The sequence below is a fragment of the Camellia sinensis genome, chromosome 2 (assembly GCF_055761805.1).
Source record: "Camellia sinensis isolate YWXY chromosome 2, ASM5576180v1, whole genome shotgun sequence".
In the NCBI taxonomy this organism is placed as follows: Eukaryota; Viridiplantae; Streptophyta; class Magnoliopsida; order Ericales; family Theaceae; genus Camellia; species Camellia sinensis.
In genome coordinates, this window is record NC_138962.1 from 187,683,895 (window position 1) to 187,755,983 (window position 72,089).

General features: G+C 37.0%; 1 protein-coding gene and 1 long non-coding RNA gene across 2 annotated transcripts; both read left to right on the forward strand.

The window, feature by feature from the left end:
- The first annotated feature begins 7,770 nt into the window (after nucleotides 1–7,770).
- Nucleotides 7,771–8,961, forward strand: LOC114274711 (F-box/kelch-repeat protein At3g23880-like). The gene has a single exon (XM_028216684.2). It carries the CDS (start codon nucleotides 7,771–7,773, stop codon nucleotides 8,959–8,961), a length of 1,191 nt encoding a protein of 396 aa, XP_028072485.2.
- Nucleotides 8,962–29,998: 21,037 nt separating this feature from the next.
- Nucleotides 29,999–31,192, forward strand: LOC145819758 (uncharacterized). The gene is made up of 3 exons (XR_014360531.1): nucleotides 29,999–30,150; nucleotides 30,492–30,943; nucleotides 31,042–31,192. It is a non-coding gene; the product is annotated as an uncharacterized LOC145819758 (long non-coding RNA).
- The last annotated feature ends 40,897 nt before the right edge of the window (nucleotides 31,193–72,089 follow it).

Genomic DNA, 72,089 nt, shown 5'->3' on the forward strand with positions numbered 1-72,089 from the left:
AAGGGTGAATCTAAAACACCCCAAAACAGCCTTGGCTTGAACGGGCTCGGAACCTCGAAGTGAGGCGCAATGGTTGGCTTGACAAAACATAAGCTTAACTCGACGCTTCTAGCTCCGGTCCGATGCCTGGACACCTACATATAAATATAAACAGTGAGCTAAAGCTCAGTGAATAACAATTGTGTAAAGGGGTTAAGAATGAATGTTCTTTCAGTAATTAAAACAGTCATTTACATCAGTAGATCAGTCATTTAATCAGTAGCTCATATTTCATGTCATATTGGTCCTTTAGAAATCATAGCAATCATACGTGGTACATCCAATGGCAACACAATACAGTAAGTCTTGATAGACCAAACAGTCAATCGATGGCCATCGAAACAGTATACAGTATTGGTTCCAACATTGGAACTAATAGAGATCTCTATAATAGTAGTAGTAACAGTAACAGTAACAGTAACAGTAAGTTGCTATGGATGCCACGAGTACAGTTCATAAAATAGGACAAACATTCATTCAGTAAACAGTTTCATTTCAGAAAGCAATACAGTCGATCATTTAGAAAATAATTATAATTGAACATATCTTTACAACATTGTTACTCACTGAGTACTGGGCTATAGGCAGGCTAATTAGCGTCCTCGGATGCCAACCCTACACAGTAACAGAACGAACACACACTAAGTTACACACTCGGGATTAATAACTTAGCCTCTATCTTGACTTGGTGTGGTTCTATAACATTATCCTCATTAAGATGCCTTAAACATGGCCTAGGAATGCCTAGGATGGAATGAGGATGCAAAAATGCACTTTAGAACACTTTTCAAAATTTGCTAAAAACAGGGGTCTCACTCGAGCATAGCTTTCTCCGCTCAAGCGAGCTTACCAAAACAGAGGGGTCGCTTGAGCGTAAACTCCTTCGCTCGAGCGGTCTGCAAAAATGTAAAAGTACTGGTTGTTGAAAATCTCCGCTTGATGCTCGCTCGAGCGTGAGACACAGTTCTTCGCTCAAGCGTAGGTCTCGTCGCTCGAGCGTGCATCTGCATCCACAAAAACCTGAGAGCTTGCAATCTACGCTTGAGCGGAGCTTTGAACACAAAAGTGGTCGCTCGAGCGTGGAATCCTTCGCTCGAGCGTGGAAGCCAAAATCTGGGTTTTCCTGATTTGCTTCCAAAGCCCAAACCAAGAATTAAACACATCAAAACTCAATCTTTTGGCGCAATTTTCTGGAAAACACTTGGACACTCATAATACAACATGTTTTGAAGATCATTTCATAAAATTAAAGCCAAAAAGTATGCCAATTGAACACAAATTCAACCCAAAATTCAAGAACATGATGTAAATATGCCATGGATGTGTTTATTTGAATTCAAAGCTTCTAACACATGATCAAATGAGCCATTCCTTCCAAAAACATGATAAACTCATAGATTACAACCATAATCTAGACATGCATGGAAGAATTTCACGCAAAACAACTCCAAAACTCCAAAATATGGACATGCATGTATGAAATCACTCTCAAACCAACACTTTAAGCCAACCCTTGACTCAAATCACTATTTCTTCCATGAACCATCCGTGTAACAACTTAAATTCATAATTAAAAGAATGAATTTCCTACCTTAAGTCTTGAATTCCAAGTATGGAAGTCTAATTTTGCGAATCTTCTTCAATTCCTTCTAAATTTTCCAAGCAAAATCTAGACGAACTCAATTTTTCTTCCAATTCCCTCTCTCTCACGTTTGGCCTAGAAGATGGATGAAAAGTAGTGCATCAAACATATGTAAAGTGTAATAAGGGTTGGTCTTGAATTAGACCACTCAATGGCACAAGCGTAATTTGCCTAGATTCAATTAGTTTAACATTGTTTATTCTAATTTAATCATTCCCAATCAAATTTTAATTAAACCTACCATAAAATCACATTAATCCTAGTTAGCATATAACACTAACCAATTTCTGAATCGGTCGCCGATAAGGCTTTCAATTCGCAGTCCGAAATCAAAACATGAACAGATCATTCAATGACAAACAGATAGAAATGCAATTAAAGCAACACACTCATGCAATCAATTCAGGATTTCATCTTAATCAATTACTTGTCATGCTTAAACGTGAGTTAACACTAATCAGAGGTAAGGGTTGTCACATGATGCTAAGATAAATGTGTGATAAGACTAAAAAAAACAGAGTTAGAAATAAGTATATTCGTGAATAGGTAAGAGTAGTACTGATAAAGGATAAAATGAGAGAGAATAGATTAAAATGATTTGGTCATATACAACAGAGATCAACAGAGGTAGTAGTGAAGAGATGTAATACAGTGATAGCAGATAGAAGTATTAAGGGAAAGAATAGACCTACATTGACATGGGTTAGGGTAGTAAATAGAGATATAAATCTCTTTAATTTGACTAATCAAATGGCCTTTGATAGAGTGGAGAAGAAAAATTCATGTAGTCGATTCCATTTGATAGGACTTAAAAATTGGTTTAGTTTGGTGTGATTTTTATAATCCTCATGTTTTTGTTGAATTTATTTATTTATTGGGCAATTGTTGTGGAATCTAGTCCTATTGGGACCTTTTACCCAAGATATACAAATAAATAAATAAAAATCAATGCAACAGAGATACCATACTATGAATATATGCAATTTTATATTTAAATTTTTGGACTATTGTTAGATGAGAAATATGGATTGATTTTAAAAAATGATTAATAGTTATCTAAATTTCATGGGCCGTTTGGGAAACCAAAATTGTGTGACATAGTTAATTTTTATTTTTTATTTATTTTTTTATTTATTTATTTTTTCAAAGGTACTTAATCCATGGGTTCATTTTTGAAATTTCTTAGGTCAATATGTTTAAACTTAAATCTTTTTAGACCAGAACGACATTAGTCTATCCAAATGTCACATGTTCAAATGTTACTTTTGTATACATGTTATTTATCTATACACGTGTTATATATTAGTGTAATGTCATTTATTTGTTCACCTTGTTGCCACTAACCATCATTGACTTTCTAAGAATTTTCTGGCCAATTTTCTTTATGAAATTTCAATGACTTTTCAACTCTTGTTTTATCACAAAAAAGATTAAATCTTTAAGTAAATAACATATGGTCTCATAATTGTATGATTTTCACCAATTAACCTTTTTTCAAAAATAGCATTGTAAAATCACCTCATATTTTTCTTTTATCGATTGCCTATTTTAAATAAGTATAAATTTGTGCATACACATCCCTAATATATATATATATATATATGTGAGGAATTTACATGATATTTGATTGAGTTTTTAAAATTTATTTTTAATTTGTTTCCTTAAAAAAATCACAATACTTATTATTTTAAAATATATATTTATTTTTTGAGTTAAAATCAAATTTACAATTTTTAAAAATATTTTTAATATTTAATTTTTGCAAACCCATTTTACAAAAAAAAAAAAAAAAAATCTTTTGTTTTAATTTTCTGGAAATTAAGTTTTAATTTTTCGTGTTTTTTTTTTTTAATTTTTAGGGAATATTTTTAAATTTTTAAGTAATTTTTTACTTTTTTAAATGCACTTTACTTAAATCTATCTAAAAAAAAATTTATTTTTTTTTGAAAAATCAATAAATATACAAGAATACGAAAATGTATTAAATATTCATTATTTTTTTTTATATTTTTGGTATTTAGTGAATTTTTTTTAAAAAAATTTACAAATATTATATTTTTTTTAAGTATATTTATATTAGGTGTATTTAAAAATTAAAAAAATTTCTTAATATATTAAAAAAATTTAGTAGAAATAAAAAAATAAAAAATAAAAAATTTAATTTTTTGAAAAGTAAATCTTGGAAAAATGAAACAAAACAATGGCCTCACATGAAAACTTGACTATTTTAGTAGGCTATTTTAGTTTTTATTATTTCAATACACTAAAATTTTTGTATTTAAGAAGATGATTGGATTTTTTTTATAATTAGATGTGATATTTGTAAAAAAAAAATAAATAAAATGATTATGAATTTGATATGATATTTTATATTGTTAAATTATTTTCATTTATTTTCTCTTTTTTATAAATTAAAATAAAAAAAGGGATTTTTATTGATAAGTCCAATTTAGAATTGTTTTAACTCAAGAAGTCCATGAAGGAATTTTTTAACCCATTTAATCCCATATATGTATAGTTTTATTCCATAAAGTCCATTTTCTTGATTTACACTATTTTCTTGGACACTTATACCCTTATATTCAATTTTGATATCCTTATAAATATTTTTTGAACGATTAACAATTTAATGATGTGAACATTCATATTTTAAAATTCACATTGGTAGGAATGTAAAATTGGCCCGTGGGCGGCCCGAAACTTGCCCGGGAGTCGGGCCCGGCCCGGCCCGTTGACAATGTGAATATTCACATTGACATGTTAACAGTCACATTAATAAGAGTGTAAAATTGGCCCGCGTCCCGTGGCGGCGCGAAACTCGCTCACGGCCCATGGGCGGCCCGGGACAGGCCCGGTCCGGCCCATTGACAATGTGAATATTCATATTGACATGTTAACTTTCACATTGATAAGAGTATAAAATTGGCCCGCGGCCCATGGGAGGCAAAAAGCCCGCCCGCGGCACGAGGAGGGCCCGGCCCGGTCCGTTGACAATGTGAATATTCACATTGACATGTTAACATTCACATTGATAGGAGTGTAAAATTAGCCCGCGCCTCGTGGCTGCCAGAAACCCGCCCACGGCCCATGGGCGGCCCGGGGCGGGCTCGGCCCGGCCGGTTGACAATGTGAATATTCACATTGATATTGATAAGAGTATAAAATTGGTCTGCAACCTAGGGCGGGCCTGACCCGACCCGGCCCGTTGACAATGTGAATATTCATATTGACATGTTAACATTGGCCCCCATCCCGTGGCGGCTCGAAACCCGCCCGCGACCCATGGGCAACCCGGGGCAGGCTCGGTCCGGCCCGTTGACAATGTGAATATTCACATTGACATGTTAACATTTACATTGATAAGAGTATAAAATTGGCCTGCGGCCCATGGGCGGCCAAAAGCCCGGCCCGGCCCGTTAACAATGTGAATATTCACATTGACATGTTAACATTCACATTGATAAGAGTGTAAAATTGGCCCGCAGCCCGTGGGCGGCCTGAAGCCCGACCGAAGCCCGATGCGGGCTTGGCCCGACCCGTGACAATGTGAATATTCACATTAACATGTTAACATTCACATTGTAAGAGTGTAAAATTAGCCCGCGCCCCGTGGCTACCCGAAACCCGCCCAAGGCCCGTGGGCGGCCCGGCCCAACCTGTTGACAATGTGAATATTCACATTGACATGTTAACATTCACATTGATAAGAGTGTAAAATTGGCCCGTGACCCGTGGGCAGCCCGAAGCCCAACCTTGGGCCGGGGCGGACCCGGCCCGTTGGCAATGTGAATATTCATATTGACATGTTAACATTCACATTGATAGGAGTGTAAAATTGGCTCGCAGCCCGTGGGCGGCCCGAAGCCAGACCGCAGCCCGAGGCGGGCTTGGCCCGACCCGTGACAATGTAAATATTCACATTGACATGTTAACATTAACATTGATAGGAGTGTAAAATTTGTCTGCTGCCCGAAGCTCGCTCGCGGCCCGCGGTAGGCCTGGACCCAAACCCCGGCCACCCCGGGCCGCCCATGGGACGCGAGTCAATTTTACACTCTTATCAATGTGAATGTTAATATGTCAATGTGAATATTCACACTATCAACAAGCCGGGCCGGGCCCGCCTCGGGCCGTGGGCGGGTTTCGGGCAGCCACGGGGCACGGGTTAATGTTACACTCTTATCAATGTGAATGTTAACATGTCAATGTGAATATTCACGTTGTCAACGGGCCGGGCCCGCCCCTGCCCGAGGCCAGGCTTCGGGCTGCCCATGGGTCACGGGCCAATTTTACACTGTTATCTATGTTAATGTTAATATGTCAATGTGAATATTCACATTATCAACGGGCCGGGCCGGGCCGGGCCGAGCCCGCCCTGGGCAGCGGGCGGGCTTCGGGCCGCCCACGGGCCACGGGCCAATTTTACACTCCTATCAATGTGAATGTTAATATGTCAATGTGAATATTCACATTGTCAACGGGCCGGGCTCGCCCCGGGCCACCCACGGGCTTCGGGCCACCCATGGAGCGCGAGTCAATTTTACACTCTTATCAATGTGAATGTTAACATGTCAATGTGAATATTCACATTGTCAACAGGAGAGGCCGGGCCCGCCCCGGGCCGCCCACGGGCCGTGGGCTGGTTTCGGGCAGCCACGGGGCGCGGGTTAATTTTATACTCTTATCAATGTGAATGTTAACATGTCAATGTGAATATTCACATTATCAACGGGTCGGGCCGGGCCCGCCCAAGGCAGTCCACGAGCTGCTGGCGGGTTTCGGGCCGGCCACAGGCCGCGGGCTAATTTTACACTCCTATCAATGTGAATGTTAACATGTCAATGTGAATATTCACATTGTCAACGGGCCCGGCCCGACCCGACCCGACCCGGGCTGCCCACGTGTCACGGGCTAATTTTACACTCTTATCAATGTTAATGTTAATATGTCAATGTGAATATTCACATTATGAACGGGCCGGCCCGGGCCCGCCCTGGGCGGCGGGCTGGCTTCGGGCCGCCCACGGGCTGCGGGCCAATTTTTCACTCCTATCAATGTGAATGTTAATTTGTCAATGTGAATATTCACATTATCAACGAGCCGGGCCGGGCCTATTTTTTTGGCATGTGGGCCGGCCTGGCCCGACTCGAATTTTTCTGGGCACCCACGAGGATCGACATGGGCTGGGCCCCTACACATTGACGATATGAGCATTCACATTGACGGTGTGAACATTCACATTAGGGGTATTTTGGTAATTATGTCACCCATAGGACTTATTGAAATATAAGAAAATAATGTGAACTAAATGGAACATAAGTAGATGAAAAGGGTATTTTGGTCTTCTTATCACAAATTGGACCTAATGGAATAGTCAAAAAGAATATGGGTTGAATGGAATAAAACTCTTAGAAAATGGATTTATCAAAAAAGCTCCCATAAAAAAAATTAAAAAAACTCACTATGGCCAATGGTGATTATTCAATACTCTCGGGGTATGGACACGTGATGTTTCATAAGATTTTAATTGGTGGAGAGACATAAGGAGCCACAATTTATGTTGGGAATAGAATAATAATATGAAACTAACTAATTAATAATTAATTTGGAATATGAACGCGAGATGTTCCGAGAGTATTGAATAATTTCTCCTACGGCCAATGTATTCGCTTATTTGCTTTTGTTCGTTGGTCAAACGAGAAGAAACAGATAGCAGGCACTTGCTCAGGTGGTAGTGAATATGGCATTCGCTCTTCCGCTATCGTTTTCCGCTCGAGTCCAGATCTTCTATGGTACTCTCTATAATGCTCCTGTGATTGTCAAAACGACATCGTTTTAATTTTTTTTTTCTTTTCTCTTTTCCCACTCTTTCCTTTTCTCTCCAGTAAGGGAAAAAAAGAAGAAAAAAAATCTCTAACAAGAAATGTTGTAGAAAAATAACTTTTACCAACTTTTCAAAACACGCTTTATCCTTTAACTCCATTTGGTTGGGTCTCTAATCAGTTAACCGCTCTCAACACTCTCTCTCTCTCTCTCTCTCTCTCTCTCTCTCTCTCTCTCTATATTCCCATTCTTGGAAAGAATCAACAATGGCGGATCAAGAAAGAAATACAGTGGCCGCCGATGATGCAATGTCTTCGTCTTCATCGTCTTCTTCTTCGTCGGACTACAATCTATATCTCCCAATCAAAATCATCTTCGACATTCTGAATCGTCTCCCAGTCAAATCTCTCCTTCGATTCAGGTGCGTATGTAAAACCTTCCGCCACGTCATCTCTAACCCTACCTTCATCTCCTCCCACCTCCTCCACCACCACACCAACACCATCGCCGCCACCATTTTCACCTTCAAACACCGCTCCTCCTCCATTCTCTCTATGTTACAATCATCCTCATCGTCTCAAAACCCTACCATTCTGGTCCACGCCTTTCCCAACCACACTCGCGATCTACACCTAATCGGCTCCATCAATGGCCTCCTCTGTCTCTCACGAACCTTTCATTTCCATCAATGCATCCTCCTCCTCCTCTGGAACCCCGCTACCAAACTCTTCAAATCTGTCCCCCTTCCCACCATCCAAATTTCTCTTAGGTTTCTTCAACTCTCTCTCGGGTTCGGATTCCGATTCCATTATACTACTTCTTCTAGTGACTACAAGGTTGTCAGGATAGTTTCTTTCAAGTCACATACCCAAGTCGAGGTCTACTCTTCAATTTCTGATTGTTGGAGAGAGATTCAAGTTATGGATTTGCGCTTTTATATCCATAAATTGTCTTGTGAGGTGATTGTCAATGGAGCTCCCTATTGGTTTCTCTCAACTACTTCAAATCATTGTCTTTGCTTCACATGGTTTGATGTTCAAAATGACGCTTTTGTCATGTTGCCGGGGCTCGATTTTTCTGGGTCCTACAACGGGACTTCTGTCTACTACAAATTAATGGATTGGAAAGATAATGTTGTTGTGGTTGTGTGTTGTCCTGGCAACCCATGTGTTGATGTGTGGATGCTAGAGGATCGTTGTGGCGGTGAGAGCAATTGGTGTAAGAAATTTGTGATTAGACCGGTTTTGGGTGTTGAACGATTTGGGTTGTTGCAATGCACGAAGAATGGTGAGATTATAGCAGAAGATGCACGGGAAAGGATATTCTTGCACAATCCCCGAAATGGAGAGACTAAGTATATTCCTATCAGTGGAGTTGAGTTCAAAGCTTTTCACTATGTAGAGAGTTTGGTTTCAATCAAAGGATTCAAACAACAAGAACTGAACAATCAGCACTGATGTTCTGCAAAGGTCAATTCATCACTCGATCAGATAAATAACTCAAGCATTTGTTTATGCTACTTTCTGCAATGCATTTGGTTTTTGAGCTTTTGGTAGCATATGAATGGATAGCTTAGACAAAATGGATAGTTAAGACAGTATGGATAGTTGATATTCCTTTAATTCCTCTGATTGGATAGCTTAGACAATTTGAATAGTTAATATTAGCTAATTCCTCTTATTTGAGTTTCAATCCTGTTTCATTTGCTTTTACTTTCCTTCAAAAACAAGTGTTCAAGTCCTTTCCTTCAAATTTGGGAATTAGTACAGAATTTTATCCTAGTTAAGGGATGGAATGGAAATAATTGGAGTTTTGTCTGTGTAGTTTGTAGACTGCTTTGCAATGTTTTCTATGCTTCTGCCAGAAGGATCTAATATTTCCTTTCTCTCATGCTATGTTTGGTTATGGAATTTGGGAAAGAATTTGGAAAGGGAAAGGAAAAAGATGTGCAAAACTAGGTGAAATGTAAGTATATTTTATTCATATTTCAGCTAGCTTTTCTTTTTTTCCTTTCCAAATCTCTTCTCAAATTTTCCAACCAAACACAGCGTCAATGAATTGGCACAATTCTTGATGTGTCTGCCTTCATTTTTTTAGGTGTTATTTCTATTAACATGGGTTTTTTTTAATCTTTTATTTTTGGATAATTGTTGCTGGATCTACTAGTCCTTTTGAACCTTTTGCCCTAGATATGGGGTGAGATCTCTTGATGAGAAGAGAAAAGTGCAATACCAAGTTAGATGAGCAATATGTGTTGGATGAATGGATTCTTAAAAACTGCTACTGCATTCTCTTTGTTTTTGTATATGTTAAGACCATTCATTCTTGGCCCACAGTAATTATCTATTCAAATATTTAAAATTGTTTTAACATATAATTCATCTATAATATTCATTAGGAATGATAATTTGGGATTGTTTTGCCAAACTTCCAAGATATGTTGAAATGTGACATGTTCTTGACTCCCTGCCTTTTTTTTATATCTATGCATAATGATAGTTTTGCTACATTTTGTCATGTCTCTAGATGTTTATTCTGCATGAAGATAGGATAATGCCCTTTGATGCTATTGCATTCTTCTTGTACTATATGCTATTTGAAATGAAATTTTGTCTGGCTTAATCAAACAGTGGATATCGATTCCCTTTCTCAGGTTTCTCTTTGATTTCGGAGCACATGTTGTAGCTAATTCAGTGAATAGATTCATGGTTCACGCCTTCAATTCATCGTGTGCACTTAACCTGAATTGCAATCTTGAGATAAGTGTACTTAATCTTTTATCGCGGATCAGTCTGTGGTAAAGGAAGTCAACTCCTATATTTAGAGAAGAAAGAGACAGAACGATAGATGTGATGAGGGCGCGGAAGAAGAAGTGGGAGGGAGGGGAAAATGAGGCACAACAGGGGCTGGGAAGAAAGGAGATGACATCGGGGCCTGGAGAGAGGGTGGTGCCAAAGCTGAATTTGGAGGTGGGCAGTAGGTAGTGGCAGTGGTTGGTGGTGTTATGTACTTAGAGATTAGAGTTAGAATTTTATACAAGAGAATAATTTAATCAATCGTGCTGGGAACCCCCTAGTGGGGTGACCCCCAGCACCCCAGCTCCACGTGGGGCGCTATGCTCTCAAGACAAAAAAAAAAAAAAAATTCAACCAATCAAAAAATAATAAGGGTGGTGGGGGTCATCCCCACTAGGGGTCCAAGACATTTCTCTAATTTAATTAACGGACAAAATTGAAAGATGGTTGGAATTGAGAAATTAAGTGGGGTGTAAATAGAATTATATAACAATGTCATAAATAAAGTTGGACTGATCATTTATAAGGATTTTACATAGACTCCGCCACAAAAATGAATGACTCAAATTTATTTGTAACATGATTCGGTGACTGTAATATGAATAATTACTCTAGTGTAAAATTTTAAAGGCTCTCCATTACTTGGTGTTGGTGGCATCAAAATTAGATATTTTTTAATTGGGTAAATTAGATTGGTTACTCTTAAAGTTTCAAAAAATATAACAAGATTTACAAATTACATCACCTTTTAAAATTTAACAGAGGGACACTCATACAAATGATATATATATATATATATATAAGAATAAATAAAGGTAAAATATATTTTTTGAAGTAAAAAAATAACAAAATTATTAAAGTAATGAATTGTTGATGAAAATTATATTAAGTATTATATGATTTTAAAATGTTTCAAGTATAATTATATCGAATTTATAGAAGTCAACGTATTTTTTTTCAAATCTCAAGAAAAGTTATGTAAATTATCTTAAGAGATGTTTGGCATACAGTTAAAAAGTTACATTTTTAAAAACATTTTTGGCGTTGCTCATTTTTTTTTTAAACATTATGTTAATCAACCGCGATTGGTAGCTTGTGACTTTTGGGGCTCGAATGGCCCGAGTCGAAAAACGACGACGTTTTGATTTTTTTTTTCTTTTCTTTCTCTTTCTCGTTTTTTCCTGAAGATGCAAAAGATGAAAGTGAAGAAGGAGAAGAAGAGGAAGAGAAGACGAAGCTGGAGCAGTGTCTGGACAGTTTCATCAACATCAACAATATATATATATATATATATTTTTTTTTTTTTTTCAGATCGGTGATACAATATCAAGAGCAAATTTTCCTATCAAGGAGATACATTCAGATCGGTGATACATTCAGATCGGTGATACAATATCAAGGAGAAAACAGAGAGATCGGTACATCTTCCTATCAGATTGGTACATCAGAAAACAGAGCAAATTTTCCCACCGACTGTAACCACAACAACACACAACATCATCATAATCAAACACAAATTTTCAAAATCAAAATCAAAAAAAAAAACAAACACAGATCTAATCCCTCATCGTCCATCGTCGACCATTGCCAGCTCTCTTACTTTGTCGCCATCGTTGCCCATCGTCGCCATCGTCGACCGTCGCCAGCTCATCGTCACCGTCGCCAGCTCATCGTCGCCGTCATCGTCGCCATCATCGACCGCTTGCTCTCTCTCTCTGTTCGCCCTCCCTCTCTTTCTTCTCTTTTCTCTCGCTTTCTTTCACTCTCTCTCTCCTTCCCTCCCTCCCTCCCCCCTCCCCTGTTTCAGATATAAAAAAAACAAAAAAGATTGAAAAACGACGTCGTATAAAAGTCCGGCCAAATTCGAGCCTCACATTTCGAGCTACCAATCTTTTTTCTATGTCAATTTCCTTTTTTTCCTTTTTAACTTTGCAGGACTGGTTTAGATGAATCCAAAATGTTAAAAAAAGATTTTAAAAAAAGTTTACTAAAGAAAAATAATTAAAGAAGTATTTATTTTTTGACTTTTATTTTATTATTATATCCTTTATTGATTTTTTTTTTCAATTTTTTTTTTAATTTTTTTTTAATTTTTTCGATCTGAGAACTCAAAAGTATAAACCCATAAATCGTAAAATCAGAATTTATAGACCAACTAATCTTATAATTATTTTAAGAGTTAATTACCTAAAAGTCTTATTTACAAATGTTATAGTAGTTCAGGTCTTATTTAAAAGTTTTTGAACCAATAAGTTCTATTTAGTAAAACTGAGAATATTATTAGTTTTTCTTAATTTTTAAAACTAAGAATATTATCAATTTTTTATAGTAATATTTTAGATAATTGTTTCACTAACTGATAAAAAAAAAAAAAGAACATAAGATTAAACGTTTTTATCCTTTTACTTATTGGTTTGATTCAACTAGCTAATAAAATCGAGAAGATTATTAATTTTTTTCAATTTTAAAACTGAGAATATTATCAGTTTTTTCATTTTTAAAGTGTTTTTTTTTTCAATTTTGTACATCAATATTCCATTATCATGCTCCTTTATAGACACAAAATTTTTAATTTTGCGCATAATTTTTTTTTAATTTTTTCAATTCGAAAGTTGATATTTTAAAGTTTTAAAAATTGAAATAAATGTCAAATCATAATGTTCCTTTATATATATAAATTATGAACAATTATTATTTAAAAGGTAATTTTAACTATTAACAATTTAATAAGACTTGAAAATCTAAAAAATCTTAATTAGAATTTAATAAAATATAAATTCATAAATTAAGAGTTATGTGTAAATGTCCTAAAATTAACCAATCATTGAATGTTTGCTAGTGATGCACTTCTTTCCATACAATTATTTTTTAGTCCTTTGTTTTAGGGAGATACTGATTGGTGCCGTGCTAACTTCTTTTATTTATTTATTTATTTTTTTAATTTATCAATAAAAGTTAATTATTAATTGTTAAATGAGAATTATGAGAGTTACCATTTTCACTATTTGCAAAACACCAAGTGTTTTACTCTCTTAATTTAACTCTCCTAAGAAGAGTTGAACTCATAATCTCCCCTTAAAGTCCTTAAAAAAGTAATAATGACAGATTAAACTAGGTCTAGTTGGTTTTGGTGCCCAGCTACTTGAAAATCAAAGGCTGTGTTTGGTTATATTTTTGAAACGTAATTCCACACCTTGATTTGAGTGCTGTGTTTAGTTAGAATTTTCAAAAATTGATTCCACATCCACTTTTGAAAACATGTCTACCCAGTCATCCTCATGCATGTCCCCCCAGACATTCGGCCGATCATCTGGCTGGTTGATCGGAACAGTTTTTTTTTTGCACCTGTTATTTTATATTTTAAATAAAAAATATGTTCGAAATTTTTAAATTTTTTTTATGAGTTTTGAATAGAATTTTGGATTATGTGTTTGGTTATGAGTTGTAAGTTTTTGAATCAAATATCATATGTCACATCAAAATTTCCAAACTTAATTGTTGGCACTAAAATTTATTTTTCTCTGTTGAACAAACATAACAAAATACAGAGAACTGATCTAGTGGACGCTAGGGGAGAAGACCATGAGTTTATAGTGGGATGTGGGTCCCAGAATGCAGAGCGTATGACAAGAGCCAAACAGTCAAAGGAGCAGATGTGGCACAGTTTCTCATGTCAATTCATTTGATAGTGTTGTAGGATGTAGCCAAACATGGCCTAGGTGTCAAGCCATGAAGTTAGGCATACAAGTGATGCAGGGTACGTGTCTTGTTTGCAAGGGAAAGAGAATGCTGTAGCAGAGAAGCAGTTACCAGCGGTTATAGAGATCATGGGCAGTTATATAGGAAGTAGAGGTAACTTGCTCCATGGTGGGACATGTGGCAGCAGAGAAGTAGCAAGGCCAGTAGCATAAAGGCTGGAAATTTAAAGTAAAGTGGATCCAGAACAACATTCATAACCCATGTGGAATTAGGAGTAGCATAGCTTAATTAACAATAGCTTTTGTACTTAGGAGTATTTCTCTATGGAATTCAGCCTTTGTGGCTAAGTTTTCTTCTATTGATTGGTATGCGCATTGAACTTGAAATTTAATTCTTGTAATTAAGTGGCAAGTTTATTTGAACCTTATTTCAGATACTTGAGGGTGTTTGGATTAAAGTTTGCTAACTAAGACTTTTGAAAAAACTAAAACTTATTTTAAATATTTGTTTTAATAATTTTATTTTTTGATTGTTATGAGAGTAAATATTTTTAAGTGTGGTTTGACCGAGATCACAGTAAAAAGACAACTCCAAGATTATTTGGCCCGAGGTTACCAACTATGGCTGCACTCGAGATGATGAGGGTCCGAGTTGATACTTGTCCAAGCTATTCCAACCCGAGATAACCAACCAAGCTGTCAGGTTTGAAAAAGTTTTCAGGCTCGAAAAAACTGTCAGGCTTGAAATGGTTGCAACGAGAGAAGTCTTTCTAGAAGACAACAAGTACAAATGAAGGAATAACACTTGTAAAAATATTTGGAAGCGGGTGTTTGATGGCCAAGGACCAACTCTCCACATGTACCGCCACTTTGGGTCCAGTCCCGTAGGAATGGAGGGTTGAAACTCTTTAGGCATTGCTCTTAACTTGCCTTGCATTTCCTCATCAACCAAGCTACGAAGAAGAATTTGAAACATGTTTGTGATCAGTGTAAGTGAAAATTAGGGCATACACACCTTTTGGGTTCATTTGGGAATGGGTTTTGGCTTTTTAGTTTTTTAGATATTTTAGTTTGGGGTTAAAAAGTCTCGTTTGGGAAAGATTTTTTGACTTTTTGTAAGAGCAAGAATATAAGATTATGAGTTGGATGTGATGTTTTGTCTTATTGGGCTAAAAAGTCTATTTTATCTTTTTGTGGCTAAAATAATCCCAAACCCAACCCAACCTTTTTTTCCAAACAAAGTCAATTTGTTTTGATTTACATCTCCATAAAGGTATAATTATTTTGAATTATTATCATTTAATTGCAATTCTCTTGTCGAGAAAAACAAGTCTGTGCTAGTATCCCTTGGGCCAAGCTCACTTATTTCTCTTGGGCCAAAAGGAGTAAAGGCAAGGGTTGATGTTGTTGTTAAGTCTTTGATTTCGGCAGAGAGCAGTAACTTGGTCAAGAAAGAGGAAGTAATTGAAAGTTTGGTCACAATCCCCAACAATGCTAGTCACAAGAATAAAGAAATGAGAAAGAAGTTTTTGAAAGTGTCAATGGTTTTTCCAAAATTTAAAAGATTTCGGAAGGGGTTGTCAGTTATTCTTGAGGAAGCTAAGCTTGTGGTCATTTGCTCAGTTTACCTTTACGTGGTTTACATTGAATATTTTAGCTAGTTTCCATATTATTTCATGCATCTCAGATTTATTTTAAGACGACATATCAATTTTATCATCCATCACTTCCTTATGGGAACGCTCTTCTTTTTTAATATTTTATTTTTTATAATTATATTTAATTTTTACTTCTTGTATATCACACCAATCAAATTTCTATTTCTAAACTTTCTACATTGACTCTGGTGCCTCTCATCATATGACTCCCCATCTTTTTTTACTTCAAAATTGTACTCCCCTTTTATCTCCTATTATTGTTAATGTTGCTAATAGGTCTGGTATGTCTGTTATATCTGTTGGGTCTATCTTGCCATCTGCTATGTCTGTTGCCTCTATTTCATATGTCCTTTATGTTCCTCAGTTATCTGTTAGTTTATTATCATTTCTGCTGTGTTTAGTTGGGAGATTTGGGGAGGGATTTGGAAAGGGAAAGGGAAAAGGAAAAGGTGTGTGAAATTAGGTGAAATTTAGGCATATTTTATTCACATTTCATCTACCTTTTTCATTTTCCTTTCCAAATCCCTCCTCAAATCCCCCAACCAAACATAACATTAATGTTTCGAGTGCATCTATACATATATGAAATCTTAATGTTTTTTCATCGATCTCAGGTGGAAAAAATTCCCTAATATAGTAATAGTTGTCCCTCCCACCTCCCCCAAGGTGTAAACATTAATATGCATTTCACCCTAGATATTTTGGTAATTATATCATTTATAGGACTTATTGAAACATAAAAAAATAATTTAAAATAAGAGAAGAGCTTATGATGGTTAGTTTAGGGATATGTTTTGTTTAGCATACTTATGCTTGCATATTTGCATCCATGCATTTGTATTGCATGCACCGATGCGAAGCTTGGCATGTATTATTGTTATTGTTGTATTCATGAAGAGAGAGAACTTGTATTATTTTGTTTCTATTACCCAAGGGTAATAGATGTATATATATATAATAAAAAAAATGGACATAAATTATAGGCTTTGGTAATGTTTTCCAATAATAAAAATGTGGGGCGTTATAATCTCTGTATATATATATATATAGGCAAAAACTTGTCCTGGAAGGTGTTGACAAAAGCCTCCCAAGTCCCTCCAATGCGCCCACGTGCATACTTCCATCACTGACCTGCATCCCCTTTCAGTTGGAAAGACGCTGTAGACACCCTATTTTTGAACGTCAAAATGAGCAGAGAATGATAAGAAATGAACCCCAAGGGCTTAGCTTGGTCGATGATGCCTAGGACTTGGGGGTTTGCTCCCTCCAAGATCTCAGGTTCGACTCTCATCGCCAGCAAAAACTCTTGGGGCCACGGGTCCTGTTAAATTAAATAGCAAACAAAGGCGAGAAACCGAGCGAAAATGGCATTACCGGAAATAAAGATTTTAAAGTGATCAATCCATAATTATAGGGTCTAATAATTGATAATAGGGTTTTAAAGGTGCTTATTAATCTACCGGGATCGATTATGATTTACTCGAATTAATCCGCGATGCTTCCCGATTCTAAGGTTTAAAACGCAATTAAGAAAAAATTCAAGGGCTTTATTAAAATAAACTCAAGGTAAAGTCGCTGTTTTGTGATCGAGCATACTTCAACCGTCGTCGCCAAGGTCGATAAGCTTCTGGAAGCTGGAGCAATCTGCGAAGTCAGTTACCCCACCTGGTTGTCCAATATTGTTATGGTCAAGAAGAAAAACGAATCTTGGCAAGTTTGCGTGGATTTCACGAATCTGAATAAGGCTTGTCCCAAGGATTGTTTCCCTCTCCCCAGGATCGATCAGCTAGTCGATGTAACTGCGCACGTATGATTAATTGCAAATTTTGATTATGTGTATGATTCTGAATTTGTTTTTTTAAAAATCAAAATAAATATCCAATCATTATGTTTCTTTATAGATAATCATAAATGTTGATCAATAATTACTTGAAGGATATTTCCGACTATTAAAAATTTAATGGGATTTAAAGCCCGTGACTCGTGGCAAAGGCCAAAGTTCGTCATCACCAAAGTTGCCTCGGCTTAGGAACTTAGGTACGAGAGGGGAAGGTCCTGAAAGGAAAGTACCCCCACTCGCTCGATCCGAAGATCGGCCTTTATTTTATTTCAATGCAAATATATTCACATTGGTCACATAGTCTTTCACGTTCATATGTTCATGTTCACAAGAATTACACATTCAAAATCAAAATTAACATGACATGTTATTTCACATAACTTCTTTGTTCATGCCGTAGGTTTCATTTTTATTTCAGATATGTTCAGAAAATTTCACTCTGTGTTTGCCCCCTAACTTCATTCTCGTTCACCTTTGGGTGACTCACATTGATTACTTGAGGTCCATCTACCTGCTGCGGTGGTGGTGATGGAGGCGATGCTGCCGGTGCTGGGGGAAACCTTGCACACTCTTCCCTTGTCCTGGCCTCATCCACCAGGTCTCTCAGATGAACCTATCTGACCAGATCCTCCAAGTATGTTTTCAAGGCCCTGCATCCTTGCATCAAATGCCAATCCTCATTGTAGTAAGCATAGTGCTTCCCAATGCTAATTCCCATAAACTCGCCGTGAACTTTCTCTGGTGCTCTGTAATACGGTTGGCTCCTAATCCTCTCCAGAACTTTGTAGATCGGGATCCTGAATATAGTGGTAACTGCCTGCGCAGCCCTTAATCCTACCTCCTACCTGTTAACAGCGTTGTTACCTCAACCTCATTTCGACAAGCCGTTTCTTTTCTCCTGCTTCGGTATCTTCGTTTTTGGTGTATCTTCCTTTGCTCTAACATACTTCTCTATTCATGCCATGAGCTTAAACTTGAACCCAAACCCTAGGTTTGCTCAAAATACCCCCAATATCCCATCTTTTTCACACAACAACCTATAGCCAAGTTAAAACCCATATTAAGATGTAGAGTAAGGTGTAGAGAGTCCTTACCTCAAAGAGAAAAGACGAGCCAAGCAAGGATGAAACTTCAAAGATGCCAAAACCAAAGTCTATTCGGATCAAAATGGAGATCTTGAGGTGCTCACTCTTTTTAACAAAGGCGAATGGGCTGAGAAATTACTAGAACTAGATGAAAATCTAGAGAGAAGGCAAGTTTAGAGAGAGGGTCTCAACTTTAGGGTTTTAAGAGGATTTAGATTAGAAAAGTAATATAAAAAGTCATTCTCATGATCTGATATATGCACAGTCCGCTCGAGCGCAAGAGTTAATACTCGAGCATCAGACACAATAAGTTGTTCCGCTTGAGCATAAGAAGTCCTGCTCGAGCACAGAATACACACCTCTAGTACTTTTGTAGACAACAAACAAACCGCTCGAGCGCAAGAAAGACTGCTTGAGCGTAGAATACACTCACCCAGTATTTTTGCAGGTCTGCAAAAATACTGAGAGTTTGCTAAGCCCGCTCGAGCAGAGGAGTAAAAATCTGGGCAGTAAAGGTTCAGAAAAACAAGCAACCAACCTATCCCAAACACACCACTACAATCCAATAACCACATTTAATGAGGAATAAGGGAAAAATGGTAAGAACAACATTCAGAAACTATAGACCCGAACTAACAAATGTTAGAATAATTACAAAATATATGTATATGAGGCTATTTTGGGGATCATCAAGCAACAAAAGTAAATTTGATCCGAAATTAAATAATTAAATTTAAAATTAATATAATCAGAACAATGATCGAACTTGATATGCCAAACTGCAAAAGCAAATACCTGGAGGTACAAATCAAGAGCCAATGTCCACTACGGTACACACAAATAAACAAGTAATTTAAGAGAGTCTAATTAAAACAGCATCACAGTAATAGACAAATCAAATGGATTCATACGGTTTAGGTAATGCTCTACTTGAGCCCAAAGTCAAATCAATTCATCAAAATACATAGAAATTTAAACAATAGGGAAGCATTTTTTAGTCAAGTCTGGCCTACTAACCGATAGCGATCCGGATTTTCCCTTTCTTTATTTGTTGTATTCTGGACTTGGGTTCCGTGGAATTGGTGGTCGTATATCTTGTTGTCATCCTTTAATTTCACATGTTTGAGTTTTGGGATGTGTTGAGCGTGTTTCGAATAGGTGGGTTGGACCTTAGTTTGAATTCTTGTTGCCCAGTTTTTGAGTGGTCCGCTCGAGTGGGTCCTTGTGCGTACGAGCGAAGATTTCATACCTCCAGTATTTCGTGCCTTTGCAAAACTTCTGCAGCTGTGTTTTTCACGCTCAAGCGGGTTTCATTACGCTCGAGCGGGTCATGCTCAAGCGGGTATATTCGCGCTTGAGCGGGTAGTTCAATGTCTGAGAAAGTTCTGGGAGGGGTAGATCTACGCTCGAGCGTCTCATCATTTGCGCTCAAGCGGGTGTGATTTGCAGTTGTGTCTTGGCGCTCAAGCGGGACTTATTGCGCTCGAGCGGGTCCAGTTTTTGTGGTTGACGCTCAAGCGTCCTGTTCTCCGCTCGAGTGGGAGTGTCGTATATCAGTTGATAGCTAGGCCATTTTGAATCACTTTTTACATCTACACTCTCTCTCTCTTACTTTTCTAAAACTCCATTGGAGAGCCTCTCTCACTAGAAACCTACCTTCTCTCTGCGGATCGATCTAGTTAGAGTGTTCTCCTACCCTTTGAGCTTTACAAAAAGTGTGGGGATCGTTGAGGGCTACATTTTGATCCGAGAATCTTGGGATTTGGAGCACTTTCATTTTCTTCATCTTCTTCCTTTGGGCTCTGAATTTGAGGTAGGGATTCCTACTCGTCTTTATGGGCTTTAACATAAATATTGAGTATTTTGCATAAATGGTTGATTTTGAAAGTTAGGGTTTCAAAATGATAAAGAGGGGTTTCAAATCTTTGAACCACAAATGTATATTTTGGGTTTTAAAATGAGGTATTTGATGTTGTTGATAATATTTGAACCTTTGGGTCAATATTGAAAAAGGGGGAAAATGCCATGTTTGGGTATAGTGAGTCATTAGTGTAATTAATGACAAGTATTATGAAAATGTGAAATCGAGTTGAAAATAATGAAATTGGCTCAATATGAGGTGGAATAGTGGAGTTGGATTTATTAATCGCTCACTTGTGTTATTGTTGATAATTTACCTGTTGGATGTAATTATTAACTGTTTAGAAATAACTGCTTGAGCTATCGGTGGAAGATAGTCTTGATTGTTGTAGACACTGCATGATGATTAGGTGAGCTAAAACTAATCAATGTGGATATGTCATTGAGTATGACGGTTGGAATAATATAGCGAAATTATGTATTGGTTGATCATTACTTATGATAAGTATTTGAATACATGCATGCTGAGTCCCGCGGATGAAATTTCTATAACATGGCAATTTGAAAATATTATACATGGGTGCCAAATCCTGCGGACGCAATTTCCGTAAAATGGTAATTCAAAAACATTTATACATGGGTGTCGGGTCCCGCGGACGAAATTTCCGTAAAATGGCAACTTGAAAATATTATACATGGGTGCCGAATCCCGCGGATGCAATTTCCGTAAAATGGCAATGTGAAGTATTGTAGACTGGAGATATAGACTCGTTGAAACTGTTTGGCCAGGTTCTGAGCCATGTCTGTTAGTCGAGAATTGGATGGTGTTATATGTTGATTTATAGCAGCTAAACATTTATCAATTGCTAATGTTTTAGTTACTGTTCATACTATGTTTAGCATATCTCTACTGGGCGTTGGCTCACCCTATATGGGACATCATTTTCAGGTACATGTGTCATGCCACCTCCAAGGACGTAGCTTGGGAGGCTTGAGGCTGTTATACTACTTTTTGTTATTTTGTTGTATTACATGTGTATCAAACCAAGGGCTTCTTTTATATAGAGTTAGTACTCTCTCTTTGTAACCAAGTGTTGACTTGGAAAGTTGTAAGCCCATAAGGCGTGTACTTTTGTTGTCAACATGCAATACATTTTTGTAAGAATACTCTGATGATTTCAATATAATATCTCTTTTCTGTATCTTGATTGTATGATATTATGGGTTTATTTAGAGGGCGTTACATAACCCGTCACACTTCACTACATGAAGCCTCAAAAGTTTATTCTACATAGAGAACAGAAAATACCCAAAAGCACAATGAAAGAAATAATTTCTACATTTTTTTTTATATAGCAAAAACAGGTAAAGAAATACAACACTGCAGGATGCAACTTTCAAGGGCAACATAAAAGTACTGGAAAAGAGAAAACTGGGAACACAGTAAAATGGCCCAAATGTCATTGGAAGGTGAAATTTCAATTCCTTCATTTTCTTGCATTTTTTTTTATCTCAAATTCATTTTCTTGTTTTTGTTTCATATTGTTTTGTTCTTTTCTCGATGTTGCAACATGACAGGTTTTCCTAGGCCGAGTTAGCCTGCCGGCCTATTTGACTGGCTAGTTAGCTTCTTTTGGACGAAACAGAGTAGCCTTCTAGTGTTGAGCATACCAATTTTCGGTGGTCTCCAAGGTGCATAAGCTTCTATTTTGTTTTGGGCTGTTTTTATTGTTTGAGGCTTGTTGTGCATGGTTGTATTGCAAAGGGCTTCACTAGCTTGTTGTTTTATGCATTTGAGCATGAGTTTCTTGAGAAAATAGCATGTTTAGTGTTATTTTACACACAATTTCAGCACCTAATTCTTTGTAACCTCTTTCCATTCTTCACTCTTTTGTTTGCTTTGAAAGTGGTTTTAAACCCCTTGTTTGCCAAAGTGTGGAATTGAGGTGTTGCACCTAATGATTTAATCCTACAAAGTCTATCAGTGCAAGATCAATGAACTTGGGGGATAATGTGGCTAGTTTTGTGATCGGGGGATGAACCACCTGCTGATGGCACTCATTTTATTCCCGGCATGGTGGATGGCATGCACTATTTTGTGGCAAATTGAAAATGTTGTTTTTACTTTCTAAACTCGGGTATTGAGTTAGTCTTGTTACGTCGGAGTTTGGTGATTTCGAGGTTGTTAGCTCTGACATCACTGTCTTGTTTTGTTTGTCTTTCACTCTTTCTTTTGAGTCTGTTTCTATCATAGAGCCAGTTGCTCCAGAAGATCTGAATGAAATGGAAGTAATTTTCATCCACTTCTTTGTGCCTTTAAATCATTGCATTGACCAAAGTTTTTCAAAACTTTTCTAAACTGTGGTGAAAACAAAGAGGGAGGAATTCCTCGGGATTTGCAAAATTTGATCGACTAAGAGGAAGAGAGGTGTGCTAAGCCCTTAATGAATGAGATGGTAGCAATGGTGTTGTTGGTTGGGACGATGATGAAGACGAATTTGACATTGCTTTGGAGAGCAGAATTGAGGGATTCATTGACAAGGTCATAAAAGGATGGAAGGAAGAATTGTTAATAGAGAATCTTCACAGTGACTATGGGATTAACAGATTTGGAATGAAATACTGTACATTAATGTTCTACACATGCCTTTATAAAGTGTAGATGGTAAAATGAAGTAATTTTTATCTATTTTGATTTATGTACGACATGATCTTCTAAATATCGTATTTTTTCAAAATGCACAAGTTTCTAAGAAATGTGAAATGAGTTATGAACAAGAAATATGAATTGTTGTAATATAATATGGTGGGCCCAAGGTCGTTCCGTTTATCTGTTCCGTTTATGCTATGACATGATATGAATTGTCCGGTCTTTAAGACCTATTGATTTCTGGTATGGAACAAAGTGTTGTACGGAATTAAGTGCTACAGTATGAGTCACCTCTAGAGTCCGTGCGAGTCACCTCTTGGAACCCCCTGGCGTTTGGGAGATCCCATAGTTTTTGGCAACTTTGTTGGGGAGACTAAGAGAACTTGACTCCAGAATTCTAAATATGAGATTTATTTATGTATATATGTTCATTGCATTACACTGCTTTAGAATCTCAATCTTTTGATTGAAAGATGTTACTGTAGGCGCGTAAGCACATTCTTGGAACTTGCGCATAAGACCAAGCTTGTGATCTAATGCCCCTTTGCATGGAAAATATGGTTTGAAATAGCCAATTGGTGGGGGTTTCAATGGGAAATTCCCAGATCCATTGAAAGCCTGCTATGGTGGTGGCTGGGTTAGAATTTTAAATAGAAAGTTAAACAAATCTGGAGGGCACTACCTACTGCAGTAATATGGTCTATTTGGAGGTATAAGAATGACTATATTAAAGTGAGAGTGGCAATCTAGATGAGATCTCAATCTATAGATGCTTCATACTCAGTAAATGATGTCCTCTTCAATTTTCAGCAAGTCAGGAGTTGCATTGGATCATCCTAAGGTGTTCATTCTAGATGAAAGTGGGCATACTTGCTCGTGACAGAGGAGTGCCCTGCTGCTGTTTCTGTTCTTTGTTTTGTTTTTGCTTTGTTTTTCCTTGTTGCTTTGCTTTTCTTCCTTGCTTTGTTGGTTTCTCATCAATGTGTGGTTGTACTAACATATGATCGAGCGTATTTTTTTTTTATGCCAATCTAGTTGAGATCTTGTAGTGTCACCACAATATTTTTTGCACTTCCCTTTCTTTTATTGATGTAAAACCATACTTTCAGGGCCGGTCCTGAGATTTATGGGGCCTTAGGTGGGCTTTGAAAGTGAGGCCCTCCTCCATGTATTTTTCATAAAAAAAATTATGAATAAAATAAAAAGTTACCAATAATTTTATTATTATTTAATAGTTAGGGTTTTCTAAATCACCTAAGTGTTCAATTCTCAAGGCCAAAAGAATGATTTTGAATTTCCTTTGATTTTCTACCTATTTCTCTTTCTTCTGCCTATTAATCTATTATTTTTCAACTTATCCTCTATCAGTACTACTTCTACCCATTCTTGAATATACTCATTTCTAATTTTATCTTTTCTAATCTTGGCACACATCTTTTTTCTTATTAAAATTCTTGATCAAAACACATAATAAAATCCCTAATTGTTAACCAATGGATTGCTCCATTCCATAAGACCCCGTGAGTTGAGTGCTCATCCCAACATCCATTGGTAGGAATGTGTTTCCAAGACACAGTCTCTGAAGAATATATATATATATATATCAATTAGATAAGGTCCTCCATTATATTTAGTTGTCCCTGTAGTTTCAATTGGCTCGATTTTGCCCATTAATTTAACGGATTGTGTCATTTTAGTCCAATAAATAACGACTGTTAAGTTAGTTTAACGGAAAATCAAACAATGTGTCAATTTGGCCCTTGTACTTTACACGATGTGTCAATTTAGTCACAACTTCAATTATACAACTTTCAATCCCTTGTTAGAGTTGTAAACTTGGACAAGAGGCTACTGATCATTTGTCAAGACATGATGATTCCGACTAATAAAAGAGTCTACTGATCCTATGCAAGATGTTGTGATTCCTAGTAGTGGAGTGACTATTGATTACATGTCAAAAACAATAGTGCATCAGTTTTCTAGCAGCCACCAGGAGAGCTAAAATGAGCTTTTCCAGCGGCAGATACCGTGTTTCAGTGTCGACCATGGCCTTGCTCACATAGTAGATTAGGCGCTGCTCGTCGAGTTCCTCTTTTAGTAATACGGCGCTGATGGCCCGGTCAGAAACCACCAAATACATGATGAGGGAATCGCTCGGCGACAGGGTTGCCAAGAGCGGCACTGAACGGAGACAGATTTTCAAGTTGTCTAGCGCGGCCTGGCAATCGGGAGTCCATGACTTAGCTGATTAGGCTGAATCGTTTTCGATTTCATTGATTCACTGATTTAACCACCTTTGTCTCTTTATGTTTGATAATTTTTGCACTTTGGTCCTTTTTCAACTAAGTCTAGGGCATTTTCGTCTCTAACTCCCAACCTACGGATCCGAATTACTTTCCTTAGGTTGTCACAAGTCCTATTGGTCACAACGAAGCTGTCTGTGAGGGGCACATGGTGGTTCGGGGGTTGTTTTGAATTTTTGCCCTCAAAATGCTTTTTTTCGACTAAGTTTAGGGTGTATTCATCTCTAACTCTCTAACTCACCTAGTACTCCAAGTCAAAAAAAGAAACCAGTTAGAAAAATGCATGATTCCTAACTATACAAAATGCCTAATGCAACACATGCGATATGCTCATTTAGTGGACTTAAACATCATTTTGGACAAATTGATTAAAGAATGGAAAAGACTATTGAAATCAGCTTAAAATGAACCAACCAACATAAAGAAAACGAGTTATATTACCTTGGTTTGGCCGGACTTTATGCCGAGCCCTGAATGCAGATTTTTGGACCTGGCCATGGCCCATTTAAACCTAGTCGGGTTTCAATGAAAACTTCTCTAGAGTCCCTTTTTAGGCCCGGCTTTTCATTTTTGGTCCCAGCCGTGTGTTTTGGGGCCCGGTCGGGTCTCAATAGTGCTAAACAGATAGCTGACGGGAATTTGATAGTTGGCTTTGTTTGAAGATATTTTCGACCATTTTGGCTCAAATTTTATAATTAGACCCCATGCATTCAGATTTTGAGGTTAGAAAAATTTCCAAAAGCTTTGAAGAGCTAAAAAGACCTCCTTCCATCTTCTTTTCTTCTTTGACCTTCAAACCTTCTTTAGCTATATATACATAATACATACACCATTAGAGCTTGTTCTTGAAACTTTTTGCTAGAGTTTCAAACCATATTTCATAAACTTGAGGGTATTGGAATCAAGTTTGTTATGACAATGGAAATTAAGGCTCAGTTTAATTTGGTTTGGTTTGGACATTGTCATAGCAACAAATAATCTTCTTTCAATTTGTTTTGTAATTAATCCCCTTCTTTCAGCACAAAATTCATGTACTTCTCTGATAGCTCTAAATATACCAATGGTAAGCATAATTCAGACCCCATCATTGGTTGAAACACACATGAAAAAATAGCATTGAGCGAAGATTCTAAGCATAAATGTAAGAGAGAAGTTTACACAGGTTTTACATAGTGAAACCTAACAATAAAATAATAACTCTTGTATAGAAGTCTTCCTAGTTGAACCGGGGAGCAAATTTCAACAACAGCAAAAACTCTGTGTCTACACCATTTGGAGGTTCTATGATATGCGCTTATGTATATCCGACATGTGATATTATAATTGGTGATATGACATTGTACGTTGATTTGCTGCCTTTATGCATTGATCATTTTGATTGTATATTGGGCATGGATTGGTTAACGAAGTATTGTGCCACTATTGATTGTGTGAATAAAATCGTCATGTTTAGACCACCTGGTCTGAAACTATGTGCCATGCATAAAAAAGTCTTATAATAACTCTAAATCACACACAAATTACTCTCAATTTCCACATTGCTTCCCATGTAACCACCTATTAAAGTATTTTTCAACATTTCTTCACTAATTTTCCAACAATCCACTTTTCAAAGTTCCTAAATTGCAAGTTAGATGGAAATATAGATGCAATATCACAATTTCACTCAATTATAGATTTATCGATTGGATTTGGAAGTGTAGGAATGGAGTAAATGAGTCTACCAGGTAAAGATTGCCTCTCTCAACGCTCATGTCCAGGAAGCGGAGGATTGGAAGCTTGTGTTGGTTGACAATGTTGATACGACCGGCTTGGTTGGAGTAGATATCGGCTTCTTTTCGTTCATCAATGTTCTGGTGAAGCCTCATGGTGCATAAAGTTTCCAAAACTATATCCAAAACCATCAAAGTCATATCAAAAACTATCCATAGATATTATAATTTCTACTCGAAGTCAAAGCAGATGAAATGGTTTGGCCAAGCAACAATGCATCCAATAGTATCTTCAAGCACAAACATGTCACAATTAGGGCGAAACAATGGTGCATTGACTTTGGCATGGTTAACCCACACTTTCCAACACCCAGGGCCAAGAGGCACGTGATGTACCATTTGTTTAGAATCTGTTGATGCAATTGTGCCTTCCGCAACCACCACCTTTGTCCCATTCCAATTCAACAATTTGCGTTTGGCATTGTCCAAGTTAAATCCATCATTCCCAGTTTCCTTCTCATCATGCAACTATCATGAAAGCGAACATAAAATAAGCTAATGAATTGAAGACATAATTAAGGTAATTAATAATGCCACCATCCTCACTAAATTTTCTTCAAATTTTAATTAAAAAGTATCTTCATATTTTAAGGAACTACTTTTTCAAGCATCATCTCCAACAATACTTTCTATAATTTTTAAGTGTTACTATTAGTACTCTATCAATTATTTTGACCACTCCATTTCTTTGGACCCACACTTATAATTTTTAAAACTCTTAAAATGTTTTAGAATTGGGTTGTTTTAAGCTATTCAATAGGTCAATGTTGTAGAATAGGTAAGAGTCAATACCTTTGAAACCTTTGCTGGGAGCTTATATTGCTAAATATGCTTATATTTCTTACTCAAGCATATGCCCTGACAACTACCCAAATCATTGATTGATTGAATTTTCATCTAAATATGTATGAACATGAAAATTCCTTCTTCAAACATAAGTTGTTGATAATAACAATACCTTCTAGTTGTTCAAAATTCTTTAACTTCAGTTGCATCAAGAAGTTACTCTTATTCTTGGTTTTAAATCTGAAGAAAATTACAGCAGTAGACAGATGGGTTCATTGAGAATTACAGCAGTATTCTTGGTTCTACTTTAGCAGAAAATTACAGTAGTAGAAAATTACAGCAGTATTCTTGGTCTTACTTGAGGTGATGTTCAATGAGATAATTCAAAGATTTTATGAAAGAATTTAGTGTTCTTTATTTCTTGTTTATACCAAACATTGTCCAATTATTATATGAAACATTGAGAGAACTTCTACAGTTAAATGGCTCTCATTAGATTGGTTTGGTAGCTATGCTTAGGCCATTCACTACAAGAATACTGGGATTTAACGGCGTTTATTTAATGACGTTTAAAAAAATACCTCTGTTTCTAACATTTAACGGCGTTTTTATAAACGTCGCATTTTTCATTTAATAATACGACACCATTTTCATTTCAGAAGTCGTTTTAAAAACTCCTTTGAATGTACTTTTTTATTTTTTATTTTTTTAATATATGAGAACATAAAGTAGCGTATACACTCTCTCTCGTCTCCCTCTTTCTGACTAAACCTTGATTTCACTCTCTCTCACTTCTCTTCAAACCCCTTCGTATTTGTAGAACCACAACTGAACCCCTTTGTATTTGCAAATCGATTCATGTATTCGTAGATCGATTCAAGTATTATTCACTCTCAGTCTTGCTCTCTCTCTCTAAACCCTTGATTTCATTCTCTCTCGCTTCAAACCTCTTTGTTTCAGAGACAACTCTTCATATTTGTAGAACCGTAGCTAAAACCTTTCGTATTTGCAGATCGATTCAAGTATTCATAGATCGATTCAAGCCTCTTCTCTAGTTCGTGGTTGCGTTCACGTTCGCAGCTCTTTCTTCATTGTAAGTGTTGATCAGTCTCATCTCTATCTTCTTACCGACGGAATCATTCGATTCAAGTATGGTAGGTTTCGATTGAAGATTTATTGATCGATTGAAGATCATAATGTGTATTGTAGATGTTAAAATTGAACACAAAATACATACATGAATATATATGAATAGATTGACAATTTTTTTAAAAATAGATCTCAATAAGAAACTCTGTAACCTTTTATATATTCATTGAGCTTCAGAAGAGCATTTTAATGTCTACTTGAAATGAACCAAAAAAAATAAATAAATAAATCTGATGTTATAACTTTGTTTTTAGATAGCTGACACTTAAAGTAACATTCAAGATCATAGATTTCTACTGCGCAATTATGTGTAAAATAATGTTGGTGCCATTCAATGGTTGTGCTCTTGATTTTCAATATTTAAATAAATAATAGAAAAGCCCAAAAAGAGAAAGCAAGATAAAAGAAAAAGAAATAGAAGGCTGGGAAATAGTTGTTAGTACTTCTAGCTTTATAACTTCTTTTATTTCATTTTGTTTATTATTTATTATTTTTTTAACTGGTTCAACTTACCTATTGATTTGAAATTTAAAATATGATTAATTACGTTAGATGTTACTTATGAAAGAAATTGTCTACATTGTCTGGTTTTATACATAGAAAGTAATTCCCCATGAGTAGAAACAAATGGAAGTGTATTGATTATTTAATTAGAATGACATAGCTAGCGGTTTGTGGTTTACCTAATTACTCTTTTTGGTGAAATGAAAGAGGGGGGGGAGGGGTGTGCACTCTCATTCCATACCACTATATATATTCTCTGCAATTGTGAATTAGAGTGAAAGTCTTTTTAAAAAGTACCTAATTACCTATAAAAGCAATAAGTTGGTCATTTTCACTTATGGTTCTTTGGGGTTGACTTTTGATGACATTTGATCATGGTTACATGCTCAGATTCTAACCTACTGTCTAATTTGAGCAAGCTGAGACATCTGGATCTAAGTTATAATAATTTTGACGAGGATGCCTTCAGGATTTTGGGTGCCCTCCCATCCCTTAAGTTTCTATCCTTAGTGTCCAATAGCATGGAAGGACCACTTTCTAACCAAGGTATATGTGTATTTTTTATTTCTCAAATTCATGCTAGGTAAGTTAATTTTTTTTTAGCTCCATTTGAGTGTTGAGAAGACTTAAAATAGTTGGAAAAATGAAGTCTTACAGCTAGCAATTTGTGCAAAATTATAGTTCTTCTTTGTTAAATATATCTTTCTGGAATCTATTATTGCCATCAATGGCATCATTGTCCTTAATTTTTTTTAACATTACATTTTCATTTGATATTGAGCTACTAACTGAGGTGCCCATAGAATATAGTTCACAACATCAAATTATATATATCTCTATTTTCCTTATCTCAATCTAATTAATGAGTCACTTTACTTGGGTTACAGAATTGACTTATAATCTTAGCAATTTGGAGGTCCTCCTCCTCAGAGGAAATCTGCTCAATGGAACACTACCAATGGAAGGCGAGAATTTTGTTATTTAAATTGTCTTAGGATCACCTTGCAATCTTGATTGTATTTTGCTTTTATTTGTTGTATGATGATTATGTTTTTTTGAGTATATATTAGTTACCATGTAATGGAAAGAAGTATGGGTAATAAAGAAAGTTCATGGTGATTTTTTGGTGTTTGATTATCTAAATGTTGATTGAACTACAATTTTTCAAGCAACATATGGACTAGATCTAATGGTGATGCTTATGGAGGTATTGTGATCATTCTAATGTTATTACCTGCGAATTGATTTTTAGGTCTGGAGATTTTTAATAAATTTTGCTGACGTTCTGGGGCTTTGGCCATTTATGCTGGATGAATTTGTTCAAGCTTTTCATGATTATGTAAGTTCTTGAGATCCTTGTATTTAATTTTGCCTTTAGACTATTTGCTTTATCCTTACTCTCATCTTATTGTTTTAGCTGCTCCCTACTATTTTCAGGATCGAAGGTTGTTAGGGGAGATTCATGTAGCTCTTCTAAGATCCATAATTAAAGATATTGAGGATGTAGCAAGGACACCCTCTTCGACTGGGCTTGGAGTAAATCAAAATGCTGCTGCCAATCCTGGAGGTGGCCATCCACAGATTGTTGAAGGGGTAAGCTTTGTTCTGTGGTTGGTTTTTGTTGCTGCTTCTATCTTGTTGTCAATTGTGGCTTGATTTTGTGCTTATTCATTCTGAAATACTTTTTATTCCTTTGTTTTACTTTCAGGAGTATGCTTGGGGCTTTGATATACGCAACTGGCAGCACCACTTAAATCCATTGACCTGGCCTGAGATATTGCGACAATTTGCTTTATCTGCTGGATTTGGGCCAAAATTGAAGAAAATGAGCATTGAAAAAACATATCTTAGTGATGAATTAAGGACAAGTTTTGGTATAATTCAGCATAAGCATATATAAATTATTGCAAACAAATATTATATGAAGGCTTGTCACCAAGATCTGGAGGACCTGGCCAGCTCAAGATCAGCATGAATGTGAAGTCATCAGATTAATCTCACTTCCGTTTTTTGTGCTTGCATTCCTTGTCCCGAGCTCAGTACCTCCTCCTTTATAGGGTAGATTAACCTCACTTTTGTTTTCCTTGCATCCCTTGGTTCTCTCTCTACTCTTCATCTTCTTCAATCAGAGGTTTGTTTTTCTGTTTGTGATTTATCTCTATTTTGGATCAGTGTTTTGAAAAATGTTGCATCAATGTTTTGAAAAATTGGTCGTAGTGATTTCATCTCTGTTTCAGTAATTATTTTTCACTGATGTGTTACTATGCACTATGAGATCTAGATTGTGCTTTCAGTAATCGGTCTCAGTGATTTCATCTATGTTTATATTGTGTTTGATCTGTCATCGATGTGGATATGGATTTTTATTTTTGTGAATTCGTGTGTGATTGTTTGATTCTGTTTGGAATTGTGGAATTCACTGATATATAGAAGTTTGGCAACACTAATACTGGGATGATTGTTAAAGCCTGATTAACATGCAGTGTTTTTATTCAATTGTAGGTAAAACCAACAAAAGCAAGGTCAAGTATTGGAGTTACTGTTGCATATGGTGTTACTAATTCTCTTAGAAAAGCTAATGAAATAATTTCAGAGGTAATTATTCTTTCTCCTTCCTGTATCTTTCTACAAATTTTTTTGACTTTAACAATGAAGCAAAATTTGAAATGGCAAGTTTTCTAAAAAAGTTGGACCAATTTGATTTCATCAGGGTATGCCGAAATAAGTATTTAGTATCTGTGACCCATAAGAAATTTCGTTATGTATATCAGAAAGTAACTCTTGTCTTATTATTCTCTAAATGAATATGAATTTGATTTTTTCAAAATGTGGTAAGAAAACTTGTTGTCAAACTGAAGATTTATGCTATTTTCTCACTATGTCTGCCTTGAATTTATTCACTATGTCTGCTTGATTTGTTCCTTTATGTTTGTTTGTTTATTTATTTGTTTGGTTAACGGAAGAGTATCATTATGTACTCCCATTTAGAATCATAGATTTTCTATACCATTTCCAGAAGGTTCTTGAATATTTGGTTCCAAGGCCCATCACTTATCCCTATGATGATTTGGTCCATAATGACTTCTGATCAGCTGTCTAATCACAAGCCTTACCCAATGTGTATTGTGGTTTGTCCCACAATAAACTCTCGTACAAGCTGGTCATGTATCTGTCATCTTGCCACCATATCTCTCAATTATGTCCTTGGATTCTCTATGTTTGTGTGTGTGTGTTGCGTTGACCTGTATGGCTTTATCATGAATATTTGTCTTGTTTAACTTTTTTAGGATCTAAATTGGTCTTAAAACAAATTACTGTGTAGATTTTGGGTTCTAATCTAAGGTTGTTTTACTTTTTAAGGCATTCAATTGTAACAATGAAGGCTACCAAGGGTAAGGGGGCAGCAATCAGGGTCCCAAAGGAGGCATTGAAGCCAGTTGATGACAGGTTTGCTAAGTTTGTGTAACATTTTGGTGGTTGTAGTTGCATCTTTGTGGGTTTTTTTTTTTTTGTTTGTTTGTTTTGTTTTTGGTGTTTACATTAATGTGAATGACTCTGTTTAATGTTATGATCTTACTAGAAGTTTCAAGGTCGAGTCAAATGAGTTCTATATGCATCTAATCGTTATATTTAATGGTGGATATAGGGGTAATAGGGATATTATAATGACAGATCATATATATCTCTTCTTTTCAGAAAGGTCGGGAAGAGAAAGGTTGCCACTAAGGCAAATAAGGGTGGCAAAAGTCAAGCCAAGAAGGGAAAGTTGGCTAAGAAAGACCCCAACAAGCCTAAGAGGCCTCCCAGTGCCTTCTTTGTATTTCTGTATGTATTGATCTTGTTGCTGTACCCATTAGAAATTATTTCTGGGGTTTGCTTGATATCAAAGAAAGATAGCCTTTGATTTGAGTCTCATAATGTTACAGCGAGGAGTTCAGAAAGACCTTCATGAAAGAAAATCCTCATGTGAAAGCTGTCTCAGCTATAAGTTCTTTGTGAAAATCTCATGGGAAAATAATGTGAAGGAAACTTTTTCAAGGCCACTCTCTCCATGTTGTTCACACACACACACATATATGTTGGTGGTCTGTGCTGGCTGTTGTCTTAGCCAAACCTTCAAGAAATAGAAATCTTTACATGTAAACAAATCTCTCTAGTTACAATCTAGATGGGTGCTTCTAAATCAATCCCTCAAAAATCCATTCATGATTTCTCAGTCAAGGTCTCTCTCTCTCATTCTTTATTTGTTTTACATACATGTATATATGTGTTTGTTCAAATTGTTTTGCTTGGATTCTGAGAAAGTTTGGGATTTGTTTGGGATGTGCAGTGTTAGGGAAAATATGTGATTTTCCACAAGTAAATCAATCAATGGAAATAAAAACTAATGCAGAAAAATTAAATCAAAAGCAACACAAGAATTTTTACGTGGTTCCCTCAATGTGAGGTACGTTCACGGGATCGAAATCCGATTCCACTATCAACCAAAGAGTTTCCGAACGATTACAAACGAGACACTAATAGTCTTACAAACCACCCTTAGGTGAATTCCAAATAATCATGAATAAACAAAGAGGAAAGACCTCACCAAATAGATGAACCAAAATCTTCAGATCCAGAGTCGAAGAAGATCCAAAATAATAACCAAATCAATCCACACAAAGATTGCCAAAATCCACCCACTAAACCAAACCAGTAATATGATTGTCGACAATGATAATTAGCCCACCAAAGATGATCAACTTTTTGTAACCCACCGAATTGATTTTTCAATCAATATAATTTGTTGCAGCACATTATCTCACAAAGAGGAATTAATCGGCAGCCACTCTCTTGGAAGAAGAAAACAATGTATTGTGAATCTAGGGTTTATTATCATAATCTTAGTTGTTTCCAAACTAAATTGGGTCTCCACAAAATTAGATATAATATATAAAAATATATTATAACTAATCCCAAATCAAATTAAACTCTTTTAATAAACCAATTGGGTCCCACACTCCAATAAGGAGGTATACCCAACAATTCTCCCCCTACCGACTTAGGTGGAGATATCAACCATACCCGCCAAAGTTCGACACTTCAAATGTTTCTCCCTTGACAAAGTATTTGTCAACATATCCGAAATATTATCATCTGTGTGAACCTTTTCGAGTTGCAACAATTTCGAATCTAACACATCATGAATCCAATGATATCTCACATCAATGTGTTTCGATCTCGAATGAAAAGTAGAATTTTTACTCAAGTGAATAGCACTTTGACTATCACAATAAAGCACATACTTTTCTTGCTTCAAACCCAACTCTTGCAAAAATTTCTTCTATCATAACTCTTCTTTGCAAGCTTCCGTAATAGCAATAAATTTAGCTTCGGTAGTTGAGAGAGCAACACATTTTTGTAATTTAGATTACCATGCCACAGTTCCCCCTGCAAAAGTCATCAAATGCCTCGAAGTAGATTTCCTAGAATCAACATCACCAGCCATGTCAGAATCCGTGAACCCATCAAGCATCGGCTTACCATCTCCAAAACACAAACACACCTTCGAAGTCCCTCGAAGATACCTTAGAATCCATTTTACCGCTGCCCAATGTTCTTTACCCTGATTAGAGAGAAAATGACTCACCACACCAACGGCGTGAGCAATATTCGGCCTTGTACAAACCATGGCGTACATCAAAGAACCAACTGCTGAAGCATAAGGAAATTTCAACATCTCTTCCTTGTCTTTCTCACTTGTAGGACATTGATTCGAACTAAGCTTGAAGTGGCTCGCAAGTGGACAACCAATCGACTTTGCTTTATCCATGTTGAACCTCTCAAGAACTTTCTCAATGTAGCTTTCTTGAGACAACCAAATCAGCCCTTCTTTATGATCACGAACAATTTTCATACCAAGTATTTGCTTTGCTGGTCCCAAATCTTTCATAGCAAAAGATTTACTCAACTCTAACTTCAACTTGTTAATCATGGTAGAATCTTGACCCACAATTAACATGTCATCAACATAAAGCAAAAGAATAATAAATTTGCCATCCGAAAATTTTTTCACAAACACACAATGGTTCGAAGTGGTTTTAGAAAAACCATTATTCATCATGAAAGAGTCAGATTTTTTGTACCATTGCCGCGGGGCTTGCTTGAGGCCATACAAACTTTTCTTCAATTTGCAAACAAATTTCTCTTTCCCTTTCTCCACAAAACCTTCTGGTTGCTCCATGTAAATTTCTTCTTCAAGATCACTATGAAGAAATGCGGTCTTCACATCAAGTTGCTCAACTTTAAGGTTCATACTTGCAGCCATGCCAAGTACAACCCGAATAGAAGACATCTTCACAATCGGCGAGAAAATCTCGTCAAAGTCAATGCCTTTCTTTTGCCCAAAGCCTTTCTTAACAAGACGTGCTTTGTACCTCAGATTCTTGCTATCATTCTTCAATTTGAAAACCCACTTATTTTTTAGAATTTTCCTCCCCTTAGGCAACTTCACTAAGTTATAGGTATGATTTTCAAGTAAGGAGTTCATCTCCTCTTCCATGGCCTTTTTCCAATCACCTTTCTTTGCATGCTCAATTGCTTCTTGGTAGCTCTCTGGTTCCCCTTGATCAGAAATCAACACAAATTCATTGGGAGGATACTTTCTTGAAGGTTGTCGGTCCCTTGTAGATTTTCTCAACTAAAGTTGTGGTGGCGGTTCTTGAGTTGGATGCTCTTCCTTAATTTCTGGCTCAACCTCATTAGGATTAGCATTATCCTCCACATCTTCAATAGGTGGCTGCACATCTCCCCCATTTTCATCATCAACTAAAGATGAAGGAGATGGATCCATGTCAATGAGATCACTAGTTTTTGGCTCCGGTTGATCACCTTCGCCAAAGTCTTCAATTGTTTGGTCTTCAAGAAACACAACATCACGGCTTCAAATAACTTTCTTGTCGACCGGATCCCACAATCTATAACCAAATTCATCACGTCCATAGCCAAGAAAAATACATTGTCTTGACTTACTCAAGCTTGGACCTCTCATCATTTGGAATGTGAACAAAGGCTCGATAACCAAACACTCTCAAGTGCTCATAAGATACATATTTGCCGGTCTAAACTCTTTCTAGAACATCACCATTCAAAGGATAGGAAGGGGACAAATTGATCACATCAACCGCTATTATCATTGCCTCACCCCAAAAAGATCTTGGCAATTTAGCTTATGAAAGCAAACAGCTTGTTCTTTCCACAATGGTGCGGTTCATCCTCTCGGCAACGCCATTTTGTTGAGGGGTCTTCTTAACTGTCTTTTGGTGCCGAATACCTTGGCTGCGACAATACTCATCATAATGGCCCAATGTATTCACCACCATTGTCTGATCGGATGCACTTCAACTTCTGCCTTGTTTCTCTTTCAACCATGGCCTGAAAATGCTTAAATACTTCTAGAACTTGATCTTTAGTTTTTAGTAGAAAAGCCCAAACTTTTCTCAAAAAATCATCAATGAAAGTAACAAAATAAAGTGCACCACTATGTGTTCTAACTTTCAAAGGACCAAAAACATCTGAATGAATCAACTCCAAAACATTTTCTTTTCTAGAAGGAATATTTTTATGAAAAGAAACTCTATGTTGTTTACCTGCCAAACAATGAACACAAGTTTTAAGATGCGTACCTTTCAAACTGGGTAGAAGCTCTTTCTTGAACAAAACTTGTAACCCCTTTTTCACTCATGTGCCCAAGTCGCCTGTGCCACAATTCAGTAGAAGTAACCATGTTCAAATGAATTGACAACACCTTTACAAATTTTTCCTTGCATCGAATAAAGTGTATGAGTCTTCTTGCACTTTGCCACCACCAAAGAACCCTTTGTGAGCTTCCATATTCCATCACCAAATTTGTTGTTGTAACCTTCATCATCTAACTTCCCAGTAGAGATCAAATTGAGGCGAATGTCAGGAACATACCTCACATCTTTAAGTAACAACTTGCAACCCAAATTTGTTTCCAAGCAAATATCACCCATACCAATAATCTTGGACAAACCTTCATTTTCCATTCGAATAGAACCATAATCTCCTTCGGTATAGGTAGTGAAAAAATCAACTCGAGAAATCACATGAAAAGAAGCACCGGAATCAATCAGCCAATTGCTCTCTTGGCCCACAAAATTGATACAATCATTTTCACAAACGACCATGAGATCATCAATAGTAATTGCCGTTGTGTCTTCTTGCTTTTTATCCACACTTTTGTCATGCCTTTTCTCTTTGTTCTTGAGCTTTCGGCATTCTCGCTTCATGTGCCCTTTCTCATGGCAATAATAACACTCAATGTTTTTCTTTGAAAAAAAAAAGCCATCTTTTGATTTGTCACTATCACCCTCAATGGGTCTATACAAATCTTTACAAAATAATAGGTCCTCCATTTTAGTTTTCCAAGTTACCCAATTGCTTCTATTGAAGCTAGACATACGACCCACATTCCCCTTCATTGATTTACACAAATAATTAAACCCACATAAACCGTAAGCTCTGATACCAGTTGTTAGGAAAAATATGTGATTCCCCACAAGTAAATCAATCAATGGGAATAAAAACTAATGCGGAAAAATTTAATCAAACGCAACACAAGAATTTTTACGTGGTTCCCTCAATGTGAGGTACGTCCACAGGATCAAAATCCGATTCCATTATCTACCAAAGAGTTTCCAAACGATTACAAATGAGGCACTAATGGTCTCACAAACCACCCTTAGGTGAATTCCAAATAATCACGAATAAACAAAGAGGAAAGACCTCACCAGATAGATGAACCAAAATCTTCAGAACCAGAGTCGAAGAAGATCCAAAATAATAACCAAATCAATCCACACAAAGATTGCCAAAATCCACCCACTAAATCAAACCAGTAATATGATTGTCCACAATGATAATTAGCCCACCAAAGATGATTAGCTTTTTGTAACCCACCGAATTGATTTTTCAATCAATACAATTTGTTGCAGCACATTATCTCACAGAGAGGAATTAATCGGCAGCCACTCTCTTGGAAGAAGAAAACAATGTATTGTGAATCTAGGGTTTATTATCAAAATCTTAGTTGTTTCCAAACTAAATTGCGTCTCCACAAAATTAGATATAATATATAAAAATATATTATAACTAATACCAAATCAAATTAAACTCTTTTAATAAACCAATTGGGTCCCACACTCCAATAAGGAGGTATACCCAACAGATAGCAAGGGTAAGGAGGTGGATCTCAGCACATACAAAGGGAAGGTTCTTCCTGTTGTCAACGTTGCTTCCAAATGGCTTCTTCCCTTCTCTTCTCTTTTCTAATCTTGTTTATTGTTGCCTTATATTCTGCAAAATTGATATATGGGTTTAATCATTTATCTTTCTTTTCTAATACTAGGTTTCTGTGTGATTTGTGTATGTGGGGGTTGAAACAGTGGGTTAGCAGATTCAAATTGTACCCAATTGATTGAAGTTTACAACAAATACAAAGAAAAATGTATGGAATCTTTCAATCACTCCATTTTTTGGGGGGCTTTTTCTTTTTGTCTCTAAAAGTGTATAACAGCCGAAATAATCTCTTTATATTTGTGTAAACTTTTCAGTTAACTATGAAATACACATAAAGTTTTAATTTTTTACTTCAATTTTACATTTTCACTCATCTTTTATGTTTTCATTTTTGCCGGGTGGTATATGCCCCTGTATAAAACCCCATGGGTGTTAAAATATTCATATACATGAGTGTATAAATTTTTTTGATTGCATATACATTAGTGTATATATATATATATATAAATTACATATACATTCATCCATAAATTTAGAGTGCAAATTTTAATTTCCCCCATGGTTCAACTCAAGCTTCATGAACTTTAATGGCCAACAATAAAACCAATACACAGAGTGCTGCACTAGCATATGGTTAGCTCATAGATTGGTTGTCCAAATCTAGAACTTTTTTGATGCTTTTATATCTCTTTTCTCAATTATTTTGCTGGATTTTTGATCAATTGAGTGGTTGGGTTAGTGGGACATTGGTTAAAGTTTGGATTTGTGATAAACTTTTGGTCTGCTATATATGGTATCTATATTTATAATATAATAGACAGAGAATAATTCTTTAGGCTGTATGCATAATCATATTTGCTCATCACATCCTTGGGGAGGCTTTTATTGGAGTCTTTTGTGAATAAATTTATTTTGGAATTAAAAAGCTGTGGTATGTCCATGATTCTTTCATTTTTATGATTTATAAATACGGTAAAGCGTACTGGTGTTGTTTGAATTAAGTGCTGGTGGAACTTAGCATTAGTTTATGTAACTTCATAATAAACAGAACAAGTTTTTCTGGACATTCTACCTTTACAAAATATTAAAAATGTGGTCAGTAATTTATAACTTAAATATTTATGCTCAAGTAACTAAAAAAAACTATCTTAATTTGAAATGTTCAATGCCCTCTTAACCCTGATCAGTATTGATTACTGATCTGTAGTCCTATCTATCATAATGCATGGTTATTTTTTTTTTTTTTAAAAAAAATGAGTTTGGATAATGAAAAGCATAATGCGTTGTTATAGCAAAGGATAGCAGAATTTTAAGATTCTCATATATATTCACTTTGTTTACACACCTGGTGGCAACTAAGTCCCAAACTCTTTTCTGTTTTATAAAGTGTCTATTTACTTCAATGCCCTTCTTGACACATGATTTTCAAGGAAAAGAAAAATTCATTTATTCTGCTAGTATCATAATGCTCTTTTATGAAATATTTGTTTCTGAATGCTATATTTATTTCATGCATTTCAATAGGAAATCTCTAAAGCATTTGGGAGGTTTACTAATGCTGAGCAAGAAGCTCTCCATCGGCTATTTATTCAGGTATGTATTTTGTTTCCTGACTTTTATTGCATTTTTTATATTTGTTGATGTCTTTTATTTTCTTGAATGGTTGTTTTTGAGAATTTCATATCATTAAAATATTGCAGATTTTGGTATTTTTTCCATGCTATATACCATCTTGAGTTTTAATTTAATGTTATCATTCTTTGAAATGTCCCAATTTAGAAAATATTGAAATTGCAAAGCTCTTGTTGAAGTTGAGAGATTGCTAACATTGTGTGAGAAGAGGGAGATACATGATGTAGAGAATGCAAACTAGAAAGTGAAAGTTCGGAATTTGTAAAGGTTTTAGTGCCTATGGGCCTCGTCCGATCAAGTTTTTGGTCAATTTGGGTCTCATTTTATGTCCTTTACAAGTTATTTGATGCTAGTTTGGTTTTGCTTATGTGTTATCCAGCTTTAGGGTATGTATTAACAAATTTTAATTTTTTTTTGTATTATACTTCTTGTATTATTAAACTTATTTTTAATTTTTGAGTCTTTTCAGATGTTTAATTCAATGCTTTATGTTATCATCTTGTCAATGTTTTAGGTTTTGTTGGTGAATTGCATCTTGACAAGAATAGTGATAACAAGAAGCATGTGCTTTACACACATAAAAACATTATTGTAAAATACAAGGATCAGGTCCTTTGCTTATGAATCATTTGATTTTTTTGTTGAGAATCGTAAATTCAATTTTTGGATATGTTATTTTGTGAGTAATGTTAAAACATCATTTGTGGATATGTTATTTTGTGGGTAATGGTGATTGGATATTAAATTGAATGGGAAAGTGAATTAATGCTACATTTTCTATTTGAATGGAAGTTATTATTTCATATTAGTGCTATTCAATTTTATTAAAGGTATTTTTTTAGTTCAATCATATAAAATTAGCACAATTTTTATAAAAAAAAAAATTAAAAAAAGAGGATATCATGGCGTTTTGAGAAATGCCACCTAAATCCTAAAGCTAACGGTCAGTTTTAAAAAAAAAGAAGATATGACAGCGTTTCGAAAACGTCGCTAAATCATAGTGATGTTATAATGCTGTTAGGGTGGTGTAGACACCCCATTTTTGACCGTTCTCAAGACTTGGACGTCACCGTTTGAACACTCGGTGATCATCCACGTTTGTGTTCGTCTTGAGTTCCCGAAGGTTTCGGCTACGCGCCTTGCCTTAGGACCTCTCGACTCGACTGTGTTGTGTTTGGTTTTGCACCAAACACTTGTGTTTTGTTTGGAGGGCAGGGAATGGGTTGTTGGCCATCCCCACTCCTCACTGGCCATGGCTTGAGGCCACCGACCGTGTCTTCTTGCCACCGACCATTGATGATGGCCGGTCGGTACTTTGTGTGGTCGACCGACCATTGAGTTGGCCGATGGCCTCCTTTTCTGGCCGGTACCACATTTTTGCCTCTTGCAGGCATGGTGCATGCCAGCTGTGCCAGCTAGGATGCACAGCCCCTATCCCCACACACGTGTGTGGCTGTTTTGGCCCCTTTGCACCTTTTTTTATCCAAACTTCTTCTAGAAGATTGCACCCTTTGCTCAAGCTTCTTGAAGAAGCTTGACCCTTTGTCTTAGCTTCCTCAAGAAGCTTGCACCCTTAGCTTAGCTTCCCTTGGAAGACTTGACCCCTTTAGGATAACTTCTCTTGGAAGCTTAGCCTTTTCCATGGTCTAAATAAGGAGACCTCTCTTCTCCATTGAGGAGGTTCAGCAAAATCAGACCTAGAACATATATATTCTGATACATACATCTTCTCTCTCTATATCTCCCTCTCTCTCTTCATTTGTGTGTGTTTGAGGACCTAAAAGGGTGATTTGTTCTTACTTTTGCACTAAAACACACACCATTACACCATTCTTTGACTTTGGGAGGTGTTGAGGGTTTATTCTTGAGGTTTTGAGCTGCTTTTGATCAGAAGAAGGTGGTTGGACTTGCTGTTCTTGAGGTGTTCTTCAAGGGTAACACTTTTGCTTTAGATTCCCCAATCTTGCACTAGCTTTTGACCTGCTTTGCATACTGATTTGAGCTTCATGTATAACTGAAAAAAGTCTTGTATTTTCATGCTTAAGATACTTTATTAAGGTCATTTTGTTGTTTGGGGTCGATCTCTCCCTCTTAGGCCTTGTTTGGCCCTTTTTGTGCTCTCTTTGATAAGCTTTGGGGACTTTTGTGTATTGACCTTCTCACCACTGAAATCCAGTGGATTTTTAGTGGTGAAGAAGGGGTTTTGAAGTATTGCATAGGGGAGGGACACCCCTCTCCCTTGGTCTCTCTTTTGTTTGCATTTTTTGCCCATAAGGGTAGCATGTATGATTAGTTGTTCATGGCTTCATTCCAGAGGTTTTTGGGTGTTATTGGGTCATACTATGCCTCTGTTTTTGGTCGGATTAAAGGTCCCTTACATGCATAATATACTTGCTTTGTATTCCCCCGTTATGCCTAGAAGTGCATCATGCATTTAACCTACTATGCTCTCATGTTTTGGCCTAACTTTGTGAAGTTGTTAGCCATGTCTTACCATGCTTAAGGTCTATTGAGAGTTTATTTGATCGTATTTTGGCTTGTAAGCCTTGAGGGTGTGAGTCATGAGCATGTTTTAGTTGGGTTGTTTCAATGAGTTGGAGTAATTTCACATGCCATTTCAGTCCCTAATCCATGCCTTGAAAAGGTGTCCTTTTGTGCCTTGAAATGAGCATTGTGCATGCTTATGTATTTAAGTTTTTGGGGCTGCCATATCAGTGGGTTTTGGGGCATATTTTGATGCATAAAAACTCTGTTTTGGGTTGCTTAGTTCATGCCATGTTTGCTTGGGGTAGGTGTTGAGCAATGCTCTCTTTTGTGGTCTTGAATACCTTCTATTTTGCATCCATTCCCTAGCATGTCTTGGTGTCATCTTTTTGCATGCTTTTCAGAGTTTAACATGAGTGTTTAATGTCCAAGCATATTGCCTTTAAGTATGCTTAGAGTTGTCCCCTTCCATGCTTAGATGATAGGCCTTGGTGTGTGCATGCTTGCACGCATAAGTTGTGCCATTTTTGACCCTTTTGGCCACTGTTTTAAGGTGTGGCTAAGGCCTCCCATTTCAGTCTAAGTCCATTCTTGTACATAGTTGTATGTTTGACTTGTTGCCTCTCGTTGCATGCTTGCATTGTACCATTTTTGCATCACATGTTAAATTGCATTGTATTGCCACTTGAATGATTAGCACATTGCATGCTTGCATAATAGATTGCATTGCATTTGGCATGTTTTGCATCTTAGCCTCATGTTGCATTCCTCAGCCATGTTTGTATACATGCATTGCATTGCTTGGTTTAGGGTGTCAAACCAAGCATGAGGATTGAGAGTGTTCGTACTCCAAGTGACGTAACACGTCTCAATCCTCGGTCGCCGACGCCCTTGATCTTAATATGATAGGGTGTTGGCATTCATCTCTTTTGTTGCATGCATTTTACATTGAATGGCAAACTTGGCCTCTTAGGCCATCATGCATCAAAATACATAATTGATGGCCTGAGGGCCGAGGGTCATGCTCCCTTGAGTCCATTGCATGATAGGGAGTGTAGCCATGCTCACATTTGCTTGAAAATTCCATGCCATACACTGCTTGCCCTCTGTTGCTGTCAATTGCAGGATTCTGCAAGAAGAAATAGCCGGCCAGCTACTTGGACTGCCGACCGACCAAATACAATTAGCCAGTGGCTCAACCAATGGTCGATGACCATTCCTTTCGGCCGGTGGTGTTCCCACTTGGTTGGTGATGCTCCCCAGTGTTCAGAGAAGCATCCTTGGGACTTGTGCAAATTTTCAGAGGGGCAGGGCAGTGTAAACAGGGGCAACAGTGCTATGGCAGCGAGTTTCCGAGCGGGACGAGTAAAGCATGCATCATTCGCGCATTCCGAGGCAGAGCTGCGACAGTCTCTTTAGCTTCACATTTAAATTATTTTTGTGATTAATTTGTTAATTAATTAAGAGGGTCTGTAATAATTAATTAGCTAGGATAGTTGATTCATTATTCAGACTGTATTATTCTTTCGGTCCCCCCGAGTGAGGGCGTATTTGTAATAAGTGTGGGTGCGTGCGTGCATGTCTTCCAACCCCACGTCTTTCTTCCCTTTTATTTACTAGCTTTCGATGGTTAGTTTAGGGCATGTTTCAATTAGCATACTTATGATAGCATGTTTGCATACATTCATTCGTTTTGCATGCACCGGGCTCGGCGCATCATACTAACTGCATTTGTATTTCAATCCCAAATCGAATACGTGTTAGCTGTAGCATTTCACATGTCATTTTAGAATAGCTGAGCCGATTGTAGTTGCATTCCTGCATGTGTTACATTAGACATTTCTATATAATTAGGACCATGCATGGATTTCTAACATAGCTTTTGTTTTGGCTTGGAGTACTCTGTAAGTCTTTTCGCTTTAGCATCCTTGCATGCGTGTGAGTGTTGCCATGACAGCATGCTTACCATGAGGCTATTTACTTATATGATATAACTGCTTGGATGCCTGTGGGTGGAGGTTGAATTACCTAAATTGGAATAATGCATTAAAACTATGAGTTTTAAGCCCATTAGATAGTGGCAAAACCACGTTTTCTAAACCCACCCGAAGGTGGCAAAATCTGCATTTTAGCCTACTTACGAGTAGCAGATCATTTTCAAAACAAACATGAAATGTTTTGTTCCAATTCAGGCGATCCATTCTATACTTTTGTGCTGTGCGCATCACATAGTAAATCTAGGCTAATAACCGGAATAAGAACGCATAATGTTTTCAAAACAAGATATCATGGTTAGTAGAGGCCGATCTTCGGATCGGGCGAGAAGGGGTGCTCATAGCTGACCTTCCCCAATCGTACCTAAGTTCCCGAGCTGAGGCAACTCTGGTGATGACGGACACGTGGCCTTAGGCAAACGAGTCAGGGTTTCCTAAATTCCCCCAAAATAAAATATTTAGGTGGCGACTCTGTATCTGGCAAAGCAGTCCATGTTTGGCACTTCTTTACAAAAATCAGTTTTCCAAAATGATTTGCCGGATTTGGACTCTTTGGTTCAGATTTAGAACCGTGACAATTTGAGTCCGAACTATAGTGACCCACAAACGAACAGAACGGGATTCCCCCCGGGACGTTCGGGGACGTCTACAGGTGGGACATTTGGTGGCGTTTTTAAAAACGCCGCCTATACTAAATATAGCGACGATTTTAAAGCGTCATAAAGCTATGGCGACGGCTGCATCTTCGACGTTTGGTACTAAACGTCGCAAAAAAAATTAGCGGCATTTTTGATAGGTATAGCGGCGTTTTTTAAACACCACTAAAAGCCTAATTTCTACCAGTGATTGTTTGAATCATATAATATAGGACCACCAAGTTGTTGCCTTAACAACTAAATTGCATAAGAAAAATAATTGACAAATAGAATTTTTATAGTTTTCACAACATATCCCACCCATAGAAGAAGAAGAAGAATAATAAGAAGAACAAAATAATGATGGAGGGTTGTGTTTTTATCTTTCAACAGAAATTACCTATTAAAAGAAAAATATTACAGAAGATAACCTCATCAACTTATTTAAGAATAGTAGACACCTTGTGAACACTATAAACTTTTGCCAAACTGATAGTGGTGGAATCCTTAATAGCTCCAAGTGCCTTCCTCAAACTTTTCTACGTACCTCCTCCCAACATTCACTCTATCAATTACAAAATTCTACACAATCGTCAACTATATAAATAGTGTTGGAATAATTAAATGAATCTTAATTCCCCTCAACCAAAAACAATAACTGTTACTACTGGGGATTATAAGAATTAATGAATTTGAATTGTGTGTTAGGAAACCAATCATAAGTTGCTACATCTGCGGGCAGGAGGAGATCCTCGATAATGGATTGGAGGAAAACTCTATTCATAGTGTAGGGGTCTATTTACACATTTTGATAATTTAGGGGATAAAATGATATTTTTCAATTGTTTAAAAGGTCTATTTGTACGCTTATGCAACTAGGTATATATGGAAGAAATGAGAAAGGATGAGTTTTTTCTTGCTTACCTGCCCAAATGCGAGCTATGACTGAGAAGAGATTCCATCCGAGTGTGAAAATGCCAAAAGCCACAGCTTTCTTGTGAGGCAGAATATCCTTGCACCCCATCATGCATTTTCTTATTTATGATGTGTGAATGAAACATTGAATTCACAAGACAATATCAAATTTTGGTTATTAAATGCTTTTGTGCTCCGCTTGTTCCAAATTGTTGTAAATTATTTGTTATTTTATATATGGTGTGATATTGTCTAGAGCTTATTGGGCTATTGAATGGGTATAGTCATTTTGAAGCAAATAAGAAATGGCAACACTAAGACGATTATAATAATTTTAACTATTATTACATTCTCCACATTTGTCCTATATTTTAAAAATTATGAAGAGAGTTCTCAAGTAGGCCCATTTTAAATTTTTTCAAAAAATAAAAATAAATAAATAAATCACTTCAACTCAACAGTGTTACACTACATTAATATTTGCACCTGTCTTTGCAATCTTGTAATGACCACATAGGGGGCAAGACATACGAAACATATTCACATGCATTTTCACATATCCGTCTTTTGGTTTTTGGATCTGATGTATTTTCTGGATCTGATGTATTTTGATATAGTGGATTTATACACTCAATATCGTCCAGCAAATCACTAGCCACAAGAACCACCAACACCAACACAAACAACCTCTTCAAAGACATATTTTCCAAACCTAAAACCAAGGGAAAGGAAAAGACTGGATAAAGAAAACTGGTTGATGTTGTAGTTACAATGAACTATATATAACAGATTTATAAACTCTTCACATTTCATAAGACATTTAATTAGAATGTATTGACATTAAAATTATCAACTGAAATGTATTTAGATCATGGCATTAATTGTGCATTAAAATTTGGTTATCTGACAGAACTGCAACCTAAACACAATTTAATTCTTCTTGACATTGACGCGCGTTGGATTTTGATTATATTAAATTTATGAAATTAATTGTATTTTTCTCTAAGTGGTGTAATTTATTGTACTCCATGTATGATTATGTGTTTAAATACATTATATATGTATGATTGTTTATGTAGGAGAAAAGGGATGGACTCCACTGCTTGGGAGGATAAAAAGGATGGACTCCATTATAATTAAGTTGACTGGAGTGTTCTGGGTGAAAGTCCTGAAATTTATACATGGGTGCCAATCTCGCAGACGAAATATTCGTAAAATGGCAGATTGAAGTGTTTGTGTATCAATGACGTGATTGTAGAACCACTGAGTTGTAGTCTCATTTGGGTTATTGAGAAATGATGGAATTAGCTCATGTATTGAAATGAATTGAATGTAAATGGATTACGACTTGGATTTGGTACCTCATGGATATATATAAGATGTGAATGTTTTGTCTTTTGGAAACATAATTTTTGAAAATTTAGAATACAAAATTATAACTGTTTCCTAAATAATGGATGTTTTCAAAAGGAAAAAATTTCTTTAAATGCAGTTATGAAAATTATTTGTCAAACAAATATCCGTACTAGTTTCTTTTTTCCCTTATTTTTGTTAACACAAAATATTTTTAAAAAATGTTAAAATGTGCTATTATATATATATATATATTTCAATATAAGTCATTTTTTTCCATTTATAAGATTAACGAATTATTAATAATAATAAAAAATCAAGTGTTTTGTGAACTAAAATTTCAAGGGAGACTGATATAATTATAAAAAATTTGTGTGATTTATTATATATTTTTTTAAAATCTCCAGAAAATTAGTGTAATTTACCCATATAATAGTAACACATAAAAGAATAATACTTGCACACCTTTGATCCACCTATAAAAGAGAGTCTAGCCATAATATAATAAGCAAACAAAGAAATTAAAGAAATTAGTCTATTGGGCCAATTTCTTTATGACACAGCGGAATGGATTTTGAAGAACCACGCCCAATATAGTACAAAAATCTTAGGAAACTTTTGAATTTTGAATATTAAAATTTACAAATTAATGTTACAGTTCCACTACATCCACAGTAATTCAATCCCCCCCCCTGACCCCGAAATAAACAAAATCCTTCAAGAACCATAGGCCAAGACATAGAAGGTAAGTTAAATTTAGTATAGTAACAATGATGAACACAAGCAAATTAATAAATAAATAAATAAATAATCACCTGGCTTGAAACAGAGTGATGATAAGATTACCTCCAACATTCATGACAAATAACAGATCTCACCACATATCGAACCCACCTTAGTAAGATATTACTTACGTACTTTTGAAATTTCAATGAAATGCATTTATTTTTATAAATTATGTAAAGTATTGATAACTTTTGAACTTCTTTAGACTATTGGTCAATCAAGCAACACTACAAATGTATAAAATTCATCTTCAAGCCAACCACAGGTTAGCTATTGTTTTATGTTATTTATTTATTATTTTTTTTTATAAATTGTATAATGTATTGATAAATTTTACAACTCATTTAGACTATTGATTAATCAAGCAATATCACAAATGTTCAAAATTCATCTTTAAGCCAACCACAGGTTAGCGCTTATTTTATGTTATTTGTTTATTTTTTAGACTACGTTGTACTAGTATATTTACTTTTCACGGTGTTTATGGAATAGGATGTTGGGATTGTTTTTCTAATATCATCTCCCATGAGAGATTACTAATCTCAACCATAGATGTCTATTATAGTCCCAAAGTATTGTGAATTCACTTTCTCATTTTGCAAATAAACACAATATTAGTGGATCCTATATCCATTCTAATCAAATCTCATCTGCTAGAACCTAAAACAAACAGACCCTTGGGTCATGTTTGAGAAGTTTTTAGAATTTTGAATATCATTTTTATGGTTTTTGAAATATTGAATGTTCAATGTTTATTGAAATTCTAGAAATATTTGCTTATGCTGAAAACTTTGCCTGTATTAAAATTTTTCTTATTTTTTTACAACTTGTGCCTCACTTTGATGAGGGTTGTGCCTCGCCTTGCACCTCGTGCTTAGGCTCCAAGAGACCTTAGTGCCTCAATGCATTGAGAGCTTTTTAAAACACAGATAGGTGAACCTCAAGGGATTGGCCTAATGGGTGTAACTTGAGGCCTGGGGATGTACTCCCTCTAAGTTTCAGGTTCAACTCACATTAGGTGCTATCAATTCCTAAGGGTCATACCTATAGGCTTTGCCTGAGATTTGCCCAATGCCCATTTTTAAATGAGGTTGAAATATTGCATGTTTCATTATTATTATTTTAAAAAAGAAAAAAAAAAGTAGGGAAAGAAATTGATCCTATTTAACTTTAATCTTCATGTCCAGATTAGGGGGGCAAATAAAAGAAGAAAACAATAGGAATTTCCAAGTTATTTATCCAATTTTGGTTTATTTGAAGTCTCCTTTCAAGAAAAGTGAGATTTAACGGCGTTAATTTGACGACGTTTAAAAAAACGCCTCTGTTTCTAAATATTTAACGACGGTTTTTTAAACGTCGCATTTTTATTGACTAACACGGTACCATTTTAACTTCAGAAAATTCAACAAATGTGCATCTTAAGCCCACTTTGTTGAGTGAAAAAATCATGTTTTAAGCCCACTTGAGGGTGGCAAACTCAAACCATTTTCGGAAGCAAACATGAGTTGAATTGTTCCAAATTGAGCAGACTAGTCTATACTTGTATGTGAGCGCATCACATAGTAAGATTAGCTTAATAACCGGAATAGGAACATATAATGTTGATAAAAATTATATCATGATTAGTAGAGGCCGATCTTTGATCGGGGGAGCGGGAGTGCTCAATTCATGACCTTCCCCTCTCATACCTAAGTTCCCGAGTCGAGGCAACTTTGGTGATGATGGACACATGGCCTTTGACACAAGTCAGGGTTTCCTAAATTTTCTCAAAAAAAAAAATATTTAGGTGGCGATTCTGTATCTGGCAAAGCAGTTCAATTTTGGCATTATTTGATTGAAAATTGATTTTCCAAAATGATTTGCCGGATTTGGACTCTTTGGTATTTATTTTATTTTCTATGACTATTTTAGCCTCAAATCCATCCAAAGAACTGATATTGAACGAGTTTTTAACGAGATGATATTGAACGAGTTCTTAACGAGTTAAACATGAATTGAGAAAAGACTTCTCACAAGTCTCATTCCACGTAAACTTTATTCCCTTTCTCGTTAGTCTAGTCAAAGGTGAGACTAACTTAGAGAAATCCTTCACAAACCGACTGTGAAATTAATTTGTTTAAATAAAATTTTATTTTCAAATTAATTGGAAATAAAAGTTACAATTCTTGTTTCTTTTATTTTTACAAAATTTAAATTATGTGTTTTTGGTTTAATTTTTTGTGTAGTATAAAATTCTAATTATAATTTTATTTTATAATTTAGAATTAATGGCTATTGAAACTAATCCTCAAACAAGTACTGGTATGGTGGCTGTAATTGCACCAACCCCCTCTCTTGTTGTGACTGTGTCGGTTACTCATGGTGAAAAGCTAGAGAAGTTCTTAGGAACTGATTTTAAAAGATGGCAGCAAAAAATGCTGTTCTATCTTACTACTTTCAACCTATCATGGTTTCTCGTGAGAATGCTCCTACTCTGAACGAGGGTGAAACCGACCAACAATTGGTTGCTACGGTCGATGTCCGGAAACATGTTGATTTCCTTTGCCGGAACTACATCTTGAACGAACTTGATGACACATTGTACAACGTTTACAGCCCTATCAAGACGACAAAGGAACTTTAGGAGTCTTTGGAGAAAAAGTACAAAACAGAAGATGCTGGCTCGAAGAAATTCATAGTGGGTAAATTTCTAGACTTTGTGATGATTGATAAGGTAAATACTGTTTGGATGTGATTAATATGCAATTACCTATTTTTTTATGCTTGCAAGCAAATTCATTGTGCTTTCTATTAGTCAATATTAAACATTGACCTTCTCTTATTTGCTTAAGTCATGCCTAAACTACTACCCAAGTTTTGATTACATTTACATCCATTTTCTGTTTCTGGAGCACTGATTGAGGAAAAATTGATTGCTATACCTCCAATGCAATGGCATTCAAGTTTTCTTAAAAGATCTTCGAATTTTTCGACAATGTTCTTGAACCCTCTCATACATTACCTAGTTTGGATTGTGTCAATTGAGCTTGTGAATCTGAATCCAGCCTTGGTTTCCCATCAACTAATCCCTCTTTTTGATAGATGTGTGCATATTTGTGGAAGTAAGGGAGGTATGAATGTGATTTGTAGACAAAACAAGAGAACTTTAATTTGGCGCATGCTATAAAAGAAAATCAGTATGGCTGCATTATATGGCCGAGCTAACAGCATACGCACCCATAGTTGACCACCCTAATAGATTGCCACCAAAGTGTTGAGCATGGCTCTGACTCGAAGGTCGGCATGGCTTAGCTCGGCATTGGGATGTATAAATTCTTACTCTAGTGTAACCCAAGTAATAGCATGGTTAGGTACTCCATGTGGACCAATAGAGAGGAATTTGCTCTGGGCATGCATCAAAACCGTTTGGTGGTTTGGCCAATACTGTTTGGTAGTATTCACATGTACTCATGTGAGAAATGAAGAGAGTAGTACAACCACGTGTCTAGCAACGTACAACAGAGATAGTGCACACACAATCTGGGGCTGTATTGCCAGCCTAAAAAAGAAGGCGCGAGCAGACTCAAAAGAGTAAGCAACTTTTAGCCACTCTTTCTCTACAGTGCTCTGTATTCTTTCTTCTTCTCCAAGAAATCTAACTTAACTATCGGAGGGGTTTTTCGGCAACCCACCCTCCAAGTAGCTCACCCTTGTTTGTTCGTAGTAAGACAGAGTCCTATCAGAACAAGACGAGCTTGGGAGCAAGGAGTACTAAAGGCGACGAATATTTTCCCCCTGTACAAGCCTCATTAAGAAGTTGGGAAATATTCTTTATTGTCTAATTTCTTGGCTCTTAACACAATGTTTGAATAATGAAAGAACGAATCACTTGCATTGAATGCACATGAAAAAATGACTCATTGATGATGTGAAATTTCAGACAACTATGCTTTAGAACAATTGTCACTCGCCTGAAGAAAAATGTGGACTTTATGCTTAATAGATTTAGAGGACCTTCTGTTTCGATGATTATACAAATAGCCTTGTTGAGAAGTTGGGTAATAATCATCTAAGTACCTGAAGTTTCTTAGATTGAGGATCTTGGTAGAAAGAATGTCGAATGAGTTTTAATACGTGCATAAAAATGCTTTAGATACAGCTAATAAGAAAGGAAAATTTGGGCTGTAATTGTATACTTTTTTAATGGTTAATCATATTAGTGAAGTTCTAGCATCCTAGTGGATGTGGTCAACCATAGTGGTAGATGGTTGACCACAATGACATATGGTCAACCACGTTTTGGAAGTTTTCAAAAAAACAAAAAACAAAAGTCGTTGGGTAGCCGTTGAAAACTTGGCTATATAAACCTCAACAATCATTTGGAGTATTTTGATGTGAGTGAAAGGCACCAAGAGCTATATCACAACTCTTATAAACCCTCATACATATTTTGAGTGTAAATCCTACCTTGGTTAGAGAGTGTAGCTATTGTGTCTTCAATAAATCTTGGAAGAGCTTGCTCCAAGGGACTTTTCGAAGTTCTTTGCTTGTGGAAGGCATCAATGTTACGTGAACTCTCTATTTCTCTCGTATAGTTCCATGTCCACTGGATATGACAAAGGTAAGAGTGTGGGATGTGTTTTGACACTTGAGCCCAATGTAGGCAGTTGGATCCTTTAATTTTATATGCTATTCACAAAAGAAGTTCATATTGCTAGTAAAAAAATATTTTGTCTTTCACATGCACAAGAAAAAGAAATTTCTTACTTTTCTTGTGTCTTGTTTAATTTCAAGTATATATCTAAATAATTTACATCATCTTTTCTAAGAATATTATACAATAGACAATATTTATGTGTTCATGATATGTCCCCATACTTGTACCCATTTTTTGGATACATATCCAACATCCTAAGATTTAGATTTAGGAAGGTTTGATGTTTGGACGTGCACCCACACCCAATATTCGTATATTAGTCCACACAACAAAGGAAAGTATAATATGCATCCCTTAGTGTAGCAAATTCACTAATGTTAGTATATACCATACCACACTTGTCTCACATAGAGACTATATCGTGGCAAAGGGTACAATTTCCCTTGTTGAAGTCCATTTTTTAGATTTTATAAAATCTAGCATAGTGTTGGTGGAAGTTGCTGTTTTGTTGCGTGAACCTAAACCATTGTCTAATTGTGGTAGAGGTTTGAGGGTATCCTTGTAAAAAAAAGTGGATGTAAATGTTTAAATTAGAGTGCTACTATTAGCACCCCATAAATTATTTTGAACCCCCAAATTTTTAGTTTTTTTATTATAATAATAACCTCAAATAAAATTTCTACAAAGGACATCATTAATTTTGGGACACCCCATCTCACAATTAAACCTACACACCTCCTACATCATGAACTAGAGTTTATGAGAGCACCCACCTCCATCACCACCCATCTATCTTTCCCAAATCCCATCTTCAAAACCAAGCCATCCTTAAAACTTTGAAAACCCTTTGGCGGCAATATTCTGGCGTTAACGATGGCAACCATTTGATTACTTACACTTCTCCGGCAATGACAATGAGTGGAAGTTTTTTTGGCGACCATAACTCCATAAGACAAGAGGAGTACAACAATAAAAGCTTAGAGGAGGTTCATTTCTTTGATATTGTTGTTGGCTTAGAGAAAATTGTCCTTGTAAGGGTAAGTTTTAAAAAAAAAAAATGGCAAAAATAATAAAATATGTTCGTCATTTTTTCGGGACTAAACTCCCAAACATATGACCAAAATTCAGGAACACATGCCCGAACATTGTTTATTTGTTCGGGACCAGGTAACCAAACATTTATTAATTGTTCGGAAATAGGTAACATAACATTATTCATAGGTACGAACCTATTTTGCTGATCACATTTTGAAATTTAGCTATTGTTTGGCATCAACTATGAAAGATAAAAAGTCAAAAAGTCATTAAAAAAGAAAATATATATATATACTATTCACAATGTTTGGGCGGGAATCTGGGGCTGAATACTCAGAGTGCAAAAAGACGATTTTGCTCTTGCTTTTGTCCCTTCCTTTGAGAATACAATTATCAAAGGGATACTAGGGTTTATAGAGGGTCTAACATCAACATCTCCTCTCCTTCTCCAAACACATGCATAAACACTCCTCCGTCAAGCCGCCGACATTATTGAATTCAACATAATAATTAGAAAAATAAAATTGCACAACTCACGGGTGAAAAAAAAAAAACCAATGCAGCTCAGTGCATTGCCTCGAGTTTGACAACTCCACTGACGTGCACGGAAAAAATGCCTCCACTCAGAAGGGTAAAAAGGTAATTTTAGTATTTCATGGAATATTTTAATACACATTTTTTCGTAAAAAGTGAAAAAGTTATTCCAAACAATCATATTTTTTTTTCTTCTACTCTTTAAGCCAAAAAAGTCAAAAAGTGCACTTATATAGTTCATCCAAAACAATCCTTTAATTTGTGCTGTTATTTATTTCAGTTTTGAAGAAGCAATGAGAGAGAGGAATAGAGAGCATACCAACTGTGATAATAGTTAAACCGGCAGAGATAGAATTCTTCTTCTTTTTCTTCGTGAGTTTTGAAAAGGATGAGACTCTTCTTCTTTTTAGTGGGTTTTATAAGGGTTTTTTGGAAGGGACGTTTGCCTGTTTGGTAACCATTTCGTTTTTAGTTTTTAATTTATATTTACAAAAATTTTAAAAACTGTCATAAAAACTTGTTTGATAATTTTTTGGTTTATAAATGGTTGTCTCAGTTTGTAAATTTGGGGGAAAAAATGTAAACTCAAAAAATGAATTTACGTTGGTTTTCAAGTAGAAATTTAAAATTTTGACTAACAAATTTTTTTTTCAATTAATTTTTTTTCCAATTATTTTTTTTTCTAATTAATTTTTTTCATTTAATTTTTTTTAATTATAATGTGTACGATCCCATTGTCATAAATAATAAAAAATAAATATAAATATTTTAGGTCTGAACAAACATATATTTTTAGTTTATGTTTTTAAAATTTTTCAAACATTTTGTTTAAACCAATCACATTTGCAGTTTATGTTTTTCTAAAAATAAACAAAAATCAGTTTATAAAAATTTTGTAAGCATAAACCAAAAATGTAAACGTTACCAAACGCTACCTAATGTTTCAAAATTTATAAGTGTGGGTTTAAAGAAATGGGGGGTCCAAAATAATTCATGCAGTGCTAATAGCACCAATCTTAAATTACTTGGTGAAAACCCATTTGCTTACTGGATAATGCCAGTGGGGAAGGTCAGGAGTGGGCATAGACAAGTTGTCGTATTGCTGTAAATATGTTGGAACAATCTTCTGTGTAAAATAAATAACTTGAAACAAATCAAATAAATAAAAATAAATTACTTACAAAATTTACTTTACCTAAATGTAAAGTACATAAAAAATCAAGTCAATTGTGTGACACTCTGTCTTTAAGATAGATTCGCCCTGCTATCGTGCTTACGGATAAAAGGCGTTTGTCTACCAGGATACAATGATCTTCACAAATTGTATTAGCACTCCAAACAATTTGTACGACAAACCAAACATGTGTTTTATACTCTCTAAGTATTCCCTAAAATTAATATGAAGAATTATGCAAAGAAAGAACAAAATGTGGACAGCAAGAAAATGAATTTTTTAGACTATTTTTGGATCCAAAAGACTGCTAAAAAGACTGGCATTTATAGGGATATAGATCTGTCCGAACAGGTGTTGTCTTGAACCGAACAGGTATGAAACTGTTTTGAACTGATACGATTTCAAAATTCCAACAAATTTGAAGTAGTTTCAGGTTTGAATCTCTTTGGAAAAACTATCCAGAACTGCTGAGCAATTCTGGCAGTTAAAACCTGTTAAAAACCAGTTTATCTGTAGGGAATTTTGGACTAGAAGCAGCACAATTATAGATATAAAATTTGAATTCAAATTTGGTACAAAATTTTGAATTAATTTCCCGTAATAATTTTTGGAAAAAATTCAAACAGATTTTCTCCAAAAAATTAATGTTAGAACCGACTCGACCCACAATCCACACCCGTGCCCGCCTGGCTGATTAGACGGACAGTGGCGGCCGCGCGCGCGCATATGGTGGTTTGAGCCAAGGTTTCATTTGTCCATAACTCCTCCCTTCTACAAACTTGGGGTGTCCCTTGGGGCCTAACCTAAGTGTTACCACCTAGAACTTATATACAAATAAAAGTTCTCTTAGGTTTCCAATGTGGGACAAGCATTACAAGGAAACCCACATTCTACTTCTTTAAATGTCCATTCTACGAGCCCGAAAACGACGTCAAGTTCCCATTCACTCATAAATGGTTTTGACAAACCATCTTCACCGTGTGACTTTCTATGCAGCAAGGAACACGTCACCTCTTTGGACCTTCCCCAAAAGAGGTTTGGGACCCACTCAAATTTGGGCTCAAAGTTGGCCCAAAAGAAGCCTATAAAAACCATTATTTCCAATAATCCCTCACATGAATAGAATTTGACAAAAAGAAAATGAAACAACATGATCTAATACAGAAAGTACAGAAATTGAAAATATTCTGCAAAGGATAGGTACCTTTTGGCTTTGAACCTTCCCTTGTGAGACACTATCAGATTTACTAGCTAACCAGTGAACATGATGTCTTGAACTGTTTAGTGGTTTGTGTAAATCAAGACAATAAAACTCACACAGTATATCACCAGACATAGTTTAGTTCTCACAATTGTGTTCATCTTGGCCCCGAACAACCTGGTGTTTCATGAGTGCTCTAGAGAATTGTAGCCCTTCACAAGTCTCATAGAACCGCCCTAGTTCACACTCATATAGGTGATTCTTATGAAAAGTATCCTGCCATACTCCACTAGGTATACCTAGATATAAGAATCATTAAAAGTATTACTTAACCTAAAATGCTGCAGGCATCACTATTTCATCATAGAAATGGATAGGAGTTTGACTTCGCAGTGATCCTTGTGAGTCATACACAACTCAGTTGTCCCTTTGAACCTAGATCTTGGGATCTCCAGTCAATTAGGTTGGGTTGCCGTTGTGGTAACTCTTATTTAATAAGCTTAAGTTCCATTTCCCTCGACGAATTCTCAACTAACCCTCTTACTAACCCTTTGGTTAGTGGATCCGCTATGTTGTCTTTAAACTTCACATATTCAATGGAAATAATTTCATTAGAGAGTAGTTGTCTCATGGTGTTTTGTCGATGACGAATGTGTCATGACTTACCGTTATACATATGACTCTGTACTCTACCAATTGTTGATTGACTATCACAATATATGCATATAGCAGGCACCGGTTTTAACCACATTGGATATCTTCAAGGAAGTGGCGAAACCATTCTGCCTCTTCCCCAGCTTTATCTAAAGCTATGAATTCTGATTCCATAGTAGACCTAGCAATGCAAGTCTGTTTGGAAGATTTCCAAGATACAGCTGCCCCACCAAGAGTAAAGACATACCCACTGGTGGATTTTGAGTCTCTAGTATCCGATATCTAGTTTGCATCACAGTATCCTTCAAGTATTGTTGGATATCTAGTATAATTCAATCCAATGTTACGAATAAATCGAGGATATCTTAGAACCCTTATAATAGCTTTCCAGTGTTCTACTGTTGGATTACTCGTATATCTACTTAATTTACTTATTGCATAGGCTACATCTGGGCAAGTGCAGTTCATCAAGTACATTAAGCTTCCAATAATTTGGGCATACTCTAATTAAGAAATACTTTCCTGTACATTCTTAGAAAGAAACAAATTAACATCCACAGGTGTTTTAGCAAGATGATCGTCATCTTTGCTAAATTTGTCAAGTATTTTCTCAATGTAATGTGATTGTGACCTTCTGATAGTTTGGTAATTTTCATACCAAGAATTACATCAGCAATCCTCATGTCCTTCATGTCAAAATGTTTATTCAACATTTTCTTTGTAGTTTTAATCATGTCACTATTACTACCTATGGTGAGCATATCATCCACATAAAGACATACTATAACATAACCGTTGTTTGTGTTTTTAATATAAACACATTTGTCACATTCATTAATCTTAATTCATTTGACATCATCGCTTTGTCAAATTTCTCATGCCATTGCTTTGGTACTTGTTTTAAACCATATAATGATTTAACCAATTTACACACTTTTGTTTCTTTTCCTGGAACAAAAAATCCTTCTGGTAGTTCCATGTAAATTTATTCATCTAACTCACCATTTAAGAAAACGGTTTTCTCATCCATTTGATGAATTTCTAGATTATATAAAGATGTAATGGCAATTAGCATTCTAATTAATATTATTCTAGTAACTGGTGAGTATATATCAAAATAATCAAGACCTTTTTGTCTAAAACCTTTGACCACAAGTCTTGCGTTGTATTTGTCAATTGATCCATCTGCTTTCATTTTTCTTTTGAAAATCCACTTCTACCCAAGAGGTTTATAATCTGGTGGTAAGTCCACTAATTCCCAAGTGTGATTTTGCAAGATGGATTCAAATTCACTATTGACCTCTTTTTTTCATAAAGAAACTTCAGGACTGGACATAGCCTCTGTAAAAGTTAAAAGCTCATTTTCTAACAAAAATGTTAGAAAATCTGGACCGAAAGATTTTGAGATTCTAATATGTTTACTATGCATAGGTTCCCCTCATCAATTTGATCTATCTCTTGCTCTTGTTCTTGATCTTGTTCTTGATCATGACTAATAATATCTTCATAAGATCTTTTATTATTACTAGTCTCTTGTCCAGTCTTATTTGGAAATATAGGTTCAAAGAATGATGCATTCCAAGATTCAATAATAGTTTTTACATGCATTTCGGTATGTTTTGATTTATGAATCAAAAACTGATATGCACTATTATTCTTGGCATAACCAATGAAAATACAATCAATGGTTTTATGACCTATCTTAGTCTTTTTAGGACCAAGAATAGCCACTTTAGCCAAACACTCCCACACTTTTAAGTATTTGTAGGATGGTACTCTCCCATGCCACAATTCATAAGGTGTTTAATTCACTTTCTTTCGAGGTACTTTATTAAGTATATAATTAGCAGAAAGTATTGCTTACCCCCACAAGTTCTGAGGTAATCCATAACTTATTAACATGGCATTCATCATTTTTTTATAGTCCTATTTTTCTTTTCAGCAGTTCCATTTTGCTGAGATGAGTAAGGAGCAGTGGTTTGATGAATTATTCCATGTTCTTTACAAAATTCACCAAAAGGTGATTTGTATTCACCACCTCTATCACTTCTAAGCTTCTTAATTTTCTTACCAAGTTGATTTTCAATTTCATTACTGTATTGAATAAAAGTTTCCAAAGCTTCATCCTTGGTTCGAATTAAATAAACATAACAATATCTAGTATAGTCATCTATGAAAGTAATAAAATATTTTTTCCTACCTCTGGTTTGAATTGATTTAAAATCACAAATGTCACTATGAATTAATTCAAGTGGCTCCGTACTTCTTTCAATTGGATGAAAAGGAGTTTGGATAATTTTTCCTCAACACAAATTTCACATTTATGATTTAAATCAATGTCAAATTTAGGTAAACATTCCATATTAATTAATCTACGAAAAGATCCATAATTAACATGTCCAAGTTTACCATGCCATAAATTTGAAAACTCAAGCAAGTAAGAAGAAGATGAATTTTTATTAATAACAGAGGGTACCACAGTCATTACATTCATTTTGAAAAGGCCACCAGACATGTAATATTTTCCTACATACATCCCGTTTTTGGTAAGTACAAACATGTCACGTCCAAAAACTAGCCTAAACCCAGTTTTACTCAACAAAGATCCGAAAACAAAGTTCTTGCAAATGTCCGATACATGCAGCACATTATTGAGAGTGAGTTCCTTTCCAGATGTCATCTTCAGAATAATCTTTTCTTATCCTTCAACTTTAGAAGTCGAGGAGTTACCCATAAAAAGTTGTTCACCATTGTTCACTATAGAATAAGAAGTGAATATCTTTTTGTCGGCACAGATATGACGAGTAGCACCAGTGTCCACCCACCATTCTTTAGGATTTCCAACAAGGTTTACCTCGGAAACAATTGCAGAAAGATTTATGTCATCAACACCATTGGGAATTTTGTCCACTTCGGTCATATTGGATTGAGCAGGCTTCTTGCTTGATCTTCCTTTGCCTTTGCCTTTGCTACTGCAATCTTTGGCCCGATGTCCCTCTTTGTCATAGATGTAACACTTGCCATTAAATTTGTACTTTTTAGTTTCCCCTCCTTTAGAGTTTTGTAAGGAACTTTCTTCAGAAAACTTCCGTTTCTTGGCTTTCGGAGCATGTTTCACCACATTTGCCTTAAACTCTATTGGATGCTTACCAGCCCACTTCTCAGACTTGCAGTTGTCCTCCTCAATCCTCAAATGCACAATTAATTCCTCCAAAGACATTTCTTTGCGCCAACATCTTCTGTTTTGTACTTTTTCTCTAGAGACTCCCAAAGTTCCTTTGTTGTTTTGATAGGACTGTAGGCGTTGCATAATGTGTTGTCAAGCCCGTTCAAGATGTAGTTTCGACAAAGGAAATTAGCATGTTTCCAGGCATCGACTACAACAACCACTTGTCGGTCGGTTTCATCCTCTTTCAGAGTATGAGCATCCTCACGGAGAAAATGAGCCAGGTTCAAAGTTGTAAGATAGAACAGCATTTTCTGTTGCCATCTTTTAAAATCAGTTCCTAAGAACTTCTCTGGCTTCTCACCGTGATTAACTGGCACAGTCACAACAGGAGGGGTTGGAGCAATTGCAGCCACCACACTAGTACTTGTTTGAGCATTAGTTTGACCAGTTTCAGTAGCTATGAATTCTAAATTATAAAATAAAATTATAATTAGAATTTTATACTACACAAAAAATTTAAACCAAAACTACAGAATTAACAAAAATAAAAGAAAAAAGAATTGTAACTTTTATTTCCAATTAATTTGAAAATAAAATAAAATTTTATTTAAAAAAATTGATTCCACACAGAAAATTAAATTTCTGTAACACTTCAAAAATTATTTCTAAAAATCAAAATTAATTTCTGACAAACTTCACAAATAAATATTATGAATTGTTAATGACACCTATATATTACTACTAGTTGTCAAAGAAAATAAACAGTATATTACTACTATTTATTTTTCCAACCAGAATATTATTTTATAAAACCACAGAAAATAATTTCTGTAAGAAGAAGAAAGAAGAAAAGGAAACAAACGAAAAATTCTATATAAACAGAATAATTCGAATCAGTCTTAAGATTGTTGGAATAATCTTCTATGTAAAATAAATAACTTGAAACAAATCAAACAAATAAAAATAAATTACATACATAATTTATTTTACCGAAATGTAAAAGTACAAAATAGATCAAGTCGAGTGTGTGACACTCTGTCCTTAAGATAGATTCGCCCCGCTATGGTGCTTACGGATAAAAGACGTCTATCTTCCAAGACACAATGATCTTCACAAATTGTAGTAGCACTCCAAACAATTTGTACGGCGAACCAAACCTATATTCTATACTCTCTAAGTATTCCCTAAAATTAATATGAAGAATTATGCAAAGAAATAGCAAAATGTGGACAACAAGAAAATTAATTTTTCAAACTATTTTCGGATCCAAAAGACTGCTGAAATGGCTGGTATTTATAAGCATACAAATCTATCCAAACAGGTGCTTTCTTGAACCGAATAGGTATGAAATTGTTTTGAACAGATACATTTCAAAATTCCAACAAATCTGCAGCAGTTTCAGATTTGAATCTGTCTGGAAAAACTATCCGGAACTGTTGGGAACTGCTAGGAAGTTTCTGGCAGTTAAAACCTGTTAAAAACCAGTTTATATGTAGGGAATTTTGGACTGGAAGTGGCACAATTACGGACAGAAAATTTGAATTCAAATTTTGTGCAAAACTTTGAATTAATTTCCTGAAATATTTTTTGGAAACATTCAAACAGATTTTCTCCAAAAATTAATGTTAGAACCGACCCGACCCGACCCACAACCCACACCCGTGCCCAGCCGAGTGGCGGCGCACGCGTGTGTAGTGGTTTGAGCCAAGGTTTCAAGTGGTCACAACAGAACGATCGGATTCAGAGAAGGCAAGAATGATCAAAACCATTACATGGACATAGTCGCTTTGAAAGCGTTAGGGGCTGGACTTCAGGATGAAGTTGCCTACGTATCCCAAACATGGAAATCAAGCCTCACGTAGTTCCGATGGTCACAACCGAACTATCGGATTCAGAGAAGGCAAGGATGATCAAAACCATTACATGGACATAGTCACCTTGAAAGCGTTGGGGGCTAGACTTCAGGATGAAGTTGCCTACGTATCCCAAACATGGGAATCAAGCCTCCCGTAGTTCCGGTTAAGGTACACTCGGGTATTTAACCTCTCCTTTTTGCGCTCTAACTTTTGCCAAGGCCGTCCTTCCGGGTTTTCAACCTTGCGAGCTTTGTTCTTCTTTTCTTTTCAATTCTTCTTTTTTATGTATCTTTTCATTCCTTTTTTTTTCTTTGCATTTTCTTTTTCTATTTGTATTTTTCTTTTTTTCCCTTTTTTTTTTCTTTTTGTATTTTTCTCTTGCTCTAACTTTTGCCTGGGTCGCCCTTCCGGGTTTTCGACCCAGTGGGCCTCTCAAAGGGTAAAAGTGTAACAAGTCCATGCCAAATGGTTTTAGGGTTTTGAAACCATCCGTATCCAGGAGAGCGGCTGTTGTATTGATTTACAGAAAGATCCATCTTCGACTCTTCGAGCACATCGGACATTTTTGCCCCTGGTTCGAGGGGCGTTTCTGATTTAGCTTTGCAAGCTTCTCCTGATCTTCTTGATCTGACTTTGGTGCCTCTTGTTCGAGGGCTGCTTCAAATCTGGCCACACAGGCCTTACATCGCGGTTGATCGTTGAACAGTCTGAACCCAAGGTCCAAGGTTTGAAAGCAAGGGCTCAAGTCTCGAGGCTGAGAGCGATCCTAAGCTGCACAATCTCGAGAGCGATTCCACACAGGTCTTCGCAGGACTGTACAAAACGTTTTGTTTTTGAAAGTTTTTAAGAAAGTGACAAATCGTTCGCGCTGAAGATAGTGTAGAACCAATCTGGATCAAGCTAGGGTCCTTCTCAAGACTCACGTTAACAAACATGATTTCATTCATTAAAGGCTTAGCACGCCTCTCTTTCTCCAAATTGGTCAAAGTTTTGCAAATCCCGAGGAATTCCTTCCTCTTCGTTTTCATCATCACAGTGTTAAAAAAGTTTTGAAAAACTTAGGTTAATGCAATGATTTTGGGGTACAGAATAGCGGGTGGAATGCACGGCCGTCCCATTCAAATCCTCTGGCACAACTGGCTCAAAGTAGCAGTAAGCACAGAATCATGATAGCCGCAGCTGTTTTATTCAGATTTCCTGGTTGCAACTGGCTTCACAGCAGAGACAGACTCAAAAGGAAAGCAAAAAGATAATTACAAAACAAAACGATATTCGAGATAATGGGACTGACTCGGTACAACAAGACAGACCCTTAAGCAAAAGACTGACTCAAGACAATGAGATAGATTCAAAACAAAACCAAAGAACTGACTCGGTACCCAAGCTAGAAATTACAAAGCTGCATTCGTGAATGCTCAAAACCGTGCGTGCCAAATGCCACATTTGAAATACACTGAGCGCTGCCCACAGGTGGTCCAACCCCTGATCACATACTCGTGGTATCCTCGAAGTCCAACAGCTCAGTGGTGACAGACTTTGCCGAGGTAGGTGGGAGGATGACCTTATTGTCCATCAAGTCCGGTACTTCATGGCGAAGACAGAAGCAGTTGTCGGTGGGGTGACCGGTTTGCTGATGGTACGCGCAGTACTGAGTAGCATCATTTCCTGTTGGAAGAGGACTAGGGAGAGGCCTAGGCTCGAGGGTTTAAGATGCCCCTTTTCAACCAGGATTTGAAGTGCCTTAGATAGAGCCATGTAGAGAGCGTGAAAGAGTCTGCGCCCTCGGGGTAGATACTTCGAAGTCTGTGAATTCTTGCTAGACGCACTAGCGAAAGGGTCGGCAGGCATCGCCTTGGCTTTCTGATCTCTTCCCGGTGCAGGGTTAGGATTGGCTAGAACTGTTCTGGTATGACGGGGTCTATCCCGATTTTCCGCCTGGTGGGAACTCTCCTCGGTTGGAGCGGGGAAAGCATCATCCACAGTCTTGGCCACAACTGCGAATACCTGCTGCTTATTCATCCCCCCGGCTTTCAAAGCCTCGACTACCCACAACAGTTGTTCAACAAGATCAGCATCTGTTCCCACTTTGTTCTTACCTCTAGCCTCAGCATGATCGAGGGTTTGGGCTGATATATCAGAGTGAAACCCGGTTGTTGTTGATATGTCATTGCTATAGCTTGAGACAACTTCTGGTTGGCTGAGCTCGATCACAATCCGTCCCAGTAGCGGGGGCTCCTGTGGTACAAAATTCCCGGCATACGATGTGGCTGGTGGCGAAGCTGACATTCCGTAGGCGAGATCAGCCATAGACCTTTGGAGGTCACCAATCATTCCCATCAACTCAAACGTGGTGGGCTCACGAGCCTGATACAATTAGAAGGTCCAGATCGGGTGCGCGACAGGCGACCTGGGCGGATGCAGTACATCAACATTGGTCTCACTTTGCAGGGTGATTCCTTGGTCTAGTGTCATAAGTTCACTGAACTGAACGGGGAAGATGCAACCGGCGATTGACGGATCCGATATCTTCCTTGCCTCAGCTAAGGAGAACACCAAATCTTTGAACCCAAATCTCTAAACTGAAAGGGAAAACAAACAGCATTTCAACCCAAACGGAATAGACACAGACGTAGCTGAATAATTGTACTCTACTATTGATCACTGTTCCACAAAATCACTGCCCCAAAAACTGAATCTGATACCCACAGATATAACTGATTCCCCGAAACACTGATACTGATGCCCTCAGGCCTGGTACCCAAACTTGCAAACTGATATGCGCATTCCCTGTAGAGATACACTCTAAAAGCACATAGCAAGATAAGTGAGAGCCAAAACACCATTATGTTGGGGTAGGGTTTCCCTGTCCTATTTTTGTCAGGAGCCAGGGTTTCACTATGGACGCAACAGTTTCAAACAACCTAACATCGGGTAAGCAACCTGTCCTAGTTTGGAATGGTCACTATGGATTCCGAATATGCACTAGGTCGAATGGTCAAAAAGGGTGCCCCGGTAAAACCGGGGTTTGTGCTCCCATACTAGCAGATCCCATAACCGATCAGCCTTATGGCATGCTTTGACAAAGCAAGCCTTCGGCAAACCGTTCAGGAATAGCAGATGGCAAACACGGTGTCCTAGGCGCACCAATGCACATGCAATACAAAGAAACACATAAGTGTAGTCAAAACAACATATCACGAGTTCGAGTCAAGCTCTCTAAACTCCCCAGCAGAGTCGCCAGAAACTGTGGATGCGGCCCGAGGGAGCCTGTGCTGCCACAGTTCGGACTCGATTTGTCACGGTTCTTAATCTGAACCAAAGAGTCCAAATCCGGCAAATCGTTTTGAGAAAACAGATTTTTAGAAAAGAAGTGCCAAACATAGACTGCTTTGCCAGATACAGAATCGCCACCTAAATATTTTATTTTGGGGGAAATTTAGGAAACCCTAACTCATTGCCTAAGGCCACGTGTCCGTCATCACCAAAGTTGCCTCGGCTCGGGAACTTGGGTACGATTGGGGAAGGTCAGCTATGAGCACCCCCTCTCGCCCGATCCGAAGATCGGCCTCTACTAACCATGATATCTATTTTTTGAAAACACATGCGTTCTTATTCCGATTATTAGCCTAATCTTACTATGTGATGTGCACAACACAAAAGTATAGACTAGATTGCCTAATTTGGAACAAAGTATTGCATATCCGTTTGTTTGGAAAATGGTTTGAAATTTGCTACTCACGAGTAGACTAAAACACGGATTTCAACGAGTTATTCCAACTCAAATAATCCAACCTTCACTCACAGGCATTTAGGCAGTAATATCACATAAGCACATAGCCACATGGTAAGCATGCTGTCATGTTAACATTCACACTCATGCAAGATGCTAAAGCATAAATACTGACATCGTACTCCATGCCAAAATAATGAACTAGTTAGTGATCATGCATAATCCTAGTTCAAGTTAACAAATGGCTAATACATCGCATACAAAATGTCATTAGAACGGGCTCGGCTAATCTAAGAATGACATGTGAAATGAAACGACTCGATGCACGTATTCAAGTTTGGAATTGAAATACTATGTGGTTAGCATGATGCGCCGAGCCCGGTGCATGCAAGACTGATGAATGATGCACGCATGCATAGTATGAGGTATGCTAAATTAAACGTGCCCTAATACTAACCATCAAAGCAGGTAAGTAAAAGGGAGAAAGAAGTGGGGGTTGGAAGACATGCACACACGCACCCACACTTATTACAAATTTACCCTCGCTCGGAGGGACCAAAAGAATAATACAATTTAATTAACCTACAAGCTAATTAAATAATTTACAGACCACCTAATTAATTAACAAATCAATTAAGTAAAGAAAGCAATAAAATGCCTCGGGAAGAGGGTCTAATGCATGCGTGCTCGGGTTTGTTCGAAAATCCGTCGCCATGCACAAGTTGCCTTTGTTTTCCCTGCTCTGCTCCTCTGAAAATTGCAAAAGTCCCAGGGAGCACTTTATAAACACTGGGGAATGCCACCATCCATGAGGAATCATCATCGGCCATGGCAGGGTGGTCATTGACCATCCATGGAGCTATCGGCCATCCATCATTGGTCGACCAACACTTTATGTGGTCGACCGGCCAAATCTTCCTGCAAAAACCTGTTTTGACAGTAGCAGAGGGCAAAACATGGCATGGCAACTGTAGACGTCCCCGAACGCCCCGGGAGGGACGAGCTCCCGTTCTATTCATTTGGGGTCACTACAGCTCAGGACTCTCAAATTGTCACGGTTCTAAGTCTGAACTAAAGAGTCCAAATCCGGCAAATTGTTTTGAGAAAACAGATTTTTTTTTAAAGAAGTGCCAAACATGGACTGCTTTGCCAGATACAGAGTCGCTACCTAAATATTTTATTTTGGGGAAATTTAGGAAACCCTGACTCGTTTGCCTAAGGCCACGTGTCCGTCATCACCAAAGTTGCCTCGGCTCGGGAACTTGGGTACGATTGGGGAAGGTCACTTCGTGAGCACCCCCGCTCGCCCGATCAAAGATCGGCCTCTACTAACCATGATATCTAGTTTTGAAAACTTTATATGTTCTTATTCCGGTTATTAGCATAGATTACTATGTGATGCGCACAGCATACAAGTATAGACTGGATCGCCTGAATTGGAACAAAACATTTCATGTTTGTTTTTGAAAGATGGTTTGCTACTCTCAAGTAGGCTTAAAATGCAGATTTTGCCACCCTCGGGTGGGCTTAGAAAAGATGGTTTTGCCACTATCTAGTGGGCTTAAAACAAATAGTTGATGATTTATTCCAATCTAAACAACCCAACCTTCACCCATAGGCATTCAAGGCAGTTATATCACATAAGCAAATAGCCTCATGGTAAGCATGCTATCATGGCAGTCACTCACACGCATGCAAGGATGCTAAAGCATAAAAACTCACCGAGTACTCCAAGCCAAAAAAAGAAGCTAATTAGAAATCCATGCATGACCCTAACTATACAGAAATGCCTAATGCAACACATGCAAAAATACAACTATAGCAGGCTCGGCTATTCTAAACATGGCATATGAAATGCTACAACTAACACGTATTCAATTTGGAATTTGAAAATACAATGCAGTTAGTATGATGCGCCGAGCCCGGTGCATGCAAAATAGATGAATGAATGCAAACATGATATCATACTGTATGCTAATTGAAATATGCCCTAATCTAACCATCATAAGCGGATAAATAAAAGGGAGAAAGACGTGGGGTTGGGAGACATACAACACACACACGCACACTTATTACAGTTGTGCCCTCGCGCAGAGGGTCCGAATAAATAGTACAGTCCAAATAATACAGTCCAAATATATACAAATTCCTAATTAATTTACAAATTAACTAGGAAAAATAATAAACTAGCATGCAAGCCGGGGACTGCCTTGACTCTTCTTCAGATGATGGATGATGCATGTCTGGACTGCCTTGCGCGGAAATCCACTGGGATGCCCCAATTAGCCTCTGTTTTGCAATTATCCTTGGAAAGCACGCCAAGCTCCGGAAGGTTGTTGATTCTTAATTTGCTGCAACAGAGAGCAGGAAAGGGGCATAGCAATGTATTTTCACAAATGTATGCATGCCTCGATCCTCGTGCCACCAATCACGCATATCGATGCATGATGGCCGAGGAGTCGATTTGCATGACTCAATGTGGAATGAATGCACATGAAAACTCAACTAAAACCTAACTCCATCATGGATAATCCGGAGTATCGGTGACTGGGGAATTGAGACACGTTCCATCACTCGGAGTACGAAACGTACCTCGTTTCCCGTGCTCGGGCTAACTCCTATCCCAAGCACAATGCAATATGCATGACATGCATGAATGCAACTAATATACAACCTAGCATGCACAATGCTTTGATATGGCATACACGATGCACGAGATAACATGGCATACATAATGCGCTAACGTACGGCCTAGCATACACAATGCTATGAAATGAAATGGCATACACAATGCACAATGGACTTACACCAACACAAGTGGACCTCAGCCACACTCGCATAAGAGGCCATAAGATGAAAATGAGACAACTCGGAATGCGTGCACACATGCACGCAAACCGAGGACCGACCCTAAGGCACAAAATGCCACTCTAACAAGACATGGCAAGGCATGGAACATGGCATATAAGCATGAAAATTTCAGCGCTAAAATATGACCCAAAACAGTCCCGAATCATGGCGATATAGTACCCGATGCATGAAATGAAACCCAAATGCAAAACTAGGCCTATGCATTGGCCTATAGCTATACAAAACATGAATTATTTGAACATGGAATGTAAATACAGAGTCAATAAAGCCCAAAAACAAGCACATTTACAGTTTTAAGCAAGGCCAAACAGCAAACACAAATAGGGCAAAACTAGCATGCAAAAATGGCCCTAAATGTGAGATAAAGAAGCAAGTCATGGCTGCCGGCTCTAAACATATGAGGGCCCTTCAACAATGTTAAAGAGAGACCCAAAATATGACCTTTTACAGTTTATGGAAAACCACAAAAACCAACACAAGTATGGCTAAGCTCTCATGCAAGAAATGGGCCAAAAGAGGGACAAAGAAGCAAGTGGTGGTTTCTGGCCTCAAAAACAAAGGGGTCCTTCAACAATGTTGAAGAGGGGCCCAAAATATTTCACTTTACAGTTGATGGCCGGACCCAAAACAGTATCCATGCAAGCCTAAGATACTATGCAAAATGAGGCCAAAAAGAGAGATATAACACAAAGTATATAAAGGATGCCTCAAACCGTGAAAGACCCTTAATGAAACATGAATATGGGGTTAAAATAATGCCATTTCTAGTTCGGATCAAGGCCCAAAAACAGAAGCATAAGAGGCTAACAAACCATGCAAAAATGGAGCCAAAAGAGAGATATAAAGGCAAGTGGAAGATAGAAGCCTCAAAAAGTGATGAGCCCTTCAACAATGTTGAATAAGGGCTCAAAATAAGCAACTTTACAGTTTATGACATGCCTCAAAACAGTCTACACGTAGGCCAAAAATACTACACAAGGAATAGGCATACAAGAGGGGTAATGAAGCAAGTGCAACAAGGAGGCCTCAAACAGTGAGAGGCCCTTAAACAAACATGAAAAATGGCTCAAAATAAGCCTAATTCCAGCTAGGGTCGGAACCCAAAACAGTAAGAAAATATGGCTAAGAAAGCATGCAAAATATGGACCAAAGAGGGGGAAATGGAGCTTACCCTTGTAGACCAAGTCTTGATAGCCTCTTGGCTTGAGTTTGGTAGCTCCTTAGCTCTGGAAAACAACCTCCAACTGATGGAATGGAGGATGGAAGGGTGGGGCTAGGTGGTGGTGTAGAGAAGGGTGTAGGACTTGAGAGGTTTAGTGCTTGGAAGTATATAGAGAGAGAGATACAACAAGGGGGCTTAAAGGGAAGTTTTGTAACCCTAATAACAGAGCTGGGGCTGCTGTTATATAGACAGAAATGGGGGAAAAAGGGGGGGGGAAATGGAGGGAAAACAGACCAAGTTTCCCTCCAAAAAGCAGCCCCCCGGATACAGAATCTGGAGGGAAAAAGAGGCTGTATCTGCACTGTAGATGATGTAAGGATTCTGGCCGGCCAGTTATTGGGACTGCAGGTGGCCGGTCGGCTACCTCCCATGGCCGGCCGGCCAAGGATCAAAAGGTTCAATGATAATTAGTGGCCGGCCACCCCAAAAAGAGAGCCTCTGATGTGTGCACAACACAACCCTGTGGTCAAAAACTGGAAATAGTGAACCAGGAGAGAGAACAACCCACTTTTCAAAGGAGTTCAAAAGGTTCAACAACAATTACTGCCCAGCCACCAAATATTGGTGGCCTCCCAGATGTGTACATCACATATATGTGGTTTAGGGTGCAAGAAAATGGCTCAAGGGTGGTCAACATTGGCTTTGAAGTAAGGAAAATCGGGCGACGGAGGGCGATGAAGGGATAAAGTTGGCTGACAGAACAATTACTGGCCTCCCACCCTTCTACGGCCTTCTTACCAATGAAACAGAGGTCCCTGCCGAAAATGAACCAAAACTAATGCAGAACGAAGGTTCGCGGGCCGAAACGCGCAACCCGAGGCCGCGAAAACTGACTGTTAGGCACCGGGAGTGATGTTCGACCACGAAGTCGGTTTCCCGGGCCACAGTGTCCCTCAAAAGGGAGCAATTAAGAAGTATGCCAAAAACTGGAGCAAACGGAGATGGTTAAGCGGTCCCGAACCGAGGCACACGACCAACGATTCCGAAAAACCGGGAACCGAACTCCAAACGGGCGAAAATGGCCTACGACCACGAAACGTAGCCTACGGCCACTGAGAGATGATCTGCGGGACCTCTCCCTCCCTTTGGGAAGAGAAACAGAGAAAACCGAGCCTGGTTCACAAATCGAGGCAAAGCAAGAAAGAGTCCGGAAGTCCGGAGGCAAGGCTCGCGGCCAAGACTCCAAAACCTCTGGACGAGCACGATATGCAATATCACCCAGTGCTCAATCGGTGACGTCTGAGTCTTAAGGTCGGTAAAAAATGGGGTGTCTACAGTTGCCCCTCTTTGACAGAACTCGAAAG

What these genes read in the sequence shown, in the direction of transcription:
- LOC114274711 (XM_028216684.2), top strand. Translation starts at nt 7,771, where the DNA reads ATGGCGGATCAAGAAAGAAATACAGTGGCCGCCGATGATGCAATGTCT.